This window comes from Megalobrama amblycephala, linkage group LG18 (genome assembly GCF_018812025.1).
Source record: "Megalobrama amblycephala isolate DHTTF-2021 linkage group LG18, ASM1881202v1, whole genome shotgun sequence".
Taxonomy (NCBI): Eukaryota; Metazoa; Chordata; class Actinopteri; order Cypriniformes; family Xenocyprididae; genus Megalobrama; species Megalobrama amblycephala.
The window spans coordinates 24,315,981-24,388,069 of record NC_063061.1 but is presented as its reverse complement, the minus strand read 5'-3'; the positions used below and the strand labels follow the sequence as shown (position 1 = coordinate 24,388,069).

The 72,089-nt window shown below is 38.0% G+C and overlaps 1 protein-coding gene across 1 annotated transcript; it reads right to left on the bottom strand.

Moving 5' to 3' along the window:
• Nucleotides 1-12,591: 12,591 nt before the first annotated feature.
• efna5a (ephrin-A5a) lies at nucleotides 12,592-66,572 on the bottom strand. The gene is made up of 5 exons (XM_048166023.1): nucleotides 65,754-66,572; nucleotides 24,244-24,536; nucleotides 15,744-15,809; nucleotides 15,518-15,592; nucleotides 12,592-15,408 (listed from the first exon to the last, which is right to left on the bottom strand). Exons 1-5 carry the CDS (start codon nucleotides 65,876-65,878, stop codon nucleotides 15,284-15,286), a joined length of 684 nt encoding a protein of 227 aa, XP_048021980.1. The 5' UTR covers nucleotides 65,879-66,572; the 3' UTR covers nucleotides 12,592-15,283.
• Nucleotides 66,573-72,089: the final 5,517 nt, after the last annotated feature.

Sequence of the window (72,089 nt, the reverse complement as noted above, 5' to 3'; positions counted from 1 at the left end):
CAACATATGCAAAGTCTAAAGAATCTCCAGACATACACAGACTTCTTGGATCCGACTATAAAATCAGATCCAGTTGGAGAGAGAAGCCTGATAAACAACTGAATTAATCTGAATTATACTGATTAATCTAAAGCAGTCTTTTTCATTGGTTAACATCTGTATTTATATCCTTTCATAATAATATTTCTAATGTTAGCATTACTCTTTCGCTTTAAATTAAATTTACCGTTGTACAAAGCAGAAATGAAAATGCATTGAATATGAATGAAAATTGCAATAACAGATGATTCATGTCTTTGATTTATATTTTGCAAAACTGCATGTCGTCCCTTGCAAGAAACATTACATTGAAGATCAGTATAAAAACTGTTATTAGTTGCTTAGCAACATGTCATCATGACAATGCACAGTTTCATATTTCTTAAGGCTATAATCTCAGCGGTGCTGCTGGACTTTTGTTCTTCCACCTCTCTGCAGACACATACTGGAGTGTGTGTGTGTGTGTGTGTGTCTATCTATCTCTATGGACATGTGGCCTAACAAAGCCTCATCGTGCAACACCTAACTACATTTCACAATATACACAGGGGGTGAAATGGAGAAATCTTTCACCGACCCCTTCACATGTCAACACAATAACAGTAGCCATGTGTCTTTCCAGTATATTGACCAAAGAAATCAAAACACCATGCCTCATTTGCTGCGCTAGGGGATGGACTTTGAATTCATTTTTGGTTGAAGAAGCATCAAACTACTCTTGATTAAGCTACTAATGATGCGTCAGTGACAACAAGCTGCCTCGTGGCTCTAATTGATCTTCCAATCTTCCTCTGTGGAAATCTCTCCTACCTGCAGCGTGGGACGGACTATTTTAAGAGATGATATATTATTCCTCTAAAAGTCAGTGGCTGAAATGGAGGAAAAAAGGGTGAAATGACGGCTCCCCTTACAAGATGGCATAATGAGCCTCGCCTGTGACCGAGCTGTGAGATCCGCCCATTAAAACGAAACCCCATGTTTGCCATCGTTAAAAAAGCAGCTGCATTTTCGCAGGTCATGACTGATAGGCCGCACCGAGCGCCCTGATACAGGCTAAGCTAATTGTTGAAATGCTCATTAAATCAGATAAAGTAGCACATAAATCAGACTGAAGGCTTGAACTATGGTCAGCCTGTGCCGTTTGCCTGGAGTAAATCTCCCAGGGACATTTGTTCAGTGCCTTAGATCTCATTACATCTTTTTCTTGACAAAGTTCCAGCACCTCTGATACTGTACAAAGCCTGGACTTAAACACAGCTGGTTTCGGTGGGCCTCGGATGAAAGTCGAGCTTGACATAACGTTGCAAATCTGAGCATGAAATGAGAAATTTTTTATGTGTTGGATTTGGGTTTAACAGCCTTGTTTGTAAACCTGAGACAGAAAAAATGGCAACAAAACATCGTATGGGTCATAATTCTTTGCATAACGTGGCACAGGCTCTATCGTAAATTTAACCGAACAAGCAATTAAACAATACTGACGTAATGCTGTACATAAATGGGAGAAAATCTCATAAATATTGATGGGTTGGATCGAATATTTGATTCCGAGAGTCCTGACATGTACTAGTTGACCAGATGTCGTAAATAAAGGTTAGCGATGATGAATGAAGCACATTGTGAGATATGAAGCATTGATTTTATTCGCCCTCCTCTGACTGTGATTCGTGACCCGTTGGCAGTCTGAAGGCAACACTCCATCAGATCCCGCTGCTCTCTTGGAATAGCAGGGAAACGCATTTAAAGCCTCATTTGGAGCACATGTTTTGGGTGGGGGAAGCCAAATGTTGACATGCAACACAATTTCAGTATGCCTCGCTAAATCTGATATGTGATTAATAACTCGCTGGCTTTTGCTAACCACATGCAAACGGATATGTCATCTCTCATTACCGTTTTATTATTGACTAATCGATATTTCACTGCTGTGATGCTTTTACCAGATGTCAACAAGGAAATTGAGATGCAGTGTTTCTTACATTGAAAATAATCCAACAGGCTTTGTTAGCGCACATGGGAGGCTTTGCAGATAGTCTTGTTGCCTCCCAAATTGGCCTAAACCAGACATGCAGTCGCAAAGCTGTATTAAAATTATATATAGATAAGAAATGTACAGGGATTAAAGCAAAAAAAAAAAAAAAAAAAAAATCTTCTGACTGAAAAGTCTACTTTTTCAGGCAAAGTCCTTCATGCTATTTAAATGCTCGAGACCAATAACATTTTTAAAATAACTTTTTAGAACAGCTTTTCTATTGGCAGTTCACAGTCCAAACGCTGCAAAAAAAAAAAAAATGAATAAAAAGAAACCTTTGATGCAACATGAGCAGATCTAAATGTAATCCACATTTGATTTACTTTAATTGTGCAGGGGCATTTTTGTGTCCCTGTATCTTGAATTTGGGTGGGGTTTTGGTTAATTTTCATACTATTTTTGACCCAAGCAAATCTGTTGTAGCAAGAACTTTAATCCCTAAATTTATGGAAGCTTGTTTCTGCCTTAGAGTACAAAATACAAAAGAAAATTGTGAGATAAAGTTAAAAATAAGAAATAAAGTCACATTGTGAGATTTAAAGTTGCAATATAAAGTAACATTGTGAAAGATAGATGCAATTGCGAGATATATAGCCGCAATGCAACAAATAACATTGCATTTGCGAGGTATGAAGTCACATTGTGACAAAGTTCCAAATGTAAGATATAAAGTCACACTTGCAAGGTATCAAATCACATTGTTAAATTTAGTCTAAAAGGTGAGAAATAAAGTCACACTGTGAGATTTCAAGTTGTAATTGCAATTGCAAAAAAAACTTGAACAACAGGTAAGAAAACCCCAACTCCAAATCAGAATTTGATCCCGGACGAGCCCCCAATTTATGTTACACCCTGGCTCAAAGTCACAACATAAAGAGGACACTTGACAAAATAAGCTTCAATAAAGAAAATATTAATTTATTTCAGGTTAATCAAATAATGTCTAGGGTCAAAATGTTAAAGAATAATAAAAGAAACAACAAATCAAATAACTGTTGGAAATGGGGTTTGTGGAGTTGTGGAAACAAATGGGAACACCAAAATATCAACCCACTCTTCAAACAAAGACACAAAAACAAAAATGAGAGTGAGTGAGATCAAATCCACGAGCCTCTTAAATAGGAGTGCCACAGGTGCAGCCCATGATCAGCACTGGAGTCCCGCCCATCAAGGAGGAGCCTCTATCCCTGCAATCTCACAACAAAAAAATTAAGGAAAAAGGGGCAGGGCTGTAACAGAGATATATAAACTAATGTCACAATTACAGAAAAAATTCAGAAAAAAATCACCTTCTTATTTTGAGGCAGATATGGGCTTTCATCAAAATTAGAAATAAAACACAGAAAAATAAAAATACCAAGTTAAATTAAATTGTATAGTCAATTCCCAGAGTCCTGCCGAGTACCACCTGGGGCAGTCGGCGTACCCCAGTTAGAGAAGCACTGCTCTAAATGAAAGACAGCAGGGTAACTCCCTCTTCTCACACCTCTCTCTCCTCTTGGCAGACAGAAGATTCCTGAGACAATGTACAACGTTGACACCAGCCGTTATTTTAGCGAACGCCTAATTTCATGCTGACAAGTCTAGAGCCAAAAGAAATATTCATTTCAGCCGTCTCCAGGAGTTTAGATAATCTGGCACTCTGAGACAGCATATGGAAAAACTGAAGTCTAGGAACTGTGTGCGACCAGTGTGTATAAATCAAGACCTCTGAGGAGGGGATAAAATATCTCTCACGAAATGTTTACATTCACAGTATAGCTTCATCTGTTTTTCAAAGGTTCGCTCTGTGCTAATAAGATTTAAGTAAATGACATGGTTTGAAATGACTATTTGTGTGAAGACCACTTTGTATTTCCAAGCAAACCAATCTCTCCCCATGCAGAGATACATAGATCTTTTAACAAATTTGTACAAACGCGGAAGGCAAGAGGTTATTTAAGTTTGCACTTTCCGTATTTTATCCAAGAAGGAGTACTTACCGAACTTATTCCTACGGGGTGTAATTGGTCTCGCTACATCTGTAAGAAGGAAAATTCAGATTGCTGTAAATCAGGATAGAAAAAGAAAAAACATCATACTCTTTCCCATAATGATATGAAGTTCATGTCCGAAAACCACATCCTTCGCATTGCATCTGGCTGCTTGGTCAATGTTAGACCATAAACCACACCAACGGCTCAGCACTCATCAGTCCACCCATCTGCACAAAATTACACATACATACAGTTTGGCAGAGAAAACTTGCTAACTACTTTAAATCATCCTCGAATTGGCAGCAGTTGTAAGCGTTGGGTTTGAGTAGATGCATGGTCAGGTCATTATATGTCAGGCTCAAAATACATGATCAGATTCCTTGCTGTCATCATGTCTTACTATTTGGCAGAGCAATAACAATATGTAGAGCTCTGACAGTGCTATTTTTTTTTAACAGTCTCTTGTGCCAGTACGATCACCAAGGTAACACTAATAAAGATTTAGGATGTTCATTATTCACAAGCTTGTACAGACAAAGTGAGCTCAGTTCAAAATGAAATGTGTTTTTACTCTGTAAAAAAATGACAATTTATCCTAAATTGATTTGTCCTTGGCTCCATTTGCAATACTGAACACGAGTATTTTTGTTGCTGTACTACCTGTGGTCAAATTGAAACTATATGCACCAGCTAATTGATGCAGTGCTAATGCAGCTCTTAGGAAACAGTTATAAGCTTTAATATATGAACAGCTAACTATGACATAGGCCTTGTCTCAAATGGCACCCTAAACACTCGCGGTCTTCCTACAAGTTTACACTTTTGTGACGAAATGCCGCTTTCATTGTCGGGAAGATGTGTGCTGCGAAGCTCGCACCAGAGTCTCTCTTTGAAAAAGAGTCACATAAAGTCACTTTTATTTATAGAGTGCTTTATACAATACAGATTGTTTCAAATTCAATGTGTAACCCCTCCTGTTTGAACCGCCCGCTCTAAGCGGGACTCGAACCCGGGTTCGCCGGCATGGGAGTCGGGCACTCTAACAAGGAGGCTAAAGACTGCAGTCTCTAGCATCAGTCACTAGAGTGCCTCTTGAGATCAGGGAAGTGGCGTTTACATGCACAGCTCTTACCGGCCTACGTCCATTACTAGAGTTGTCAAGAGTACCGACTTCGGTACATATTGGTACTGAAATTTTAAGAATGTGACGCTTTGAGAGCTGTTGAGCGGATTCGTAAACACCTCAGATTGGCCATTGTGTTGATGCGCTTGTCGGATATATCTTTGATTGGCTACAATGATCAACGCACGGGAGCCTTTGAAAGCACACGGAAGTGTTTGAATTTGAAAGCGTTTTGAAAGTGGGAGCATTTGAAAGCAGCAGACTGGTCCGCGATAGATACCTGCTTTCAAATGCTCCCGTGTATGTGTAAGCGCTTGGTGAAGAGCTTCATTGGTGACTATTTACAACATTTTTACAGCATTGATCATTGAAGCCAATCACAAACAAATCCGATGAGACGTGAACACAATGGCCAATCAGAGGTGTTTATGAATCCGTTCAACAGCGCTCAAAGCGTCAAAATTTTAAAATTTCAGTACTGACTAGGTACCGAAGTACAACTCTATCCATTACAAAAGCAGCTAAAAAAATGATAAACAGGAAAATAATGATAGATTGGGCACCCTACCCCATTTTCCAAAACTAAATTTAGGCCCTGGCTTAATTGATAATATTGTATACATAGACTTTCATTGAACATTAGGTCATATATTTTACCTCAAAAGTCACGGAAATGTATTGGTAAAATGTGTATGAATGAACCCTGTTCTTTATAAAGCAGTTTTACGGTTTGTAGAACTTTGTAGAAAATAAAAAAAAATCCACAAACCCTCTAGCACCCTCTTTCAGCCCACTGGGAGTCCCTGAACCCAATTTTGAAAACCTCTGAACTTTGCAAGCAAAGCTGTATTTACAAAACTGTATTATAAGTTATGTCTGTGAAGTCTACACGTTTCTGCTATTTGTTTGGGGTCTTTTGCCATTTGCAAAAAATTATTTTAATATTACCACGCTGGTATAATAATGTTGAATAATGGACCATATTGCAGCTTAAATTGACCAAAATGAGTGCTAAGTCTACTTTCAAGGTCAAGGACAATGCAAATTTAAAATGAACTGTCATTTTTCACTAAGCTCACTTTTGAGTTCACTTAAGCGGTCTTTAGTGTGTGTAAATCTTTTGTGTGTGTGTGTGTGTTTACCACTTAAAACTAACAAAAGTAATTTGATTCCATCATATATACTGCAAAAGAAAGGGCACACCTCTCAGCCCATGCAAAGCCACTATAAAAGAGATTGTAAGCAGAACCTCAACAGACCACAATACAGCCATAAGAGTCTGTACCAGACAGGATAATGTTCCTCTAACACACTCACCCCAATTGACTTAATTATACAGCCCTTAGTGTTTGACGCTTTCTAGAGATCAGTGTTGTTTAAAGACACTTCATTCAGTTTCAAGCTAACACACCAGCATGCATCTGCTCACAGGACCTCCCATGGCTGCACTCTCCTGAGAGCAGTTTGACATCTCCCTTATCCCTGAACACACACGCTCAGACGCTCTCCTTCCTGTCCCGCACATGACACTGTCCTGTTATCAACTTTAATTTCACTCTGTTGTCTCTGCTTACTGCTGTAATTGAGCTGTCCTGTCGCTGAACCGGCCCAGTGGGACCTGTATGTAATCAGCCAGGTGCTCCCACGGGCCTCTCTCTGTCTGTGACAACTGCTACATATGCCTGCGGCGCTCTCCCGCTCACCTGTTCCACGTGCAGCATTGAGTCCCGCATCTAAAGCATTCATGCATTCGCCGTTTGTTTTAATTGTTAATTAGGACATATAATTGTTTATTAGAACATTTTCCTTTGCAAGAATTAGTAAGGTGAAATGAAAGAAGAAGAACACTGCAGGCATATCACATTAAATACATGTAAATGTAAATAGCCTACTTCATTATGTAAATATCAGGTAAAAGGGAATATTATGTTTCAAAGTCTTTAAAATATTTTCCATGTCTGTCTTCAAAATCTAACTTGCCTTAAAGAGTTAGTTCACCCCAAAATGAAAATTCTGTCATTAATTACTCACCTTCATGTTGTTCCACACCTGTAAGACTTTTGTTCACCTCAGAACACAAATTAAGATATTTTTGATGAAATCTGAGAGATGTCTGTCCCTCCATAGACTGCCTTTGCAACTTTATCTATTACGCTTCAAAAAGTTCATAAAGAGATCGGTAAACAAATCCATATGAATCGAGCGGTTTAGTTCAAATTTTATGAAGAGACTCGATCACTTTTTATGGTGGTCAGATTGAATTTAGACTTATATTCACATATAAACCTTGATCAGCAAACATAAACAGATGCTAAGCTCAACTGAACTTGAATGACACACAAAACAAACCTATTCCGGAAGCTCAAATGTGCTGTGTAACACACAAGAATGAACCTCATTGGTTACGCAGCACGTTTGAGCTTATGGAGAGACAGACATTTCTCAGTTTTCATCAAAAAGATCTTCATCTGTGTTCTGAAGATGAACAAAAGTCCTACGGATTTGGAGCAACATAAGGGTATGGAAGCCCATTTCCGCCATTAAATAAAAAAATTAAAACAGTAATTGCGACATTTTATCTCACAATTTTGACTTTTTTTTCTCACAATTGCGAGTTATAAAGTCACGATTCTGAGATATAAACTCGCAATTGCGTGATATAAAGTCACAATCCTGAGATATAAACTCACAATAGCGTGATATAAAGTCACGATTCTGAGATATAAACTAGCAATAGTTTATATCTCAGAATTCTGACTTTTTCTCACAATTACGAGTTACAAAGTCAGAATTGCGAGAAAAAAGTCTGAATTCTGATTTTATATCACAAAATTATGAGAAAAAAAGTCAGAATTCTGAGATAAAATGTTGCAATTACTGGTTTAATTTTTTTATTTAGTGGCGGAAACTGGCTTCCATATGAGGGAGTATAATTAATGACAGAATTTTCATTTTGGGGTGAACTAACCCTTTAAGTTCCTACCCTAATGGACCATTTTCACAGACTGTGATGCCCCATTTCCAGTTATCAGCATCACAAATCTAGAGAAGTTATTCATGTTTTACTTTACCTTTTTGCTTTACAGTGCTGTACTTTGTGTTAGGCTATATCACCCTAGCAGTATATTACAAAAACTAAACTGCTGCCGGGGTGTTTAAAGGGTTAGTTCACCCAAAAATGAAATTTCTGTCATTAAAGGTGCCCTAGAATTCAATATTGAATTTATATTTGCATAGTTGAATAACAAGAGTTCAGTACATGGAAAAGACATACAGTGAGTCTCAAACTCCATTGTTATATAAATCTCATTTGTTTAAAAGACCTCCGAAGAACAGGCGAATCTCAACATAACACCGACTGTTACGTAACAGTCAGGGTGTACGCCCCCAATATTTGCATATGCCAGCCCATGATCGAGGCATTAGACAAGGGCAGCCAGTAACGTCTGGATCTGTGCACAGCTGAATCATCAGACTAGGTAAGCAAGCAAGAACAATAGCGAAAAATGGCAGATGGAGCAATAATAACTGACATGATCCATGATTACATGATATTTTTAGTGATATTTGTAAATTGTCTTTCTAAATGTTTCGTTAGCATGTTGCTAATGTACTGTTAAATGTGGTTAAAGTTACCATCATTTATTACTGTATTCACGGAGACAAGAGAGCCGTCACTATTTTCATTTTTAAACACTTGCAGTCTGTATAATTCATAAACACAACTCCATTCTTTATAAATCTCTACAACAGTGTAGCATTAACCGTTAGCCACGGAGCACAGCCTCAAACTCATTCAGAATCAAATGTAACATCTAAATAAATACTATACTCACATATACCGATGTATGCATGCAGCATGCATGACGAACATCTTGTAAAGATCCATTTTGAGGGTTATATTAGCTGTGTCAACTTTGTTTATGCTGTTCAAGGCAAGCGCGAGCTCCGGGGGAGGGGGGAGCGGGAGATTTAAAGGGGCCGCAACCTATATATCGGTGCATAGTTAATGATGCCCCAAAATAGGCAGTTAAAAAAGTGAATTAAAAAAAATCTATGGGGTATTTTGAGCTGAAACTTCACAGACACATTCAGGGGACACCTTAGACTTATATTACATCTTTTAAAAAGAAGTTCTAGGGCACATTTAAGTATTCACCGTCATGAAGATGAACAAAGGTCTTATGGGTTTGGGACGACATGAGGTAAACACTGAGGTAAGCCTGCACTACGTTCACTACGTCAACTGTGTATGACAACAGTTCAAATTGTTGAATAAAGTCGTTATTTTTGTTTTGTTTTTGCACACAAAATGTATTCTCATCACTTCATAACATTAAGGTTGAACCACTGCAGTCACATGGACTATTTCAACACTGTCTTTAATACCTTTCTGGACCTTGAAAGGTGCAATAATGTTGCTGTCTATGTGTGGTTCAGAAACACTAGGATTTCATTAAAATATTTTAATTTGTTTTCCGAAGATGAACGATCTTACAGGTTTGGAACGACATGAGGGTGAGTAATTAATAACAGAAATTTATTTTTTGGGTGAACTAACCCTTTAATACAACAGGTGGGGGAGTGACAGCAAATTTGACATAATTATTACTTTTGACTGCTGTAATCAATCTCTCTATATTGTCTTTCTTTTGGCAAATTGTGAAAACGCTATCATGGATTTGCTATCGGAGCAAATGGGAAAATAAAAATTTGCTTTCGTCTCCCATTCACCACTACAGAAGTTTAGCAAATGACAACTTCCACTTCTGAAAACCGCGGAAATATGAAAAGAGTCCATCCCCAGTCAGTTAATTACTAAACAGGCAACTTTTTGTGTGCGAGTACCTACTGGTTTGTATTTGACCCGTTGTCGCGCGAAACATGTCAACCTTCGCCAGATTTGTTTCAAGTGTTTTGCGTCTCCTAATGTTTGCAACCGGAAACAAGTTTGACGCTTGTCTGAAGTTTGAAGTTTGACGCTTCAACCCCTTTCCATTCGTAGGCGTGACGCTTTAATCGCATTGGCTGAATGTGAGGGAAGGGGCGAAGTTGACCTGTATTTTTGAGGTAACACAAAAATTCTACACGTAAAGCAGTCGCCGTGGCCGGGTCCCTCGATAACGCTTCGCTTCAGGAAACTGGTTTCAGACATGTTTTCAAGGCACCGTAAAACATCACATCTTTATTCTAAATTTAATGAGATTTACAGATAACTAGTGATGGAGAAATTAAGCTTTGTGAAGCACCGAGGCTTTCCCCTCAAGTGTATCGTAAAAAGGTTCATTACTCGAAGCTTTTCAACACAGTGCACTCAGTCTATGAGTGCACTGCACACTAACGACATCTTGTGGTCAAAAGGTGGAAAAAACTGCCTTTGCGTCCCAGATGACGCAGCTATTTTTGGAGTTTCATGTAATAAATCAGTTTGTGCTATGAAAAGCGTATAAACCAATGTAAATTATTATTATACATAAAAAAAGGCTTTCACGTGTCATTTCACTTACACAATTTGAATAAATTAGTCTGAATAAAATTTGGGGTTGTCATAGAATGAAGTATGAACTGGGAATAAATACAAATTGAACACATGTAAATATTTATTCGTATTATGGCATATTTTTTGCTAAAAAGCAAATGATACTTCACATCTGCGCAAGGGTTCACGTTATGTGAATCAGAATACGAAGCAGTCACGTGGTTGTGTGCGAAAACGAAGCTTCGGACGTCACCGATCACGTGGTTATGGCAAAACGAATCAAGCTCCGATACAGTGCTTCACTGTGAGATGTTTCGTTTTTTTGATACCAGCTTCGAAGCCTCGGTGTCAAACGTCACATCACTACAGATAACCAAAAAAAAATATTTATTGACTTAAATTCTTACTTCGTTGTAGAAATGCAATCAAGTGTAAAAATAAAAATAATTAAATAAATGTGCTACTTTCAACTGTTTTATTAGACGCCATTTTATTCTACATTCAAAACCCAAACCATTGGATTCGGATGTGTCTCGTTGCCTTCCTATCTCCGTGTGCAATGCACAAATGTATCATTTTCCAGGTTTGCAGCCCTTCTGTTTTCCTTGCAGGCAGTTTGTCTGTTGGTCAAGGATGCTTGACTTCACATTAATACACTTTGGAAGTATACGGTCACTCACAGGGCCTTATTTTCTGTGTGATCCCTGGCCTTGGAAATATCACATTGCCCCAGGCTTTCCCTGTATGAAAGGAGAAATTAATCCTCTCAGCTGTAGTGTGCGGTTATTTTTAGAATGCTGAATGGAGTTGCAGATACACCATATAAAGCCAGAAAGAGTTTCATTTTAGTATTAAGTATAGGAAGTTGGCCACTAAAATATTTTGTTGCCATAAATATCGGCAGACTGTACACTGAGCTTAGGATTTTTACATGTTGATCTCTTTCCTCAGAGGATAATGCTTCATATGGCCTAAAGAACATGGGTCAAGTGTGCAAATACATGTTTCAGGATCTTAACTAGCTTTAATACATTGTACAGCCTCATTTCTCTTAGAGAATTTCAGTTAGTTGAGCAGAGTTCAGAGATAAATCTCTTTTCTTTACAGTTCCTTAGCAACCGAGAACATATTTGCATATAATTGTAAAAGGATGAACAAACACTTATATTTTTTGTTTTATAGCATTCGTTCACTTTAAAGGCCAATAAGGTCAATGCATTTCCAGAACGCTTTTTCTTTTGCTTTATCACACACAATAACTACATGCATATAAATAATTACAATAATACATCTAATAATAATCTTGTTTTTTATGTCTTATGTAAGGTGAAAAGCTGGAAATTGCTGAAATACATCATGTGACACTGTGGAATAAATTTCAGTTGTCTTTTTTAACCACATTCTGTCTGGATTTTCCTAAAGGTCAGGGGGCAGAAATAGAACAAGGCACTAAGATATTTAGAGGCAAATCAGCAAGAACACTAGACACCATTCAACAGCATGTCACCAAGGAATCCCCCTGAAGCCTATTCTTGTTTAAAATGGCCAATGCCCAAGAGTGTGCACTCAGTCATTAATATTCATTGACTCCTGAGTGTAATGATAATGATGGGCAAATGTTACCATTTCTATCCCTCACTCATAGAACAATCAGTTATCAGAAATCCCTGTATGCCTTGATATAATTCTGTTTAATAAGGATTTGAAAGAAAACTGTGCGGGTTTCTTAAGGCTCAGCTAAATCGTACAACATTGGGATAAATCAAAGTGCTGGAATTTGCTGCCGAAGAATGTTTGCACACCGTCAGTTCATTGGAAATTGAAGATATTATTGTAATTGTATTCCCTGAAACTCCATAGAATAAATACAATCGGCTCCTGTATACTAACCCCGTTGGATAATAATATCCTAAAATAGAAAATATAAAAAAAGAGAGGAAGATGATTCTTACAACAATGACAAATTTATTTAATCATTTATTTGAGCTGCTCCAGCAAGTGTATTTACAAACAATGGCATTTGAAGATATAAAAAGGTGTCATATCATAATGCAAGTCAGCACTGTACCGCCAAGAGACGTCACAGCAAATATTCAGGCAACACAGCCAAGAAGCTAAGGGAAATGGTGGTTTAGATATCATGGTCTTCGCAGGTGTGGAAAGAATTAGAAAATGATGTCTAACACTGAAGAAATATTTTCTGGGATAAAAACGATGAGAGAATACAGGAACATAACTGCCTTGTGGAGCAAAAATGCAGGAAGTTTAATGAGATAGTCTTTCCTCTGACCTCAAATTCCCAATATAAAAAGAACAAATGGGAGTTTTGCATATGGACAAAAACAGACACTGCAGTCATTTTACAAAAATAATGTTTCCTGAATTAAATCTGCTAAAAATGTCCTTCTAGGTTTGTTCCCATGACAATAAATGGACGACAGCATTTCTTTGTGGTGCAACATCAGAGCATTGCAGACTTTAAGATGTTCCACAGGGGTTTTTAAGCATATGATTTAATGATAATACAGCGGTGCTTTTGAGGATGGACCAGCACACATTCCTAGTTGTCTTCATGAACACTGAACCATTTAACTGTTGCTCAAAATAAAAACAAACAAACATTTAACTGAAATAAAATGTGTTCTGATAGCAAATGCATTTGATATTATGCTTTTTTTTTACTGGACTATTTCTTAATGTGTCTTATTTCATTTATCACATCACTATATGATATGATGCTAGACAACGTACGGATACATAGCATCCATAGGACCCATGTGCTCCTGTGTTACCAGAGCAAAAGAACCATAGAAGCTAGCCACATACTGTATTAAAAGCAAACACTACGTTTATGTGGCTTACCCAACTGTCGATACATAGATGTGAATGAAAAACATGGAAACCATTCGAGCGAGGAGAACAGGGACTGGGGCAAATATTTACCCTGTTTTTGTGTCTGTAAAGGCCATTACTATTGATCCCAGCAGGAGATCTCATCTTTCTCCATCTCTAGCCAAGTTCATGAGAGTAACGCTAGCCTGCGGCTAAACTGGACACCGCGCTCCTCCGTGCTGCTGTCGATTTTTTAATTCCAGAAATAACCCACATGAGGCCTCGCAGTATGTGGTCTGCGTGCCAGGCACTTTGGACAACATCAAAGAGCCTATTAAATCACGTTAGGGTGTCAGCTGCCACCGAGGTGGAAGCGGGGCTCCGCTACTGTTTCAGCAGATCCCAGATGAGCTTTTAGTGCGCACAGCTCTGTATTGAAAAAGTAAATAAATACAAAACGGCATGGTTGAAATGCACTTTGATAAAAGAAACGTCCATGTGAGGATTCATTTGGAGGATATAAGAAAATAACTGAATTACTTTCGCTTCATGCTTAGAATAAAGAATCCTCATAAATGGTTTTTTTACATAATTAACAATTCAATTGGCAAAGGAATGAGCTCAAATTGTTGACTGAATTAAAACATTAATGCTGTTCAATTTGATTATTCTAGGGGAAAAAGACAGGAAGCATTTACATCAAAACCATTTCCCCCTCTCGCCCACTCATACTAATAATAATGGAGCAATTTCAGGAGTGACGTGATCCCTGACGGACATGATATGGAGATGTACTACTGTTTTTACCCCCTGATATCATTTCAAGGATTGATTTGCTTAGTAAAACATTAAACCATAATCAGAAGTTACTCTGCAATGCGGTTGTTATTCATATAAACCAATGTAAGTTGACTGAAGCTAGGCATTTTGTGTTCCTTTCTCCTGAATTCTGGCTGATGACTAGCACAACAAAGTGTCAAGAGCACTAAGACTGAACAATAAATAAGAAAAGGATGATTCACCAAACAAATTAGTATATTCACTCAAACAGTTGATCAGTGAGGCTCCGTACTCCTAACAAAACATCGATTTTGGCAGCTACACTTGAGCATTTTACTTCAAGAACACCACATCTTCATTTCAGTCCCATGTACACCTGTACACAATGTACAAAACGAGTGCTTATCTTTTTCTTTTATCTACGAAAACTCTTCAAAAATGCCACCGTTCACCTGAGCACCTGAGTCAACGTGGACTACTCTGGTTTAGATATTAAAAAGCTCCCTGCTTTCCCTTTTATAAGGGATACTATCAGGCAACAGTTTGCCTTGATATCTAGTAGAGTCAGCAGTTGAGTCCATAGTGACGACGTTTACCCACAATGCAAGTGGAGAGATCCCTCAGATAGTCCTCTTGATCTGTTATAAGACTTCTCTTTTCTGGACGGCAACACTGAAAGAGGTCTTTGTGAAAAAGTCATTTTCTTCCTCTGCCCCCAATTACAAGGCCCTCTCCAACGTTACATAGGGGCACCGAGAGGACACGGACCTATTTTTGTATGTGTGTCATAGTTTAGTGGGTTTTATTCGTGTGTACAAGAAAGGTTTTTTTTTTTTTTTTTCTGCGGGTTGGGGATTTTGTTCATCGAAAACCATCCAAAAGATGAGAAGCACAAATCGTCGCGTCTTCCTGCGCGAGAAATTACTTTTCAGTTGAGAGAAAGATCTCAAATGTTCCTTAAAAGTGCTCGATCACGAGTCCTCCTGTATACTTTAGATGTGTCACTGCGCACATATGGGATGCTATAAGGAGGACAGTGAAGCCAAAAGAACCAGCGCTGAGGCCAACAAGGGCCCTACAGTCTGAACGCGTCCGGCGCCGTTGACATCACTTCGGGATGGTTCGGCGGATTCATGACTCGTTCCGTCTGAATGGAGAAAAAGAAGCAGTATTAAAAGAGGTTTATAATACCAAAGTGTGCAAAAACATTACTGATAGATTTGATTAGGGAAATGCCTTTGACATACAGTACGAACCATTATTATTTTCTATAGAGTTGATGCTTCCATCATTGATCTTGACGACGCGGTCGTGACTTTTCTCACAGTTGTCTGAGGGAGAAACATAAAACAGGGTGTTGTCAGGGTCATGACATCATCTTTAACTCATTGAACTATTCCAGCAGTGATAAACGATGCAATTGCAAACACGTTTTGTCAGAAGCTACGCCAGGATCTCTCCTGAGGGGCTTGTAAAACTTACTCGAAGGTCTGACGAAAACTTTCAGCCTCAAGCAGCTCCGTCTCCCATTTTCACTGATGGTAGATGCTGTGGAAACATTTTAAATGGTCGATATTAGGCTCATTCGATCAATGCTGCACATTGTTTAATACATCAAGTCCTTTTTTTTTGCTTTAGATACATTACAGGGCTCAACAATACAGATTTCTTTTCTACTGGCCTGGTCAGATTTTTACACGCGCTGCCAACATTTCCATCTACATTTACATTTAGTCATTTAGCTAATGCTTTTTTGCAAAGGGACTTACAAATGAGGTACAACAAGTAATTTATCAGAAGAGACAATAATATTCACAGTGCACAATGCTTCATGTGTGAGCAGCCTGCAAAATACATCAGTATATATATATATATATATATATATATATATATATATATATATATATATATGTAAAAAATGTAAAATACATATAAATATTTAGCAACAAAATAATATATATTTAAATTTTTTATATTTTCACATTTAAAACCAAAAATACAATATATTTATATATAATATAATATATATAATATAATATAATATAATATAATATAATATAATATAATATAATATAATACCTTTATATTTTTTCATTTAAATAGCAAGTACAATTTTTCTTTGGGTTGGAAAATGACTGCATACTGTGCAAAACAATTTTGCTTTCATTAATTTGAATGATGAACGATGAACAATACTTCTACAGCCTTTATTAATCTTAATTGTTCATTTCAGCATTTAATACTACATTTTTAAAATCAAAAGTTGTATTTGTTAACATTAGTTAATGGACTGTGAACTAACATGAACAATGAACAACTCTATTTTTATTAACTAACATTAATAAACATTTATGAATGTTGTAAGAAATACATTGCTCAATGTTAGTTAATACATTAACTAGTTAACAAATGTGACCTTATTGTGAAGTGTTACCAAATTAATAAATCAAGACAAAACCTCAATGTTAGCCAGTAGCAGTTAGAAAATCATTTCTTTTTTGACAAGCTTTTCAAAAAGGTGTCAACAAAACAGTTCCACTGGCCTAAGGCCACTAGGATCATTTGTTTCAGGTTTAATCCTCAGATGTTACCTGTTTTAGCAGTTTGCGGCTTTCTACATGCAAAGGCCTCATTTGAATGCTTCCATTGAAGTCAGAAGGACGCACAATCAGCATTCATTTTGGTTCTTACAGATAGACGCAGACGGTTCTACATTTGCTATGCTGTTTCCCTTGTCATCTCAACCATGAACCATGTTTCTCAATTTGTCCTCTCCAGCTTATTAGAGCTTTAAGAACAGGTAGACAGCCTCTGTCTCTCCACTGTCCTCTCTTTGTGCAGTATGTAATGTAATCTGGCGTAGTCAGGGAGCGATGCAAATGAGGACCAGTGGGGTGAGGGGGAAAGAAGGCTTGGTATTTTTTTCCACAGATCACTCTGGACGTAAAGGTGACTAAGTAATGAGCAATGCAACACACTTCAGTAAATCCCCTCCTTCAAAGCCTCAATGTAATATGTGCGGACTGCACAAAATGCAATTTCCTTAAAGCCAACACAATATGTTCTTGATAATTCAATTGGTGAGGCTCGCTTTCACTGATGTGGACATGTGCTCGACTGTGACTGGGTGCGGATGTCTTGCTTTTCTGGTTGAATGCTACAATTTGGATTATTCGACTATATATATACTTCAGCATAAATAAGCTAAGACTAATGTTCAGCACATGCAGTCCATTAGTGGCAGGATGATGAATTAGTCTTTCCCTTTAAATTTGTTTCCTGACAGCAAATATTTATTGAACACCCTTATCTTGACCACAGACATTATATATATATATATATATATATATATATATATATATATATATATATATATATATACATACACATATATATATACATACACACATATATATATATACATACACACATATATATATATATACATACACATATATATATATATACATACACACATATATATATATATACATACACACATATATATATATATACATACACACATATATATATATATACATACACACATATATATATATATATATATATATATATATATATATACACACACATATATATATACTGGATAGAAAATTTGTGATAAACCTTTCCAAGCTCTTTTCCTAACCTCTGCTGGTTGTGACCTTTCCACAAGCCTCTTAGATGTTGAATGGTCACTACATACATCAACACCTGCTACTTAAAGCTGTACTGGCGGCTAGTAACATCAACAGCTGCAAATGACAGATCACAGGCCGAAAGAAACACCTGCCACTAAAAGCTCTGTAATCAGCTGTGATGATACAAATGACTTCTGTTCAGTCCATAGACCATATCGCCAGTGACTCTGAACTGCTGAACCTTATATCATCTCCTCCAGTCATACTTCATAAATGCACAGTACTGGTTTATTGAGGAAATATATGGGTCAATGAGTATATAAGAGTGTCTATGATAAAAAAATGTAGTCATATTAATGATGTATCAAATGTAAAATATTAATTAATTACTTTTTACTTGACATATTTAGAGTCATTAAACTGAAAATGGTATAGAAAAATGATATAAAAGTTAATAAACGTATTAATAAGAGACGTATTGACCTCGACAGTCATTCTTCAAGTCACTGTATAAGTGAACTGCATTTTATATTTTTAAATAAATTAAAACATTAAAAAAAGCTTCTTGTCATTGAACCATATCTGTTTAACACTTTAAACCACCATGAAAGTGTCAAGATGAAACTATAACAGGATCTGTTGCCTTTAGAGGGAAGAAAAAGAAACAAGAGAAAGACATGTCAGGAAAAAAAGAATTATAACTCTTTTCCCCATTAGCTGACTGGCTCATCTCTGAGCTTTCAGACATTCCCATAATGCACCATGGCTCTTCTAGCCTTGACCCCCATGATTCCCTGCTGTGTGGGGTCTCCAGCTGCACTTAATCTGCTGTCTCTCTTCTCATCCCCACACCATCATGACTGCGGGGAGAGGTTGGGTTAAATCAATGTGCTTATATGCTGTCTACACTGACATACTAGGGACTTATAAACCCTTAATCATGTCCCCACAAGCACATTTCCTTTGATATAGCTGAAACTGCTTTTGCCTCATTCCTCAAGTCTAGTCTGGAGCAGGATCCCAGCGTTGACTGGAAATACCACTTTTGAAATCCGCTGTACATCACAACTTTATTCTCAATGCTGGCTACTACCACAAAAAACAGCTGAGTGTGAGTGTGCAAATGGAGCATTGCATAATGTAGTGTTAGTATTGTCAGAGTCCAAAATTAACTTTTTGCCCGGAGACGTTACTAGGATGCCATCCCGGGGTGGGCATTTGGATATGTGGTGTGGGAGACTGCGGATGAAAGATGTGCAGGAGTGAACAAAAAAATTAAATACTTTATATTTCAGTGGCAACATCAAACTAAAGAAATTTGTATTTGTTAAAACCGTGGCGCAGGTAATTTCTCCCCATTTTTTTTAAACAAAGAAAGGATTTAATGCGAAAAATGACTTAAATTTCTAATCTCAAATATGTATGTCAGAAGAATGAAACAACAACAACAACAACAAAAACGCATGGTTAAAGTCTGGCTAGCACATGTTTACATTTAAAAAACAATGGAAAAGTAGTGTAGTGAAATGAAAAAAACTGACCCTTTGGGTTTGCGCAGGCGCTTGTCCCAAGGATTTCGTCTAACAAATCGTAGAAAGGCCACTTGACATTGGCCGATTGCCCACTACATAACAGTTTATCTCGTATGGCCATGTATTTCTGGTGTAACTTCTTAAATTTAACTCGGCACTGCAAGGCGGTTCGGTTATATCCTCTGTCTCTCATTTTTGCGGAAAACTAAAGAAAGACTTTTGTATTTCTGTATAGTTTATATAGTCTTCCTTCCGAATTTGGAGAAGCGCTGTACTTTCCTCCTCTGTCCACAACACACCTCTTCCAGCAGCAGCCATGTTGAATAGCGCGTACGGAGGCCAGTTACGACCAAATTAAGGAAACTATGCGAACGGAAAAATCAAGTGAGTGAGCCCAGAGCGGTTTGTGTTTAGATTGCGTGTTTTTAGCGAACCACACCACAAGATGAAAGCGAACCGTACCCAGACCACCTCGCGAAATGGTTCCTCTCGGTTCGGTTCGCTTTAAAGGGGTCTGAGATCGTTTGGAGTGTTCACATATGGGCCAAAAACCACACGAACCGCGCTCAGACCCCTGAAAAGGACCAAGACGCGACGCCACGACAAAAGATATCTTTTCCATGTTAATCTGAGTTTTTTTCCTAAGCAGCTGCGACGGCGACACGCGAATATTCAATTTTAGAAACGGTTTCTATTTTCTGCGACGTCGCGGCTGGAACAGCAACACAAAGTATGGCAATGATAATATCAGGTACTGTTTATGTGCTTTATTTAATGTTAAAAGCGTCTAACGTGAGCTTGAATATCATTCTGGTTCCCAGCTATTTAGCTGTAATGAAAACAACACTGGCTAATTCACCTCAGATCTTGAAAATAAATAAATGGGCACAAGAACATTCAAAGTGTCAACTCACTGCGAACAAACAAGTGTATTCTACGACAAAGATTGGTTCAGTCACTCCGTATGTACTTTAAACAATGATTAAATGGTTTCATATTTATGAATTTTACTATGTAAGTTAATTGCCCATTTCATTGTGTCTGCTGTGCTCTTGCCGAGAGAGCCCGCCCACACTCTCTTCTGATTGGCTGTGATTTTTGATTGATTTTATCGCTTCTCATTGTCACGTTGCGTCTAGTGTGGACAGTCAAATTGCTCGTCGCTGGAATCTTATCGCATCGCGTCTGGTAAGGTTGGGACACGGTGTTAGAGTTATAGTCTTACAGTTCCTTATGAAGTTATCAGTTACCGGCAAGTAACTCACTATTTACACAACAAAGCAAATGTTTACTGTCAAATTGCACTTGACAAGTGTTAATTTTGAATGCTCAATGCCAACAAGAAAAACAATTCTCTGATTTCAAGGCTCTCACCAAATTTCTTTTAACATAAACTGTGACAATAATCAACAGTCTTGGCCGTATTAGGATGATTTCATGGGTGGCTTATATGACAAACTCTCATCAGAATTCCCTCGTTGTCAGCATGCGGTGTGTAACCGACCTCTCATTGGCAGACATTAAGACTAGACTACTACACCAACTCTGCTTATTCAAAGACACTCTACACTGTCACGGCCTGAGCTGCACATCCACGTCTCCTTTCCCACACGGCCGACACCTGATCCCTGTGTAGTTATCTACCCGAGCTGCAGACGACCAGGGGCAATAAACCTCCCAGACACCACTATTCCAGCTATGGGTTGAGAGATCAGATGTGATGTAACCGAGAAGTCTGATAAATGAGGGAAGGATGGATTGATGCTCCGTCTCTGAGATAAGACACACACCTATCTCTTTTCTTGTGCATTCTTGAGTGCTTTGAGAGCGCTTTAATGCGGGGAATAATTTTGGCTCAGGTAGCGACTACATCACTTATAAGTAAAGCGCAAAGTACAGAATTCTTATCAAAGCTACAAATCAGATCTTACTTTAAGCACAAAGTGGGAATGTTTCTGCTTTACCTTAAAGCATTATGAAGATGGAGGGACTAGACTACAAATAGCAGTCGTGGTCTTTTGAAGCAGGCTCATATCAGACAGCCTGCACTGCCGTTGGCCCCGCTCACGCAGGAGGGAGAGGCCAACTAAAAACCTTTCCTTGAAATTGGATTTCTATCCTCTGAGATTAAGATCAGACTTCCACATCGGCCATATTGGAAAAACATGCTGCCTTGAGCCATTCAGGATTGTGAGTTCAACTGCAGTCATCAGAGCATGTTCACATTTGACCTGCAGGGCCGGGCCCTCTGATCCCCCCTGATCGCTTCCTGAGCGGGCCAGGCACGCTGACTGACAGCACAGAGACCGTGCTTGTCACCCTCTGCTCTCCTGCAGCGACCCCTCACTCAGAATGATTAGCCATCACACCAGCTAACAAAGACATTCTGTCTAACCAAATCATGACAGGCAGACATCAAACTAATGAAGGGAATGATTTAGGAAAACTTGTTTAAAATATCAAATAGACAAATTATTAATTTTTTTTTTGCCTCTTGCTATATTCCGTATTTAACAAAAAAATACATTTCGAAATTTATTTTATATACAGTATATATATCAAATATTAAAAACTGCAAAAATAATACTATGTATATATAATATAATCAGGGATGCAAACAGGTAAGGGGGAAAAAAGGTGAGAACATCGCATATGGCGGGGACATGCTTCGTGTAATATATATATATATATATTTTTTTTTTATATTTGCTTTACATGCTCATTTGTAGTTACTTTAAGAGATTTTTTATTTATTTTTAATACCGTGTATATCTAAAACTGTAATGCAGGATATTTAAGACAATATTGGCTGATTAGACAGCAATACTGAGCTAAACTGTTTGCCCTCTCTCTCTTCACCATTCCCACATCTCAGACCTCAAATACATAAAATATTCCCATTTAAAGACATTAGTTTTTAAAGTAAGAGTAAAGGAAACAATGTACAGTACTTATTGAAACAACAAAGTACCCTTGTAAGACCCCCCCCCCACCCCATAAAAACACTTTCTCATTGGATCTATGAAAATCCCATAAGTGACCTATTTTGATCTCAAAAAGGTGAGTTGTCACTGAAAGGTGAGGAATTTGCATCTATGTATAATATATTCTTTTTTTTTTCTTCTTTTTTTTTTATATATATATAAACAAAAATGCTGTTTTTATAGCAACATAGACAAATTTTATTTATAAAATTATTTTATATTTCTTACAGTATATCAAAGTTAATTGTTAATAATGTAAAAATGTAAAAGTAAATTTGATTTACCTTTTAAAAAGAAAAATCAAAATTTTAATTACAATGACCATTTTTCCCCCATTAAATTATTTTATATTATAAATATTTAAATTACTAATACTATACTGTATATATAGACAAATACTAATTTGTGTCTATATATGCAGTATATATATATATATATATATATATATATATATATATATATATATATATATAAAATTTACTTTAAAATTTAAAATTTACTTTAATTAATTTTAAAAAAATGTTTTTTATTAGCAAACCCCTCAAATAGCTTTTTATAGAACAACTTGGTTACTTTGTTCTAATATTTAAAAAAAAAAAACTCAAATATTTTCTGTTTTTTATTTCTATATCTATTTCTACATTTCTGATATAATCAAGGTCCACTGTCTACTTGAGATTACATTGTGCAATTACTCTAAACTGCTACACTTCAGTTTAAGCAGAGAAGACTACTTTGTTTCCTTTACTCGTAATTTCATACAAAAGGAGAAACTTCCTCTTCTCCTCAGAGAGCCCGTAACAGTTGAATCATGACACTGAGTCACACAGGAGTGAGAATACTTGCTATGAATACTTGTTTTCCAAGTTGCATTAACAGTAAAATCCCTCATAGTACCTGACAGCTCTATCACTTCAGTCGAAATGTTTCCCATCCTATTATTCTTATTCACAGGGCTTCGGGGAAAAAAGTCCATTTTACTATGTTGCAATGTCTTTGATAGACACCCACATTCATGCAAAACATCCATATCTCCTGCTGGGATCTAACCCCTAAATGCTATGTACCGTGCATTCCTATCTGCTTTTTTTTCGCAGTCTCCATGTACTTATCTCCTGTTTCTACCACTTCCCCCTCCTCGTTCTCCTATTCCTTCCTTTCACATCTCATAAAAACATGTCCATCGTTTTATGCGCCCATGAGATCTGTCAGATCATCAGGTCGGATTCCGCCAAATCAAATGCTCCACATCTCCTGCGTGCGCCTGCATAAATGAACCCATTGCGGCCCTGAGCAGTCCGAGCAGTCGGACCACTCCTGTGCCTTATTTTGTCTTCCCACTCCCGCCCTGTAGGGATCTGACTCCAGTTGTAAAAACATGGGTTTAGATGCTTGTTTTTAAGAGCCCTCTCACGAGCAAACGAAAGCTGAGACTAGGAGTTTGTAACAAAGACTCTTTAGAGGAAGACCAAGAAGTTTTTTCCCCGAGGTTCATGTTTTCCTTGTAGTCTGTTTGCCAAGACTCCTGAAAAACAAAGTCATACTTGGCAATGACTTCCTTTCCTTAATGCTAGTAATCAGATATGTGTCTTAAACGTATACTATTAAATGCAAGACTTGAGTTGCTTTATCCTCCGTGAGGACGCTAATACAACATCCTTTTCAAAGCATTGCAACATTTTTTCCACTGAAAACCAACCTTACAAATCTATTTAACATGCAGTGTTGGGTTTTGATACAAAGACCATAAAACATCACTGGGATACAAATCATTGCTACACCCAGAAAAAAAAAAAAAAAAAAAATAAATCAGCATGATACTCACAGATATAGTAATATTCTCTGCCTGGCCGAAATTCAAAACCCAATGAGAACGGTGTGAAGAGCTGAAACTTCTCGGAGAACTTCAGGGGCCCGTTAGGCGAGAGAGGCCGGTTGCATTCCCAGCGTTTGAAACCTTTTGCTGTGTGGTCGCAAGAACTGTAGCCGTCGTAGTTGACCATGTAGAGGACGTAGCGCTCCGTCCTCTCCTCAGGGACCGTGTCCATGTAGTGGGGACAGTATACGTCCAAATAATCGTTGATGCATACGTCGATGTGGTAGTCTCCTCGGTAGAACCTGTGAAAAGGAGAGAGGCCACAGTGAGTATATATGATATGAAATATTAGCGATGCAGTTACTTTCACTCGTATGTTTTATGAGCCATCGAGCCCCTACTTCACAGAAAGGCCACTTCTGGAGGAAGCCACTTATTTGAGGGCAATTACCGCAAATGTGAAAGCACGTAAATCATCCAATCTGAGTCCGCTAGGGCTCACTAAGGATTATAAGGAAAATTCATAATCCTGTCGTTGACGTGGATGCTTTAAATACGCCTGAAAGAATGAGTTTTCCATGGGCGAGAGATGACAGCTTGAAATATGGCACTCTGAGGAATGTTTTGGAAGAAAAAATGCACATCTCTCGTGCCAAAACGGCCAACTATTCCAGATTTACATCTTGTTTGTTATAAATCGAGATGACCTCGGGAGAATCTAACCAAATATGAATGTCAATGGAATGTGCACAAATTCATTTTGACAAGGAAGCAATTTAAAAACAGATTCCCATAGGCTACATATATGAGTTTAGCGGAGATGGATACGCTCAGGTCATATTCATTTAGATTCACTGCAAAAAATAAAGTTTTTCCACCAAGACTGAGTAAGGTGACGCAAGCGAACGTGACTGCGATCCAGTGGCTCGGCTTAAACATGAAGAATGTTCAGGATTTGGTGGGAATTTTCAGGGTGTAAGCCAGTGGACACCCAGTAGGAGCCCTGGGGAGAGCTAGATGAGCTTCCAGGCTAATGTGAGGGTAGTGTTGCGATCCTGATGTGGACAGAAGCACAGCTGGGCACGCTGACACAAAGATTTCCACTCATTACGGACAATAAAAGACTATTGAGAGCAGATGGAGCTCGAAACCTATCAGATTATCATTATGTGGATTTCAAACGCACTGCTGGAATACTGAGTTTCCCTGTAGGTTTGGCCAGCATGGTGGTGGTTTGTGTGTGTGGATGTGTATCGATGCTGCTCGAAGTCTGCAAACACTTTAGGGCTATTTTGAACAACTATTGTTTACTACTCTTGGGAACTACATCATTTAAATGGAAAGCAAAGTTTCAGCTGTGAAAAACATACTTCCTGAGTGATCACACAGTCCAATGTTTCCAGCTCAAAATCTGGCATTTCAAAGTGTGTATTATGCAAACAGGTCTTTTTATTTCATTATTGGGCACTGGCAAAAACAAAGCTATTTCCTGATTAAATTTATTGGCTTATTGTGTTTCCTGTTATCTTCTAAAGTGGAATGATTCCATCTAGAATTTACAAAAATCAGCGTACACCAAAACTGGTGTCCAGAACATAGGATCAATACAAAACAAAGTACACACTTTTCAATTCTTTAACATTAGTTATTAGTTATCATGAACTAGCATTAAAATGTAATTTATTCCTGTGATGCAAAGCTGAACTGGCAGCAGCCATTACTCCAGTCTTCAGTGTCACATGATCCTTCAGAAATCACTCTAATATGCTGATTTGGTGCTCAACAACATTTCTTATTATTATCAATATTGAAAACAGTGCTGTTTAATATTTTTGTGGTTTTTGCAGGATTCTTTGATGAATACAGCATTCAAAAGATCAGCATTTATTTGAATATAACAGAAATCTTTTGTAACATTACATTCAATTGTAGCAATTCAATGCATCCTTGCTGAATAAAAGTATTAATTTCTTTAAAAAAAAAATCTTAGTGAGCCTAAATGTTTGAACAGCTGTGTAATTTTACATCAAAGTATTATGAACAAACATGAAGGGACAATAAACGATAGTATATTTATAAGTTAACATTAACCCCCATATTATTAAATGCTGTAGCTGTAACAGTGTTTGCTTATTGTAAAATTATTTGCTTATTGTTTGCATATTGTGAAGTATCACCTTTTTTTCATTCAGCGTCTCAAACTAAGATTTAAATTAGTGCTAAAACAGTAGAGGCACAGTGCTAGCAATGCAAAGGTCATGGGTTCAATTCCAGGGGATGAATGAACTGATAATGCAATGAAAGTCACTTTGGATAAAAGCATCTGCCATATAAATAAATATACTGTGAAATGTAGTTCTAGTCAAAGCAAATGACATTTCACCTGTCTGTCATGGGAAATATCTTTGCAAGAAGATACTAAAAGACTATTTTCCTTGGGTCACAAAGTTTGAAGACCAGACAACAACATATTAGTTCTTTGGACAACAACACCTAAAGGCAAGAGAGTGCTTTTCTATGTCTTGTGTCAGAAAAATCAATGAGTGAGAGGATTGAGTCACATTGTGTCACTTTATAATATTCTTACGCGGTCTCTAAATCAAATGCCACCTCAGCAATTCATTTTCAATGTGTATCAGATGAGCTCCAGTGGGTTATAAAGAGATTTGACCCCATTAAACCCAATAACAGACAAACAGCTCATCAATGTTGGGATTTCTTTCATGCGTCTGAAGAGCGATGGGCCAGCTGGTCAATAAACCACACAATGCTGTGCCAATTCATCATTAGGATTAAAAAAGAAGCTCATTAGCTGTATCTATCAAGGCTACTAACACAAACATGGCACATCGCTGCATCAGAACAAGTCCTACAACAAAAACCTCCCATAACGATAATCCCCCTATTCAGTCAATTCACTCCATCGCTCTTTCTCTACGTGTTCAAACAGAGGGCGATGGGTGATGACCGGGGCAGACCCGAGTCTAAAGAAAGACAGGGCACTGGGAGGCAGTGGGCTCCAGGAGTTCATGATTAAAATTGGTTCATCCCAAGGTCAGACTCCTCAGACTTAACAATGGAATGAAAAATGAAGGAGGCTCTTCACTGAAGAATTTCCAACGGAAGGCAGTTAAATCAAAAGAATCTCAAAAGAGACGGTGCCATTGATTTTCCAATGAACGGAAGAAACAGGCAAAAATATCAAGGCTAAGACATAGACAAGCCTCAGCATTATTTATTTATTTTTTTTAATGGGAAATCTTAGAGGCGTAGTTCACCAAAATTACTCTTCAAATGTTTTGAAATTCCAAACCTATAAGGCTTCTTTCTTCTATGAAACAATGCAAAAGAAGATATTTAGAATTTTTTTGGGCCTTACAATGAAAGTCAGTGGGGTCCAATGTCATTTAGGACCCCATTGTCTTTCATTGTACAGACAAAAACACAATAACTTCAAAATATCTTGCTTTTGTGTTCTACAGACGACGTCAAGCAGGTTTGGAACAACATGAGGGTGAGTATGTTTTGGGTGAACTATACCTTTAAGCGCACCTACTTACACCTTCCTATAGAGGGTGCTCTTGAGGCAACGACTGACATGACTCCCAGGGGTGTAGGTCAGCTAAGCCTCGAGCCCTCCAGGCCTTTCACAATGGCACAGATGGAGGATCTCCTCCTCAGGTTACAGCTCTCGGGCCAGCCGTGAAGCAGTTGTCCCATCATTCAGTGGGGAGGCAACGGTACATCTCCCAACGCCTCAGATATCACTCATTCACCCCTTCCAAAAGAATGTCTGCCCAGAAGCATTAACATCACAGACAAACAATGGCCTGCCAGGACTTCAAGCTGTGCTGGCTTGGCAAACGCCTCAAAAGACGGATGAAGGTGAAGGAGGGGAGAAAAAAGGCATATAAAAGCCGCCTCTCTGTGAGTTTCCCATGGAAAACACTCTGTGTGAGATTTTCTTGAAGAGACAAGATATACGGCTCGCTACATTGAAAACATATTGGTGTTTGTGGGAGGCATATCTATATTTCAAAAACATTGGCAAAGGACATACAGCAGTGGATTAGAGAAAAAAGGCTTAGGTTTAGGTAGATATTTGAGGACGGATGTGTGGATAGAAGAAAGCAAGCAAACATGAGTGAGTGAGAACGGGACTATCGGTCTTGGGTGAGATTGTTGCTTGTCTAACACACAGTATGATATGTGGAAAGTATTCACAGTGCCACAGGTTAATCTTCCTGCTCGTGTCGTCGTGATTAGTGGAGTGCAGTATGGTTTATGTCACTCATCAAGCAACAGGACTATCCTGTGGTTGACCCTATTGCCTGATAAATACACACACGAATGTATACAAATGGCTGACCTTCATACCTGACATTCACAAGCTCTCGATTCAGTTTGATTCTGATTTTGATTCATTTATATTTCAGTATATTTCATAAATAATGTTCATTTGATCATACATATCAAAATATGTCAAGTATTTCAGACTGATTTAAACAGGTAACTTATCTTTTTAAACTATTCAATGAAAGAATTGGCTCACACAAGTCATTTGCTTTGGGAATCAGGCTACACTGGTTGAAAAAAGTAAATCCAGTAATCATTTACTTACACTCATGTTGTTCCAAACCTATATGATATTTTTTTTTCTTTTGTAGAACAGAAAAGAACGCTTTGGTGAAGAATGTTTGAACTGTTTATCCATATAATGAAAGTCGATAGGGTCCAAAACAACATTGAACCATGCTGACTGGAAAAAAAACATGGAGATATTCTTTAAAACACTGTCTTTTCTGTTCTGCAAAAGTAAAAAGGCAAACAGATTTGGAATGACATGAGGGGGAGTAAATGATCACAGAATTTCCATGTTTGGGTGGACTATCCCTTTATGAATCAGTATCACGATCGAGAAAATCTGTATTTTTACCCAACCCTAGAAGAATCTGCATTTGGTTTGGCAAAAGGTCGCAAATGGGACACCAAACTTACCTCTTATAAATAACATACTTGTTTAGATTGAAAACCTCATTATCTTGAGTGGATCCTCTTTACTGCTGCAACTGAATATTGAGTAGATGCTTTACAGATCTCAAATAACTAGATTGACATGAGTGCTTGGCACCAAATATACTCTAGTGGCCCTAATGCAACATTGAGACCACATGAGGTCAGAACTAGGGTCAGAGGTCATGGATCGGCCATTATTAATGAAGGCCTCCATATTCAAGAGAACGAATATAATGGTAGTGCTGACCCTGGGGTCATTCATCTAGTGGGTGTGTATAACGTGAAATTTAAGCAAACAGACAAATTTGATGAAGAACAAATTATTTGTTGAGAAAAACAAACAAGCAACAGCTCAGCAGCACAAGTGCGAGAGAGAAAAGGGTAAGAGTCAGACTACGGACATCTAAGCAAACATGAACCTGCCTCCCACAGCAGGCTGGAGATCTGACCTCTCCCAGAGGGGCCATTGCGCGCCTCGAACTGCCCGGGTCGTTTTACAGTGCCTTGGGCGAAGCCGCTCTGCACCCAATCAAGACAACGTTGTATCAATTAAAAGTATAGGAGCAGCAGTTAGCAAGCCACACAGTCTGGCTTCAATCAGCAAACCTTGCTAATTGTCCACAATGCTCTCCCACTGATTTATAGGTGACTTAAAATAGTCTAGAGCACAACACGTTTTGTTTATGTCCTATTAAAGTAATGTGTGGGAGTATTACCAGGGTGTTTTTCAAGCAAGTTACACTTTAATGTATCATCAGGGTGGCATAGCGCTGTGAGACTATAAGGCATGAGAGAAAAGAGTGGGCGAGGAAGGTATGGAGACTGTCTAGCCTAAAAAGACAACTAATCGCTCGTAAAGGAGCCCTGTATAATTAGGCTGGTTTGTGATTCACCTAGATTTTTGTAAACGAACTCTGAAACAAGCTGCAAACTGCTACAGTGAATGTAACCAGCCATTTAAATATGTGAGCAACAAGCTCATTGGCTGCAGAAGTAACATGAACCAATCAGCTGGTGCCAAGTAGTTAACGCTGTAATTATCATCAGCTTGCGTTAAGGAACCATCAGCCTGCGCCATCTAGAGTTTCATGACTGAACTATATCTATCTATCTATAAAAAAATATATATATATATATATATATATATATATATATATATATATACAGTACAGTCCAAAAGTTTGGAACCACTAAGATTTTTAATGTTTTTAAAAGAAGTTTCGTCTGCTCACCAAGGCTACATTTATTTAATTAAAAATACAGTAAAAAACAGTAATATTGTGAAATATTATTACAATTTAAAATAACTCTTTTCTATTTGAATATATTTCACAAACTAATTTATTCCTGTGATGCAAAGCTGAATTTTCGGCATCATTACTCCAGTCTTCAGTGTCACATGATCCTTCAGAAATCATTCTATATGCTGATCTGCTGCTCAAGAAACATTTAATGTGTACAATTGTACAAAATATTTGTGTACAATATTTTTTTTCAGGATTCTTTGATGAATAGAAAGTTCAAAAGAACAGTGTTTATTTGAAATATAATCTTTTGTAACATTATAAATGTCTTTACTGCCACTTTTGATTGATTTAATGCATCCTTGCTGAATAAAAGTATTCATTTCTTTAATTTCTTTTCAAAAAAATAAAAATAAAAATTCTTACTGACCCCAAACTTTTGAACGGTAGTGTATAATGCTACAGAAGCTTTGTATTTCAGATAAATGCTGTTCTGTTGAACTTTCTATTCATCAAGGAATGCTGAAAAAAAAATACACAACTGTTTTCAACATTGAAAATAATCATAAATGTTTATTGAGCAGCAAATCAGCATATTAGAATGATTTCTGAAGGATCATGTGACACTGAAGCCTGGAGTAATGATGCTGAAAATTCAGCTTTGCATCACAGGAATAAATTACTTTGTCAAATATATTTAAATAGTACACAGTTATTTTAAATTGTAATAATATTTCACAATATTACTGTTTTTTACTGTATTTTTAATTAAATAAATGTAGCCTTGGTGAGCAGACGAAACTTCTTTTAAAAACATTAAAAATCTTAGTGGTTCCAAACTTTTGGACTGTACTGTATATATATATATATATATATATATATATATATATATATATATATATATATATACACAGTACTGTGCAAAAGTATTAGGCACGTCAGTATTTTCACCCCCAAAAAAGGTTTTAAGCCAGTTATTTATATCTTTTGCTGTAGTGTGTCAATAGGAAATATCCGTTCACATTTCCAAACATTCATTTTGCCATTAATTGTAATAATCCAGTGAGATTTTTGAATACACAAGGAGTCTGACAACAGCTGGTGCTCCACACAGTGATCTGATCTCACCATCATCGAATCTGTCTGTGATTACATGAAGAAACAGATGAAACTGAGACAAACCAAATCCAGAAGAACTATGGCCGTGTCTCCAAGAGATTTTAAGAAACCTGCCTCCAAAGCTACCTGAAAAATGATGCCCAAGTGTACCTGGACAAGAGCTGTTTTAAATGCAAAGGGTGGTCACACAAAATATTATTTAGTTAATATAAGTTAATTGATAAATAAAATCTATTTATAACAGTATTTTTTAAAAACATCCTCACTTTACAGCATTTTTACACAAGTGCCTAAAACTCTTCACAGTACTGTATCTTTGCAGGCAGGTTTCTTCAAGCATCTTAGAGACACGGCCACAGTTCTCCTGGATTTAGTTTGTCTCAGTTTCATCTGTTTCTTCATGTAATCACAGACGGATTCAATGACGGTGAGATCAGATCACTGTGTGGAGCACCAGCTGTTGTCAGACTCCTTGTGTATTCAAAAATCTCACTGGATTATTACAATTAATGGCAAAATGAATGTTTGGAAATGTGAACGGATATTTCCTATTGACACACTACAGCAAAAGATATAAATAACTGGCTTAAAACCTTTTTTGGGGTTGAAAATACTGATGTACCTAAGACTTTTGCACAGTACTATATATATATATATTATAAAGCCTGGTGAAGCACATCAACATCCTTTGTGGGGACCACCAGCATCTAAAACACAACATACATTGACCAACTATGCTGTTTTAATATTAGGATTGGAGGGAGAGAGACAGAGAGTGAGGGTGGCCTAGAGGCTGGCATAGAAGCGTTTTTACCTTCAACAAACGCAGTAGCGCCAGAAAAAACAGCACATGTAACGTAATGTAACATCTAAACATAGAGTCCCTTCAGAGTGCCAGGCATGCCGTGCTCAGGCCCCCCACACCTGGTGCTCTCAATCTCCCCCATCCAGCCCAGTTCATCAGAACCCTCAGCGGCCCTGTCAGAGCCTCGTCCATCAGCCAGCCAGCCAGCACACCCTGCAGGGCCAAGAGCCAACAAACAGCTACACACACACACACACACACACACACTGAAAACTGTTAGTATAGCTGGAAAGCACGCAGACAAAATTTAGGAGAATGTTTTAAAAATCTTACACGACTTCAATAGAGAATGTAAATTTGACTGCTTTTAAAATCTATTTGTACACTCCAGGTCATCTCTAATGAAAAAATACAATGGTATTACTATCTGATATCATCACTGTGTCTTAATGCTGCCACAGAAATTGAAGCCTGCAATAAAAAAAAAAAAGTTAGCTGAATATGTATTCCATGGGTGAAAAATAACCTGTATGCCTGTACCGTATGTCGCACCAATGGTTTTGTCTAGATATGGTCTCATAGCTTTGGACGAGAAACACCTCCAGACCTCATTTGAATTCGCCTCATACTGGCCTGGAAGGATTAGCTCACTGATGCACCACATATTGTGTTGTACAGACAGCATAGCCAAATAGCATTCTGGGAAGCAACCCTTCTGGAAAGTTCATTTTCCCTCTACTGAGGCAGTCTGGGTATGGGCAGCCCCAGCCCATATAATCACCAAGATTTATAATCTCCATTTGATGACAGGTGATTAAAGTAGACTAGAACACCTCTTCATAAATCAGATTGGGGTATTCCTGCTTCAGTCCTGGACAAAGATGAAGGGACTGAACTGTGATACAGATGTTTCTTATCTCCACGATCGAGCTAATAAACAGTGAGTTGAGTATGCTCTGTGGCAAGACGTTCCGTGTATGACTGGACTATGTTTTTAGTGGAAGGAGAGCTTTTCTCTGATTCCGGGTGCTTCCTCTGCTATCTGCATTAAAGAGTCGAGGGCTCCAAGTTCAACAAGCCCTCGTGAGGAAAATATTTATTATGGGCTGTGGTTGTGTGATTGACATCATAACATAACATCCTGGAATATGATGGAATATGGAATGTTGCGGTACTCTTTGAAGTTATGAATTAGAGGCTGCCATGCAACTGTCACTGATCCATTGCGGAGATATTTTTGTTGAACGAAGACAAGCGATTTGGCGAAGGTGATATTGTCATGCTGAATTCACTGAACGTCTATTGAGTTTGACTGGCCTTCTGAATTTGGAGGACAAGTTAAACCAAAGTCTGGGTAGATGCCAAATTTAATTTGACACGAATGGAAATGGAACTGTGAATATATAATATAATATAAAATAAATAAACAATACAATAATGTCTAATGTTTAACATATAACAATGTCTCTTTACATTTCAGGTAATTTTGAATAGGATGATCATTGATGGGTCCTCGGCTTTAAAAAGTTAGAAAACCTTTTAGGGGAAAAAATTGATGTAAATTAAGACAACTGACTATAGCTCACAGCCTCATCCCCATCAAATTACATATGGCGTCAATCCTCCTGACTAATGTCCTCTGTCAATATCATAATCCATATTTGTATCTTCCGTGTCCTGTCTGGGCCTGCTAAAGTGATTAGCATCCCAGCACACTGCCAGATTCAATCTGTGGTCTTATGTACGTGTTCATGGTATGTGGTAGTTACCTTGCTATTGTTAGACAGCTAAGGCCTCACTGTTGTCGCTTTAACAGATTGATAGAGCGGCCTTGGCCCTCAGACAACACAAGAGGGCCGCAGAAGGGGGCCAGGAGGGCAGGTGGCAAGGCTAACACTTAGTGCAGTGTATTAATACACAGCCTCTATGAATGACAGGCATGTTCATCCCCACATGGAAATGGAGAGATTGCGATTACGGCTCTTTCCTGTAAGCAAGGCCCCTTTAACACCCTGTAATAAAGACATATTCTGCTACAATGACTAAAACAGGTTTCGCAATTGCTCTGTTATTAACAATAGATGGTTTCCAGCAAGCACGATTGTATGCGGTAGGGGAGCTGTTTAAAACCTGCTTCTCAGAAAAGCATGGGCATCAGCTTGGCTTCACTGTGCAAACCGCAGCATCCAGAGTGCTGTTGGGAGCATAAAAACGGTGCGAACAGGCGTCAGTCAACAGACATTACTGAGTTTTTTTAGTGCGCACTTAACACGCATACAGAGGTTCTCAACAGGCTGTTCGCCAAGCGTCTATCAACAAAGGAACTCAACACACAGATCCTTGTTTAGTTGTAGAACGACTTGGAGAGTAATTTCACTGGTGTGATATGTTGGTTTTTAGGTTTTAAGCTAGCGCACTGAGGCCTTTTGAACAACACTTGATGAATACGCATGGTCCTCAAGGTGTTTTAATGGAAACATCCCTGTTTGTTCCGCAGGCTTCAGGTTTCTACTAAATCAAGTGTGAGTTTTTCTTTCAACAGGTATAGAAAGCAGTCTGTTGAGCAATTTCTGCAGACCTTGAGTTAAGTAGACAAAGCCTCTCCCAGTTTATTTACTCTTCATAGGAATTACTTTCAGCCCCAGAAGGAGAAGCGATCACTCATAGTCAGCATATTGAAGGGAGGGTGAAGTTTACAGATGAGTGGTAAGTGGGATTTACCTGGGTGTGTGTGTTTGACTCGGAGCATGGTACACACAAAAGAAAAGTATGGGCTGCATTCTGAGTGAGTGTGAATGGGTACAGGGGCTTATTTGAGAAACAGGTCTTGGCAAGCCGCCCTGTGCAGTATTGATGGACTCAGTGAAAGATCTTAAACAGCGCTGTAACAGGCAGACCAATGATGTGGGTTTTTTTTTTCCTGCAGCAGGTATAACAGAGCTAATCCTCTTTTCTCTCCTAACTAATTGAAAGCAGGTCACCAGATTTGACACTATATTACACCTTCAGATGGAGGACAGGCATTAGGATTTATAAAAAGAAAAAAGAGAGGTCAGAGAGAGACATGAAGCATGGGAAAATGAGGGGGATTCTACAGAATGGGTGGCATCTGTGTCCCTCATCTATATTTAACACTAACAATGAATAACTGATGCAAGCCTTTTGAAATATGTTAATATAGATGAGTTTCTAAACCTATGAAGAAAAGGCAGGTTTTGTAGAATGACCCATAATGTGCGAAACTGAAAAGAACCTAAGATTTAGCAAGTGAAGAGCAATATTTGTCGAGCTCAAACACCCACACGGAGGAAAGCGCACAAAGACACAAGCATTCGCACACTCGTGAAGTTTCTCCTGCATTAAGCGCAAAGTCCCAGCATTCCTCTGTGCCTGCTGGCTCTTGTCCCTCTACACTTGTCACACTGAAATTCACCCACTCGAATGTTTTAAAGTCTTCTGAAGAGTCTCTTGCAGGCCTGTTAGCACGGGGGAAGTGTCAGGTGACAAAGCCGGGCTTAAGGACTCACAGGGGGCCTCCTGGCCCTCTCCACTTCACTCTGTCGTCCACACAATGGCTAATTGGAGAGATCTACAGGGTTCAAAGATCCAGGGTTTAATCAGTATTTAGCACCATCTGGCTGCACAAACTCCTCCTCCTCCTCCACATCCCTGAATTTAAGACTTCCTGCTCAGGTTTTGGACCTTCAGGCCTTTCAAAATAAGCTTGGCAACAAGACGAAAGATGCAGTTGTAAAACATGAATGTTTTATTTATTCCTGAAGTGCATTCGGGGGAAAACTTAGTCTTAAGTCTCAAGTTTTAAATGCCAAACAGATGTAAGGCATGTTAAGGGATATGGACATTTCTACTCTTATTTTTATTTTCAAGCTACAGTAAATTCCCATGCTGAAGGATCCAGTTACATATGACCAGACCTCATACAGAGTCCATACTGTGAGTCTGTCCCTCACTTTCTCTTCATGTCTTTCTGAAGAAGCTTTTGCTTTAGAAGTGAGCAGCAGTGCCTAATGAGCATCGGTGTGCTGTGTGGTGGCATATATGTGGGTTGCCAGGTCTTTTTTTTTTTTTTATCAGTCACTCCTGCTGAGCCATTTAACACCATTTCGACCAAACATGTCAACCGGTAGACAAACACACCTCTCACTGAGGACAAACGCTGCATATTTAGCCATTTTCCATAACAAATCCAAATGTAAACAGATGGAATGAAAAGAGATTTAGTGAATTCCAGTTCTGTGAAGGGTTTGAAAATGTCAACATATGTTCAAAATGACAGCAGCCTGAAAGAAACACCCTAGCATGCACAGAAAGTGCTTACACTCTTTTTAGTACACTCTTTCTTCTGAGTCTATACTTGTCACTCAACAGGCTCTTTTTCTAAGGAGATTTAAAGGCTTAAAGGATTGTTTACATTGTAAAGTCAACCAAAAACAACGAACCACCGGTAAAATGGGCAAGATCACCACATGTGATGCTCCAAACCGCTTTAAAATAGGGTAGAATGGCATAGACTCCTATCTTTAAAGGAAATCCCTGTGCATGTTGTTAGGCATTGTTTAGAGTAAACATAATCATCTCCATTTCACAGCACTATCATCTTGCTCATCTAAGAGGATTTGAAATACGAGACCGGGAAGTCTGCTCAGGCACCTCTAGGCTGCCAATGTTTTTCACTGCCTCACAAATGAGTGTCAGGCAGCTTTCCAAACACAAACACATTCCCCAGCACGTCCCTGACTTCATTCACGCCTAATAAGCCGTATTCCTCACACACGCTTGTAAGTTAACAGGAATCGATGCCATGAAAAAGTCTTAACCAAGCCTGAGTTGTCAGACCAGGCCAGAAGGATGAGCTCAACTAGTGTGAGCCGAGAGTTTATAGAGATAAAAAGCAGGCATTTTATCAATGGCCTACACTGCGGCCTCATGGGACCGGACTCCAGACGGAGAGGAGGAAGCCTCTTTTTGCTTGCGGGTGTGGCAGAACAATACAGCACTGTTCCAGGTGTGAATGCTTCCTAAACCAACTGATCTGATGCCACGTCGCTGCAGGCAAAAAACAGAAAACGAGGAAGCAAAGTGTGCCAAAGATGCTGGTGCTAAAAGTTTGAGGGTGATATATCAGTGTGATTCAGTGTTCAGGCCTGAGACATGGACGACTCAGAATTTCCTATAATTTCAACTCTAAGAGTGACCTCGAACAAATGATCGAAGATGAATGTAGGTATGCAAGGGTGCGAGAGGTCAAAAGAATGAATAAGCACAATAGCGTTCATTTATCTGCATGAATCATGCAAAGGCAGTTTCGCTGTGGCACACTGTGAAAATCAGATGCTTCAGAGGCCTGAAAGCTTTAAAGGAACAGTTCACAAAAAACGAAAATCATTTACTCAACCTCACGTAGTTCCAAACCTGTATTTTTTGGAATATCACAGGAGATATTTAGTATAATGCCCTATGGCTGATTGTGATGTGCCATGTTTGAACCAAACCGCAAACACAAATGAGTTTTAAAAGCTATGGCGAAGGGGAATATTTACAGTGAATAGTGATGTAAAGTTGGCATGAAATGGAAACTGATTTGAGTTATTGATCTTTGTTCATTTTTATTCAAAATGTCATCACTCAAACTTCGGTTGAAACCACAGACTTCTCTCTGGTAACTAGAGATGCACCGATGCATCGGCCAACAATCGGTATTGGCCGATTGTTTAAAAACTGCTGATGGTCAGGGCCGATTATTTCCTGTCAATCAAAAGGGTGCGGAAAAACTTGTTCAGACTGTAACTCATACATACTGTGAAGAAAATCACTCTTGTGTTGAATTTTAATGCATTAACGGATTAAAAATAGTGACGTAAAAGCAGGCTGGCTTTTGGACCCTATGAATCACGCACATTCAAGCCAGGATTGCCAGGTCTGCGTTTTTTTTGCTACATCAAATATTATTTGTAGAGCCTCCCATCCAATAATCGCAAAAAGCTTTGCACTTTGTTACTTCAGATAAGAATAAAAGTTTCAGTTTTCAAATTCTGTCCATTTTATCATGAAATTCAAACAAAAAATGGCATTTTGACGCTCTTAAATGGGACGTGTCAGATCGCTGTAATGCCTCAGTTCAGGCGGCAGCGAGGAGCGCGAGTCTTTTCTTCCAGTTCAATGCAAGTTATATCTCGAAAAACTGCATGAACATTAAAGGCATGTTGAAAGATATTGTACAACTTACCGGAATGTATCATGTCTCATGTAATCAATTTATTTGTGTTTCAACTATGGAAAGACGTCAATAAAAAAGCTTGTGAACAATGTCACAACGTGTCACTTTTACCTCAGGAATGTTTTCCAATGTTCACAGTTCCTTAGCTATCTATATATAAAAAAACACTAGAGAGGAGCTTATTTACTGTTACTTATATGTTCATATGTTACTTAATGTTTTATAGAAACATTTCATATCTGAAAATAAACAGCAGCTGAATATAATACCTCTGTTGTTAATTGTAACCTCTAATATTGTAGTGTACCAAATGAGGGGGTTCCCTGTATAGTTTGCAACATTATTTAGGAGAGATTTTTTTTTCCTTATGAAAAACCAAACTGTCGGTATCGGCAATGGCCGATATCATTCTGAATAATCGGCTATCGGTATCGGCAGACAAATTTAGTATCGGTGCATCTCTACTGGTAATGTTTTCTGAACTCCTCTGATCATTGAGTCAGCCTAAACCCCACAATGCTGTAACCTGTACAAAAGTGTATAAAAGAACATATTGTTGATCGGCACTTCCTGTAAACTGGGGTGTAAACATCTTTTTTACAGAAACTTCCACACTGGCAAGTTAACTTTTTTTGGTTTTGGGTAGAGCATCTTGCTTTCTTCTCTGACATAATTTTCTGCAGCAATGGTAGCTACACACTGCATTGTCATTTTCTTTTTTCCATTATATGACAGGTGGCAACCAGCCAAGATGAAAACAATAATGTTTTTAAAGTGTTAGTTCACCCAAAAATGAAATTTCTGTCATTAATTACTCACCCTCATATCGTTCCAAACCCGTAAGAACCCCTTCGGAACACAAATTAACATATTTTTGTTATTTTTAACCCCATAGAAAGTATTCTCGTCAGTTCATAACATCAAAGTTGAACCACTGTAGTCAATTTGACTATTTTAACAAAGACTTTAATACTTTCTGGACCTTGACGGAAATTACGTTGCTTTCTATGGGATAAAAAACCTTTTGGGTTTCATCAAAAATATCTTAATTTGTGTTCTAAAGATGAATGAAGGTCTTACGGATGTGGAATGACACGAGGGCGAGTAATTAATGACAGAAATTTCATTTTTGGACGAACTAACCCTTTACCTTTCAATATCAACAGTGTAATTTTGGAAACTGCAAAAATTGCAGCTAGGGCCCCAAACACCCACTCCTCCACGAGAGGACTTCAAGTTGTCCAAGACAGGTGGACACAAACAGATATTGTCAATGACACATGAAAAGGAGATACGCTTATCTGCGTTTTAGCTAGCTTTAACTAGCACGCCCTCGTTAGCAGACCTGCAAATGCTGTGCAGCCTCCGCAACGTTGAGGACTGACCCCCACATTTATCTTTGGAATGTGGGAATTTAATCTGCGGCCCAGGAGAGGACCCTCCGCGTTGACAGTTTGTCTCTTCAGATGGACACCTCGGGCTGGTGGGAATGCAGAAGGCACCGATGAACCCTGATTATGGTTCGGCTCAAAGTCTCGTCTCTCCACACCTCCTACCCTGACCTAAGCAGACAAGAACTCCTCATGGCTCCTGCATGGGCCCGAGGGATGGCAGCTGGCCCAACAGTTGCTCTAATGCTGCTCCTTATAAGATCTATCTTCCAATTCGAAGTTCAATTTAAGTAAAAGTTACATGATATAAAAAAAATATGAAAAAAAAAAGACCTATAAAAGTGCACAAAGGGTAAAATAGCAGAGCAGATGAATCCACAAGCCACAAAATAGCAAATAAGCTCCAATTTCTACAAGACACAAACCCAAATAAAACAACGATGTGCTTTCAAAGGGAGAGGACTGATTTTTTATGAGGAATTCCACAGAGCTATAAAAATGTATTGAATGAATCAATTCTGCATGAAACAAACAAGCACAAACAGAAAACAACTTTAGAGAGCAGCGTTAAAACGAGCACCTTTTATAAAACCATGCCAGACCTTTGGTTTCTGACAGATGGAGCATCAATCCCGCAGGACAGTGCATGCGCTTCATTCTCCAAACTCTATAATCCTGGATCAAAACCATTGACTACTGACATAAGGCACAGACCCTCTTTAAGGAATATCTGTTTGGGACTTATCCCTTGAGAGGTGAAGACTGATGGACGGAGACTGTATGCCATGTACCCATGATTCTTATTCACACACCCTCTCTCAGTCTGTCTAACAATGTCCAGAGGGGAGTTCAGTGGACCTATTTGATGAATGAGTCCTGAAAGATTATGTTTTTTTTTCTCCCACACACTCCCACATTTAACCTCCCACTGTTTCTATCTCTCTTCCTTTCTCACCAGTACCTCGATAATGACCACAGCGCTTGCTGGCGCACGGTGGCTACCCATCAATAACTCCCACATCACGCAGGTTCAGAGAGGGGAGCCAGATGAGCCTCCGGCAGGCGCACATCTGCTTCCCGCATCTCTGCGGCCGGTTGGTGTCCCGACGCACGGCATTCTTTCAGAGAGAACATGGCATAGCTAATGCATGTTGTTGGGCTTGGGCTTGTTAGCGTGAGGGCATGGGCTGCTTATTTATTACAGGGCTTCCACATGTTTTTACTGAACGTAGCTAACACGGTGCAGATGTTGTGTAACGGCAAACATGTTTTAGTGCTGCTTTGCTAAATGGGAAACTTCAACCTGTGAGCTAATCCATTATGAGTGACAGAGCGTAAATGCTGGTGCACAAAAAAATCTTATTCTTAATTCAAATATTTTTGTCGTTGTCCAGTGAAAATGTCTAAACATTCTTCAAACAAGACAAACTTACTTCAGTATAGCTGTGTAAGGTAATAAGACTTGTTTTCAAATAATATATATAAAATTAAGCTTATTTGTCTAACCCATTTGGTAAATTGCTGTTTCTTGTTTTAACCATACACCTCACTAAATTGTATTAAATTTATACTTAAAAAACAGTCTGCCAATGGGGTACAAAAATAATCGATGCTATTTTTTCTTGAGTAAATATGCTTCTAAAATAAATTTATCTTATTTAAAAAATATTTGAAATTTTTTACTGGAAAGCAAGGCAAAATTTTTGATTGAAAAAAGTTATTTTGTATCAAATATGTATATATATATATATATATATATATATATATATATGTGTGTGTGTGTGTGTGTGTGTGTGTGTGTGTGCGTGTATGTAAAAATTCTGAACATATAAATATATAAATAAATATATACAGTCAAACCAAAATTTATTCAGACACCTTGAACATTTTACTCATTAATACAGTTTATTCACAATAGTTTAAAAAATGGATATGGATAATAAAATATGACAAGATTTGAGAGTTAAACTGTGTCAAAATAATCTTAATTATGTCAGATAACGCTTAAGCAAAACATGGTCAGGTCAAATTATTCAGGTCTGAATAATTTTTGGTTCCAAATTTTTATCAGTTTTACTGGTAGTCCACTGTATAAATAATTTTTGGCTATAATATGTCACAGTTGACTTTATTCTGCTATCCTCACTTACATAAATGAACTAGTAAAAATATATCAAAAATGTCTGAATAATTTTTTGTTTGACTGTGTATATATATATATATATATATATATATATATATATTGCAGTGTGACATGATGCACAAACATTTATCCTTGTGCTTCTAGGGTGAATATTATTTACAATTATATAACAGCAGAGTATATTAGGCGTGAAGGAATGTGTTTTGTCTTACCTGAGCAGGAAATTCCACAATTCACCCGAAACAAGGAAACATAGAGAGACAAAGAGAGAAAGAAAAGGCAAATAGTTAGTTTATCAGGTTATGCTTTTGCATTATACATCCAATTTTACTTCTACCACAGGGAAATGCAGCTGTTAAATTGCTCTGTTGTTTTACCGAAATAATACAGCAAGCTCATTTATGAATTCCACTGATATAAAAATGCGGCGTCTGTAAATCAGTCAGTTGCTTTAAAAAAAAAAACATAACACCAAATACCTAATAAAACACTGACCAACATATTAACAACACTGCTGTGTACACTCTTGTTACTTCAACGGCCCATTACAGTCAGAGCACCATTAAGAATGGCGTTAAATTGTAGGGAGCCGGGAATTCACGCAGGAACCAACTTCTCGCTATACCTCAATGCGTGGGTGAAAATCCCTTTCCTGTCTTGAACAAAGAATCACCCTGTGACCCTATGGCACTTCATCCAGAGTGGATAGTTATGACTCTATGTCCATTACCTAAATGGAGAGCACTTGAGCAGTATTGATCAGGGCCTCTTTTCACTCATCACACTATCCTGACATTGCACAGTTCTATGTAATAATCCGAAGGGTCAAAGACTAATAAATCTGAATCATAAATGTTCTGTCCCTATGACAGGAATAACAAGCCAGTCTGCAGACAATGGATGATGAACTTTTAGAACCTCCCCTGAATTGTCTCTGCACACTTGACAATTAAATGCTAGCATGATGTCACAGCTGAGGGACGCCTCTGATGACCGGAGCACCGGAGCGGAGTGCTCAAAGGCAACTCGATTCCACTCTGGGTTTTCCATTTTAAGACAAAAACGCATTAAAAAAAAATATATATATAATATAATAAAATGATACAATGGTAATATTTATTAATATGTAGTTTAATTACAGATATTATAATTATAATATATATGATTAATTTTATAGTTTTAAATATATATACACAAATATGTTGTATATGTAATGTAATATAAAAATATTGGATTTTTGGAGAATTTAATATTTATATTGAATATAATACATTATATTTGTCATAATTACATACAGTTCACGTAATTATAACAAATATTATTATGTATTACAATTAATTTAAATATATTATAAACATTAAATTCTATCAAATGTTTATATTATATTACATATTTGTCATATGTAACACTCACACACACATATACAGTGGGTACAGAAAGTCTTCAGACCCCCTTAAATTTTTCACTCTTTGTTATATTGCAGCCATTTGCTAAAATTATTTAAGTTCATTTTTTCCCTCATTAATGTACACACAGCACCCCATATTGACAGAAAAACACAGAATTGTTGACATTTTTGCAGATTTATTAAAAAAGAAAAACTGAAATATCACATGGTCCTAAGTATTCAGACCCTTTGCTCAGTATTTAGTAGAAGCCAAGGCTCTTCTCCCCCGATAGCTCAGTTTGGCCGGACGGACAGCTCTAGGAAGGGTTCTGGTCGTCCCAAACGTCTTCCATTTAAGGATTATGGAGGCCACTGTGCTCTTAGGAACCTTAAGTGCAGCAGAATTTTTTTTGTAACCTTGGCCAGATCTGTGCCTTGCCACTATTCTGTCTCTGAGCTCTTCAGGCAGTTCCTTTGACCTCATGATTCTCATTTGCTCTGACATGCACTGTGAGCTGTAAGGTCTTATATAGACAGGTGTGTGGCTTTCCTAATCAAGTCCAATCAGTATAATCAAACACAGCTGGACTCAAATGAAGGTGTAGAACCATCTCAAGGATGATCAGAAGAAATGGACAGCATCTGAGTTAAGTATATGAGTGTCACAGCAAAGGGTCTGAATACTTAGGACCATGTGATATTTCAGTTTTTCTTTTTTAATAAATCAACAATTCTGTGTTTTTCTGTCAATATGGGGTGCTGTGTGTACATTAATGAGGGAAAAAATGAACTTAAATGCTTTTAGCAAATGGCTGCAATATAACAATTTTTTTTTTTTTTAGAATACATATTATATTATTATTTATTATCATTATCACATTTTTCAGACAAAGTATTTAACCCCTATTCCTTGCCTTGTTTCTACTCTGTACCACTCACATATTTTGCTGATGACCAATTGTTTTCAGTGATTCATATCGTCCCAGTGCAGTTTTCCATGATAAACCCTTCAAATATGCAGACAAAGGTGGTGGAGGTGAGAATAACATGGTCATGTGTGTATGATAAGGAGGTGTTACAAGTTACAGTGCTGTTGGACAAGTAGCTCAAAGGCAATTTCCCACTGTAAGAGAGATCTACAGCACTAATAAATCACATACCAACGAATCTGCAACGACGTGCCTGAGTGAGGAAATAAAACTTTTGTAAAACCCAATGGTTTCATTGGTGAAAAACATTCCCTTTCTTTTTTCTCCTCACTGAGAACATCCTCCGTCCTTATTTGCCCTCATTCTGCCCAGTTTTCTAAATGAAAGTCTCAAGTCGAAATTCTCTGGCAATGTTCAAGGTTTTTAAAGCACATCTCTGTGATGTACAAGTTTATTTGAGAGTACTGCACAGATCTAAGATAACAAGGAGCCATCTGATCCAGGTGCTTTGCAGTAATGGTAGGGGGAAGCAAAGGGGTCGTATTCTCCACAGTCATGAGCAGATAACCGTAGACACAGCGCTTTCATCAAAAACATATGGGGCATCACAGAGGATATGGGGCTTTCTTCTCATCCAGACAACAATAGTTAAGCTACACAATGCATTTAAATCGTCTTTATGGGATTATTATGGATGTCTGAATTGCAAAATGAGCGTGGGAGCACAGACACACACTCCGACACAAACAAAACACAAAGCCACAGTGCTGATCCTATCGAGGCACGGCTCCCACAGGCTTTTGCTGGAACATAAATGACACCACATGACTCAAGAGAGCCAGCGAGCGTCCTGGTTCATCCAGTTTCTGTGCATCAGCGCTAGGCTCTGCCCCTCACCTAAGGCAATGCTGGCAAAGGCCTCAGCCATCTGATCCCGATGCCATCAAGCTGTAAATTAGAACTCAGAGGGCTTTCAGAAGCAGATATAGCACGTAAATAAGATGGAGAGACATAAATGGACAGGAATGCTGATAATGACTGCGATGCCATGGCGTAACCAAAGTTCTCACACTGCGGACAATAGCGCAAAATAAAACTAAAAAGAGTCCTGGAATTTCTTGAAGGAACAGGTGATGTGTTGTACATACTAATGATCTACCCACAAGGCTGGCATGAGAACAACTGTCTGTTCAAAAGGATCAAGGGAAGAATAAGTAGTCTGAACCACAACCATGTACCTGATCCTTTCTTTTTTTGATCGAGAGCAAAGGCTCAGTCTTTCTTCCCTCGACAGAATCGCGAGTGGTAAGACGGCGTGTCTGACATTCATACCGCAAGTGCTGGAGGACGATACTCTCAATTGTCATGTTATGATGAGTGACATTTGAGACCCGGTAGATTTCAATAGAGGAAAGGTCAAAGTGTCAGACAGCCCGGTTTCCTGTGACATCACTTCTCAAGTGATAATGAGAGCCGGAAAGCTCGGCATGACACTGCATCAGGTTCAATTCGAAACTACTCAACTACTGATCCATATGGGATCCTTCTGATGCATAAACAACAGTGCCCGCTTTGCCAGCAGGGCACATGATTGTGATAACCCACATGTTTTACTTCAACACAAATCCTTCCAGGTGTTTTGGATTATATAGTATGGCTGTTATCCGCAGGGTTTCAGTACACACAGGTGTGCAAGGTGATTTAAAAACAGCTGAATTCACTTTTGGAGTGTTAAAGGGTTAGTTCACCCAAAAAATGTAATTCTGTCATCATTTATTCACCCTCATGCCATTTCAAACCTGTATGTATGTCTGTCTACTTTTCTGGGAAACATGAAGGTATTAGGACACCATTAGATGTTGTTTTAGCAATAGTATAATGACCATATATAATTATTTCTCACTCTCTTTGTAAGAATATAACCAGAAAATACAGAAAATGTGTATGCAGTATTAAAAAACAGAAAAAAACGACTTCTATATTGCTAAAGTGGCAAGTATTTAGTGACCTCCCCTTACACTGGAGCAATAGCAGGAACCTGGCTCTCTTAAACCTAAGTGGGATGGAAAAGGACTGGAAGGCCAAGAAAACTTTCAAAATATGATTTTTTTCAGTTTCTCAGATTTTCTTCTTTGAGAAAATGGAAGACGTCCAGGAGGTCACACTAAATACTGATTTTTGCTTAAAGAAGCCATTTTGTTAAGTTTTTTTTTTTTTACATTTTGCCTACATATTTCCTGTATTTTCTGTTTGTATCGTAATAAAGTCAATATAAAATAAGTTTTTTGTGTGTGCATGTGTTGTTTTGGACTCTGCTGACTTTTTTCTACAAGGAACCTTTAAGGCCTGAGATACATCAAGCTAGCCAACATCAGGCCATTGGTGAGCAACTGTCGGGGTAGTTTTTGAGGTGTGCTCTAGTCAGCATGCTGAATCGGCATTGGATCCATCAATGAGAGAGATCACTCTGATTGGCTGTTCAGTTTAGCCAATGAGAATAAAAGAAAGAGTAATGATAGCAAGCAAAGAAGTCAAGACTGCACAAACAAAAGGCTGCTCTAATTTTTACAGCATCTTATCTAAATATTCTAATACGCAAATATTTTCATAACAACATGAGCCACCTGGAATTAAGAAAGTGATCAGCATGATTGATATTCAAAATGGTAAGTAAGCGCTAAAGCTTGCTTCGGTTTTTATCTGCAGTCGTAGTTATGGTTTCCCTTTTATTGATATGTGCTGATATAGCTGTTATTTCCTTACACACAGGCGCAGAATGCACATGATAGTTGCCAGTCAGCTGTAGTCTTTGTGGTTTGTTCAAATGCAGCTTTATGGTCCAGACGCAGCCAGCGCAAGGCAACAACACAGTAGGCTTTCATTGTCGCTAGTTCTTTGACGTTGGCTTGGTGTGTCACAGCCTTAACAACCAATGAACCTTTCAATTGCACAAAAGGTTCTTTGGATTATTAAAATGTTCTTCACACTAGGAAAAAAATCTTTCTTTTAAAAACTGTTCACTAAAAAAATGTTCTTTAAATATTTCTACTTTGGCATCACTGCCAAACCCCCTTTTGGAACCTTTATTTTTAAGATTGTATGGGAAAAAAAAAACAGTAAAACATTCTTCAAAAGAGTGTTACACAGAAGAAAGTCAGTCATACAGGTTTAGAACAACATGAGGGTGAGTAAATGACAGATTTATGCCATACTTTTTGGATTAACTATCCCTTTAATTCTTTAAATATCAAGAAAACACATTACGGTGACATCACTCAGTGAGCCACAAGCCATTTCATTGGCTCTAAAGAAGAGATAGATGGCCCTTATTTTTGTGTGGGAGTGAAATGGGGGTCCAATAGGGCTGAGGTTTGCACTGAACTCCACCTGTGCTGATGATGAGGTGAGGGTTGAATTACCGTGACCAGCTTATGCAGACTTCCTCTAAACGCTTTCAGTTCTGACAGATTTAAAGCTGAGGACGGACACACCTCATTCATCTGACCATACACGCACACAGAAAAGCCATATCTGTACATTAAAAAGAGAAAGAAATGTTTATTTTATTTACAGCATGTGGAAAAATAGGACCGTCTGAGTGCGAGGCGCAGGAGGTTATCTTCAGGCCAGCGTTAAGGGAAAGCACATGTTTGGCCTCGCTTTAGAGGCTAATGTCAGTTGGATTGAATGGCTGGGAAAAATCCAGGCTGATTCCAGCACCATCCAGCCAATGGCAGAGCAGCAAAACATTAATAACCGGCACGCAATACTTTTAATGCCCCATCAAATTTTATTAAGCACAGTAGTCATCAAACGCGAAATAGATGCTTTTTTTCAGCGGGTTACATGCTGTATAAAATATTATAAAATGTTTTTAAGTTTATTTTTTCTGGTGGAGCCCCAATCCTGAGGTCATTTCGGAGCTTTATTTCCAGAAACAGCCAGGAGAGCACATCACCACGGAGACGTCTGCCCTGATGATCCACACAGCTTCAAAGAGCTCAGTCCCACACATACAAAACCACAGAGGCGCAGACATATGAAAGGCGTCTGTGTGGATGTGAGCGCGTGTGCGCGTCTGCTTAGGTCAGTATTGCTGTGTTTCTGTGTGTGTGAAATCCTATCAATGTCACAAAGGTCACGCTCGCTCAAGATAACCCGGGGAGATTGGTGTGAGGTGCCAGGGTTTTTTCTTCTCTTTATTTTCTGATTAGGTGTCACAAGGATTTCTTTGGTGTCACAATGAGGCCTTTCATGTTGTGGGCACCTCAAGGTTTAATAGGCGATTCACTACATTCAGCATGAAATGTAAAGAAAGAAACCGGCCGGCTCACAATACTCACCGAGACCACAATGGCATGCACACCAACCCATTTTTTCGAGCGAGAGGAATTTTATCCTTTTTGTTGTAAAATGTTTGTGTAATTCCCACAGGAAATCTGGGATCGAATGCTCACGCACAATGAACACAGAGACGTCCATTTAGCGTGTCACTCAGCTTGTGGTAAAGCTTATTCGGGTGAGTTATGTTTAAGGGGAACTTTTAAAGGTTAAAGTCAGCGGCCAGGATCAGTAAAACGAATGGAAAGGCCTAACGAAAAAGAGTCTGTCAAAACAGTGCCTCGCCACAGTTCAACAAATATGTTACCATGTTTACAGTGACCATGACAACAGCTCTGTGAATAGACATGTGTTCGGTGATCATGCTTATTTTGTGATTCAAGCTCGCCCTGAAGTCCCTTTTTCCACTCTGAGTCTAAGAATATTTCCTGTGCGTTTGAAACAAGCCGTGCATTTAAGAGGATCCACAGGCTAACTGACAGTATTTCTATATATGAGGTCATGCACTACTCTATTCAACACTCCCTGATTTAAGCTCAACTCAAAATGTTTCAATATAGCATCGTTTCAAGGCCTAGAGTGAGGAGGGATCTAATTGGCTGTTGACCCAGGTGTAGTAGCGTAAGCATTTAATAAATATCAACTAGGGCTGTCGATTGATTTAAAGCCCACTTGTGGTGAAAATCAAGTTTTTAATGTTGTTTATATGTCTATGTGGTGTTTTTAATATGCTTTAAGACAAACCATGTTCAAATTCATAAGTCAACACAATTGCTGAGTATTTGCTCTTTAAAACTGCAGTGATCTAAATCGCTGGTCTTTCTTACATCACAAACTACCTTGTAACCAATCACATCAAAGTGCTGGCGGGCTTTAGCATATCATTAACTGACCGCTCTGAAGCGGAGAAGCCAAGTTATCCTAGCATATTTCTCTGTTGATATGAAAAATTGTGTAGATATATGCAATATGGTGGGTGTATGATATATTATGATGTTATAATGAACTATATGCCTTTTTCCACTGAGTTGTTAAAAGCATTTGTAAGGATGCTGATTGTTAGAAGGCAGCTGTCTGACTCAAAGATGGTGAACGGGAACATGGTTTGTGTAACATTAGCAATACATTATTAGCTGTTTGACAAAGTAGTCAAGCAAAACGATAATCAAATTAATTACCGTTATGTGTCTAACATTGTAAAAAGCGATACCATTGTGCAGCGTTTACCTCAGTAAGCTGACCAAGTGGATCTCTGAGCTCGCGAGAGTGAGTGTGCGGGGCTAATTAGCATATTCATAGATCCGCATATACTAAAAGAAGCAAGGCTGTGGAGGATTCAATGAAAGAATTTTTCACAGAAAAAAAAAAAAGTTTAAATATGTCATTTTGGTGATCAAAGATGAGTTTTAAGGGATAAAATGATTGACTACAGGGGGACTTTAAATAAATTATGGTTTTTATGTATGTAACTTATGTAGCACTTAGTTAAATCAGCCTATTTGCAAACTTGAAACTCAATGCAAACCTGCCATAATTCAATAATAAATTTTCTCCATTTAAAAAAAGCTTATTACTTTACCTTTGTTAAATGTTCTAGGTTTTAACTATAAATAATGATAAATAAATTAAATAAAACCTAATTTATTTCATCATATAATGATAAATGCAGATCCACTCCACTGCAATCAGATCTAAAAAATAAAAAAAATTATTACATGAAACAAAATTAATCTTTTATAATGTCAACTTATAACTGCATTTATAAAATTTTAAAATGTACACCAATAAACCTAACTAAAATGACAGCCTTGATAACAATAAATATGTCCGTGTGATTAGTCGCCCTCTATCTATCCTTCAATCATGCTCATTTCAGTAGCAGAGCGTTTGACTTAAGTAAAATAGACACCATTTAAACGCATGCGGCCAAGAGGGCAACATACATAAAAGAGAGTCTGCAAAGAGATCTGAGAGCAGGGCTCTTTAGCAGAGACAGTTTTATAACCTGATTCACTCAGCAAAATACAGCACCATAAAAGAAGCTCTCCGTCCATGCAACGTCATGGCACCATGACAGGCCGTGTTAATCACCGTCGTTATATGCACATCCAGCAGACAATCTGCAGCCACAACTGAAGCCTGGGCTGCATAGCTCAATCAGCCTGCGCCCAGCAGACCAGAGCCTGTAAACCGCTCTCATTCCCAGAAAATTCTGCTGAGGGAAGGAGGCAATATCTTCTCTAGTCATAGCTGAAATGGTCTGGTTCTGATCAGAGATAAATGTCTTGGTGAGTGGACTGTGCTGTGCTAGACAGCTCTTTGTGGTTTTAGGGCCTGTATGGGGTCAGTATGGATCATTTTGTTGATGGAGGCCGGATGTGGGTAAATTACAGTGTCAAAAGTACAAAGCTAAATGGTCACACCGGTTACCCTCTAAGTACTTGCATGCCACCCACTGTTTTTCTGGACAGGTCGTCACCAACAATGGTCTTTTTAGGCACATACAATTAGTTGGGTATACATGACTGTGCAAATACTCCTGAGGCTCTATTGTGAATTGCAGCAGCAAACAGGATGCAAAGTTGCAATTTGAATTTAATTGTAGGAAGGAAGTAGAATTACAGATAGATGCGTGGTACGGCTCGGCACAGCTCGGCTTGCTTTACTTTTGGTTTACTTTTCCACATCAGTTTAGCACCGCTTCAAAGTGGGTGGGATTATAGACTGATCGTTTTAGTTGCTCCGCCTCTACTGCCGTGGATCCGCTACCAATGAGGGGAACATCTGCACCGCGTCTACTGACCACGATACAGCCATTTCTTTTTCAAGTTGCGTGCGACGGTCGTTTAAAGCAAGTCGTTTAAAAAAGCAAACAAATGATACTGCGGTGACTGTTACTGACTATTTAAATCTAGCGGGTTTGGTGTCGTGTTTCAAATCCAATGATGCTGGTAGTGATGATTCTCTCTGACCAATCAGTGATCTGCAGTGTTTACACATCACATTTTAGTATCTGTACAGCTTGCTTGGAACCTCAACTGCGGTGGAACTATTTAAGCGAACTGTACCGAGCTGATGACAGACAGACAGACAGACAAATAGACAGATAGATAGATAGATAGATAGATAGATAGATAGATAGATAGATAGATAGATAGATAGACAGATAGATTGATTGATTGATAGAACTTCCTGTGAAATGTGGCCAATTCAATACAAATTCACACTCATAAACTGAAAGAGGACCAATTCTGAACTTTGCCCAAACTTGCCAAGAAGTACACAGATTGAAACTTTTAAGTCTTTTAGTCCTTTATGTCTGTTAGTCAAAACTGTAGATCCGTAGATAAACTGAACAAATAGATAGGGCAGAATGATTAATGCTGACTGTGAATTTCAAAGAGGCAGCTTTAAAAGACAGGTTGCCAACTATCATGTGTCTACACCACCAGATAACCTTCGACTCAGCTTTCATGGGGCGTTTGATTTGCTGTGGCCCCCTCAGTGGCTAGGGTGAGAAGGAGCACGCCATGAAGAGAGGAAAAGTCCCTGTGATGGTGCTGATAGTCACACTCTCGGTGTGTAGTTTCCTCCATCTGTGAGAAACAGCCTGCGCTGCTTGCTCAGTCGGAAAAGACACACACACAAACACACACTAGGAGGAGCCGCCATTCTGGCTTGAGATTCCAATCACTTTGAGTCACATTTGCCTTCATCAAACAATGCAAATGGTGCACTGCAATAGTTATTTACGCAACTAATGGAAGTCCTAAATTACCAGCTGTTGACATCAATCCAAAACCTAGTACGTACAGTATAGCATCATCAAGAATATAACCCGAACAATAAACTTCTCTCCAAGTCATGTGAGAGTTCGGCTCCCGCTTAGATCCCGCTGATGTGTTGAAACCTCCTACTTGTGCCAATGAGAGAGGTGTCAGACACAATTAGACACCTTGCTCCGCACACCGCGTGGACCAACGCGCTACTTGTCTCATCTCATTTACAAAGATTTTGTTCAACAGTTCTTTCATCTGCTTCCACAGACCATCTATTTCAATTGGAAACAAACTCGCTCAGACATAACCAAACAGAATTTAGTGAGAAATAGTCCTCAGTTAAGAGCTAAACAAGGCAGGCACGATTATGGTCTCAGTCACTGTGACCAGTCACCAAAACTCTCTAGAGAGACTGCAGCTTTATGCTAGCTACAAAATTCTGTTACGTTAAACAGCCAGTAAGTGGTATTGTATAACTATGCAAATTAATCCAAATTGTCAAGTAAACTGTGAAATTTTCTGTGATTTTTAAAAAAAAAACTTTTTACGGCACTTGGTCTGTCATGACTATTGATTAATCATATTGATCATGATTATTTCATTTAATCGCAATGATTTGAGATAACAGCAATAATTGTGCAGTTTAAATTTCAGTTACATTTTGCCATTCAAACAAGAGAATTTAAGCACTTAAAGAAATGCTATCAACAATGATAGGGAGAAGCAAGGGAATTATAATCATTAAAATAATGTTATAAAGTAAAGGTTTTTATACTAAATTAAGGCTTGTTATATATTATGTTATGCATAATTTTATAAATATTGTTCATTTTCATAGCATTAAAGTGAATCATATGAGACTATATTATTATAATTTTTATTATCATATTATATACAATTCTAAGTAAAAAAGGAAACATTAGACTTACACTGTAAGTGACGAACAAAACCAAATTAAATCATTAATTATTTGTATGACAATTAATCGTCTGCACAACAAGCTCTTACAGAAATTACTTAAGAATTCAAACTAGTATTTGACAAAAATTCAAAAACTTTTCCAGTGAGACTTAAAAAAAAAAAAAAAAAATCCATTAACAAAATTCTCAATAAAACCTTTCATTTTGTAATTAATTATAAAAAGTAGAATAAAAAAGTTAACTAAATTAATTATGCCCCTTGACTCTGAGTAAAAATGAATTTTTCAACCTTCAAGCTTTAAGTACCACCTTTATGAGTGATTTTGTAACATCTATTCAAACTTTTCATCTAATTGGTTTGGTTGATCTTTTTTTTATTTTATATTACAGAATTATTTTTGATATATTTTTTATTATATATTTCCTAGAAAATATTGATATATGTAATTTTGTATACATATATATAATACATATTGAGGTTTAACCATTCACTACAATTTACTGATGTATTCTTTCTCATTTAAGTGTACAGTTAGTGGAGAAAATCAATAGCACCCTTTAAATCAAATCTCGTTTTCTTAAGTGCTATTTATACCTAATGTTTGCGGCAGGTCACAGGTTGCTTATCTGACAGGCCCTGGGAGAGCACAACATATGATTCAAATACCAGCACAGATACCAGAGCTTTCGCATATTTTCTCTGAAAACACCGTCCTCACGCCCTGTAAAAACGCCCCTGGGCTTAACGCAAGAATGTGCCCGAGCAGTTTCTCTTTCTCTCCGCTAGAATGGGAGTATTTTTTGGCAAACACACCAATTCAATTAACACCTAAAAGAAAGTGGGCTCCTCAGTGTAATTATATCATCGGCCTAATTGGAGAATTCTGGGAAGCCTTCTGTTGAACGCATGCCTTCTTCAGCTCCAGCCTGCTCTGTGTGCTGTTCATTTCCACTAGTTTATTTTGAACACAGAAAACCACCGAGGTTGTTGCTGTGATTACACATTTGATTCGGAATTAAAATGATTCATGGTGTTGGCTTGAACTTGATATGCGTCAGGCCCATCAATCTTGGTGTGGACAACATTTCCATGTACTATTCAGATGGTTTTCCCCACCCTAATGGGCACTTATTTAATTAAAAGCCACCATTGATTTCTATACATTCATTTTATATATTCTATTCAAATATGATTTTCTTCTAAAAGAATAGAAATTCTAATTTAACTTAGATTTTTATTTACATTTTAATAATTATTTGCTCTGCCAAAATACCATATTTACTACAGTTATTACAGTACACAGTTACATTAAGAAAATAAATAAAAAAAAAAAAAACCACAAAGATTTTCATTCTCTTACAAACACACTTTAAAATTTTGTAAATAAAACAAAGATTATTGGATTATGTTTTACAAGAAAATACTATTTCAGTTTTTTATTTCAAAATGGCACATTTAATTCAATGTGTTACTTGCCGTTTCTTTGTAATTGTTTGTGAAAGAAAGTGATAATTGCGTCTGCATTTTCAGTCTACGTAATAAAAAATATAAAGACAGCTAGATGAACAATTAGATAAAATATATTTATTTTATGTTAGTAAATCTGGTACTTTGGCTGAAAGAGATTATTGTCTTGAGGTATATGTACATTTTGTTTTGCCCTCAGTGAGTCCTGAACAGTAAACTAAACTTATTTATCCTTGACACAGCAAATCTCTGTGCCATCAAGGGTTATTTGAGTGCAGCCACAACCCAACAGAGCTGAATAATGACCTAAATGACTGAACACAAACACACAGACACTCGCAAAACGAACAAAAACACTATTTTACAATCTGACCAAATGTGCAATTGCCAGATTTGGAGAGGACATTTAGAGGACCAAATCTGAGCAAATCCAAATTTCTCTCTTTTTTTTTTTCTGTGAATCATAATTTAGCAGATGTTTAAGAACGAAAAAACTTGGAGGTGACTTTGATCTTTACAGCAGGACTTACTTCTAAAGCGTGAGAGTCTGTGAAATGGCCTGAGTGATTACCCTTGGCTGTCTTTTCAAACACTTATCAAACACTTTTATTTAAGAGATAAAACATCCTAAATGCATCATAAACATCTCAGAGTGGTGATTAGCTCGGGCCGGAACCCCATTGGCTGGAGGCGCTAATGGACCGAAGTCAAGAGAGCGATGGAAGCTGCAGCCATGTGGTTATGACCTTTCTGGCTTTGACATCAAACTACGTGCCATGAGGTCAGTATAAACCTTTTTATTTGGCCTCACAATCGCAATTTTCATTGTCTCAGTGAGAAAACCAGAAACAATTAAACCCACTAAACTCCCACACCGGCTTCAACAATTCTGCCTTAATTGAACGTAATTCTGGACCACAACAAAAGGGCTGTGAAAAATGAGCCAGTAAATGTAACACTCCCATTTTGCCTTTCAATGTGACGCGATAACATTATGAACTGCCGTTTTGTACAAATTATCACATTTCAGCATCATTAAATAATGTTCACACCACAAGTAAAAAACCCAACATCCAGGATGTCAGATTTAAAAGGGTGCAAATGTGACAGGACGTGGTGTTACAGATAAGCACGACCGCAATCGGGGTCTGTTTTCAACAGCACGTCTTCATCCTGTGCGCGCTCCAAATGAAATTAGTCTGTCTGTCTGGGAGATTCACATTAAAATCGCACGGTGCTACACAATCATCTGAAAAGCATCTGGACTGAGTGATTTGTTCAATAGGCTGCGCCGTACCGGCTCCATATGGCGAATTCAATGGCCACCGTGCGATATCGCACCCGGGCAGGGAGTGAGGAGATAAATAAAATAATCAAACGGAGAAAAGAGAAAACACAAAGTCATTATAAGACATAAGGCGTGAGACAGAGGCAAACAGGGATTCATTCCCCTTTTGGGAAAGCTACAATTGAGAGCGTCTGTGTGCTCGTATCCTAACACCCATATAACACATATTCCTTGCTTTCAAAGGCTGGTATGCATATCGGGATTATTGCTACAAGGGACTTGCCGGCAAAAGATATTATCAGTTCGACGGGGTCGCCAGAGGGGATGGAAATGACATCAAGTTAAGGCGGACAATAAAAAAGGGTGAGAACTCGGTTGAGCCCAGGCTACAGCCCAGCGTAAGCCATTTCATCCCCACCGTATCTGATATCAGCCCTTAAGACAGAGTCTATGGACGTGGCAGACAACTGGCGACGGAGAAAGAGAAGGGAGAGGGGAGCAGCTAAGGGGGCCCATGCATCCCATAACCTTCTCACTTTCACACCGGATCTCTTCAAGCAAACTTCAGGTGTCCCGAAGTGCATTTAAATTATACGAACGCTAATATGAGAACATAACTTATGAATCACTCTCTGCTGGCAGGGACCAGCGCCAGGCCAACGATTAAATGTTGTAAATTCGACACAGTGGCAGTTCTCCCCACTTATGAAATACAGTGGCATGCTTTTAAGCGTGATCGATCGTTAAGTGAACTTGCCATGCAAAATCACCTGAACCTAAAGTGAACTCGAGGCTGATAAGAATGAACATTTTCAACTGCGTTCATTCAGGCCACCCCAAGTTACTCTACTACGCTAATCTGCCCGAGATACTCAACCCATCAAAACCTTATTGGCTTCCCCAGATCTGCAGAGCCTCACTGATGTTTCAATTGGTGGGTTCTAGAAACCACTCCCCTCGATTGCTTTGTTCCATGCCCCAGTTTTTCAGTAGTAAACAGGCACATTATAACATGTAGTAGCGTGCTGGAAATTATGGTTGCAAATTATAAAGAATCAAATTGACAAAAAAATTAAATGATTAAAAATTATAAAGTCAAAATACAAATTGGTGTGTATTTTATTGTATAATAGAACGCATGAAAAATAACTGAATTATATTTATGTGAATTTAAAGGGTTAAAAAAATTTCAGATGCAAGCTATATGGAAAATCTGTACAATAGCAATAGCACTTGAACATCCCATGAGCATTGCGTGTCTAGACCTGACCAGCTGAACTCCCACATCCATCCACATCACATCCACACCAATAGTCACAAGATACTGAGACTTTCTTTTTAAATCAAATTCTCATCTGGTCAACAAAACAACACAATCTTTCTGATGTTAATATTTTAAGTAAAAAAAAAAAAATCATTTCCAAAAAGAAGAAAAATTGCCTTTTTTAATCATACAATATTAATCTGTTCATGAAAGGCTGGATTGAAGGTATCATACATTTTATCACACTTTCATTAAATTTTAAAATCAAATGAACAATACTTGGCACATAAAACCCTCATCAAAAACCTACAGTATGCATGAAAAATAAAACATTAAATATCAATAACACTGCATTTATTTTAAGTAATTAATGTAATCCTGTAATCATTAAAATAGTAAATTGCTGCAAATTACTGTGTTCAGGTTTGAGAACATTAGAAGGTGATGATTTGAAGGATTTTCTTTGTGTCTTTTCAGGGAAGCAGAAATGCCCAGAGGGCCGTATAGGTACAGCCATAAAAATGGTTTATTTGTTTCCTGAGCACATTTAGTGCTTATGTTTCCATCGGAAGCCTTTATGGCATCGCAATAATATTTATGTCCAAGACAGATGGTTTGCTTTGAGTTACAATGGGATCGTATTTCTGTACATGTCTTGTGGTTGCGCAAAATTCCTCTTGAAAAATGTATCGTTTTTTTATTTTTAGATATGATTTCTAATGAAGCCTGTGAATGCAGAGTTATTAATTTAATGGATGAATGGCTGTGAGACATATAGTTTTTAGTTCATTGTATATCAGGAAATATTATTTTGAACAACTGCTTTTGGGAAACGATATATAGATATAAAATGTATATTTATTATGCATCTTTCAAAGCAAAAACTTTTTTATAAAAACACTATATGTAATAAACAAGAAAAAAAAACCTAGATATATAACTAGAAATATAGAAACATATTCATAAATATGCCTCATGTAAAAAAAATTCATAATGTATCATGTAAAATTACAGTGAATTATTACGTTTTTTTTTATTTATTACGATTTGTTCAAAATCATAATAAAAAGCAAAACAGCTCTAAACCCAACAAAAAGCTCCCATCCTAATCCTAAAAAAGAAAAGATTTATCTGTTCATTTACTCATGTTTTTAATCACATTTAGGATTATTCCCCTCACTTCATGCTTCAAAATGTTGGCAAACCAAAAAAGGCAGCAAAGCTGACAGGGGAAAAAAAACAGCTTCTTTTTGATCACTGACCACATCCTTATTCCTGTTTTTTTTTTTTAATCCTTATTCTTGGTATATATTTCAGTACATACTGAAACAGGAAGGTAATGATTCTTACTCAGCCTATTAAAATGTCACACTTCCAGTTTTCACCTGTTCCAGTTTCAATGTTTTCCTTTATGTCAGATCCTACAGTCAGGGTGATCAAATTGGGAGGACCAATGATGATTAGTTTCAGTAACAAGTGCTGTACAGTGATTCAAAGAGAGCCTGAGGGGAAGATACCTTCATTTCCTGCAGACTCCCTGACCCTGAATGGTCGCGAGGCTGCTTTGAAACAGGATGATACTGGTTAGCGGCTCATTGTCTATTAGACAAAGTAGGGCTGTTCACCCATTAGCACCTCTTTGTAGTGACTGCTCAAGGTGTGACACACAACTTGTCACTGGAGCTGAATGAGCATGCCTGCAGTTTCACTGAATCACATGGGAGTTCAAAGGATTCAAAACAATGGCATACGCCCATATGCATAATCAAAATGGCATATTGGTTTCATTACAAATCAAATGAACAAGCAGCGCATCAGGTATAATAACAATAATTAAAAAAAAAAATAAAAAAAAATCACGTTTTTGGTCACATCAACTGGGAAAACTGCTCCCAGTTTGACCGGCATATATCTTTCGTGTGTTTGCTAGCCAGAAGGTCACTCTCGGAATAGGAAGTGCTTGATTGACTAGCGGCTGACACTTTGTCCTGCTTCTTTGATTTGACCTGTTACTCCAGCTGCCCTCTCATCCCCTGCAATGTTTGCTGCCCCACGCACGCGATCCCACTCCCGGCTGCCAGCAATGCGCTTGTCCGCCTTGCCGCTTCGCTGCACCCTCTCATCGCATTACTTCTGCTATTCTAACTTTTCCATCAATTATGCACAAGAATAACTGAGGCCTGGCCGCAGCAGATACATAAAAGAGGAGTGGATGCCTCTATGACTCCACCGTCTGCCAGCATGTTCCCCCTACCAGTGATACTAGTGCCAGAGCACCAGCGTACAGAGGACATGGTTGTGCTGCTGTCGCAGGAGTCTGGTTTATTATGTCTGTGCTTCTGTGGTGTAAATCAAATGAGTAAATTTAGGGTTGTGTTGTATAACTCGAATGTTTTAGGATTACTTTACTTGCTTGGAATGGGATTGACACTGAAACTGCTAGAAATCAATAAACTGTTATTCTTCTGCATTGACTGACTGCAAGATGTAAACCAAACAGAGTTTGAAAGGAAATCAGTTACAACACATTAAAAAAAGGTATAAAAGTGGTAAAAAAAGAAAAGGCAACAAAAAAGGGGAACCTACTCCAAAATCTGCTGCTGTTCCGTTCAAAACACAAAATGGAAGCAAGTTTGAAAATGGCCGCGTATACACTCCTACGTCTGCAAGACAAATACTAGACTACTCATACTGACAAAAAAACGACGGGCAACTAACTCATATAGATGATGAAAAACATGATAAAAGTGTCATTTAATGACAGAAAATGATATTTGATGACATTTAACAATCTGTGGCAAAGTGAAAAAGAAGATATTAGTCTGATATAGCAAAACACTGACCTTAAGATTCCAATGATGGTCACATTGACCTCATTTTCTCAACATTGCGTGTGAAGGTTTGTTGGCCAGACTTGACTCTGAGATCGCAAACAGCGCTTAATATTTTATGGGTCCCAATGCTCGGAGCGTACTCAAATTTGTGACATGGAAATGCTTTACCCCTTACCACATTCAGATAATCTACTATAAACGGTTCCACAATCTCAAACCAAGAATGTGTCTGGAACATCTACATCCCCAAAAGTTTTTTTTTTTTTTTTACCTTTTTTTGTTTGTCTGTTGTTCATTGAAAGTCAGACACATTTCAAAATATGAATTAATAAATGTGCAACATTCAAAAACATTAGCTAGATGATATTTTAAAACAATTAACAGCCTGATTAAAGCTTCTCCTGAACAAGTTGTCGTTGGGTTTATACAGAAATTAACTGCATAATCACTGCATAATCCTTCGACGTTTTGCTTTGCCATTTATTTTCTTTCATAAAAAGTTTGGTAAATTGAAAATGTCACATTGTGGGGTTTTTTCTCTACAATACTTAATTAACAATCTGACGATTTTGCTGGAGCACTACCATAGCCATGACTGCAATATGGTCACAATAATGTAGCCAAAGCAGATTAATGGCAAACAGTGATTTTGAAAAGATTTATGTCCTTCAACACAACACAAAAATATTCATCACCCAGTTTTTTCATGCTTTGAATGGGTGAAATATTTTATAGAAAGCAGCTTCAAAGAATCCTTGTACTGTAGGTTCTTTCTGGATGAGAAAAATAGATGAATGTATTTAAAAGTCCCTCATTTGTGCAGGTGAAAGCAGTTTTAAGGTTACAGACCAAGTTCAAATCTGTGAGACAAGTTTTTCAAGCTACAAGCATTCTCTCTCTTCCTCTCTCTCTGTTTCTTGTTCTTTCTTGTTTTCCTTTCATGCTAACTCCTGCCAACTCAGTCCATTTTTATTAGCTTAGCCTGTCGAACAAATGCTTCCTTCATTATTTCTCATTGCGATTAAATGTGCCGTAATGAAGGGCACAAAGAGCAAAGCGCTCTGCGCTTTCGCTGCGAAAGAATGCGCAAAGTAGTCATTACCGCATGCTACATTTTCCTCCAATTCTTATCAAGGGGGCTTAGTAAACTTTAGGGTCCTTTCAGGAGCTTTATCAGGTCATTAAGGTCTGAAGCTGATTAATATGAATGGTTGTTGAGGTCGTGGCTCTCCGAGGGAGACATAGAAGGGTGAAGGGGTTCAGAGGAAGTGTTTTGTATCTTTACACAATGGGCCGATGACCTCCTAAGCCCTTTAGTGCCTCTCTGTTAATACCTTTAGCCAGGCCTTCAAAGACCCCAGCAAAGACATTTCACCACTCACAGTTTAAAAGCTCACCGAGTATGAGGAGCTTACCTCAAGCAAACAGAGAGACCCGAAATGCATCAGTTCTCATCAAAAAGTACAGAGAGGATGAGCGGTCGCTGTGATGACTGAAGCGTGAATTCGTAAAATGAATAAAAGAACGGTTAACTTTAATTTAAAAAAGAGACACTCCCAGAATTCTCTCAGAGATGCAATCAGGACAGTTTATTAGCGTAACGCAAGAGCTGAGTGCAGAAGGAAGGGGGCCAGGGACCTCTCGATGTGTTAGGGGTCATCAAACAGCAGGATGTTCTAGTTACCCTGCAGGAGAACTTTCTCTCTGCTGGAATGAGTCTTCTGATACCCCAAATCTTTTGAGAGCGCCAGCACACTGCCACACAGCCCTGGAGGGTTAATCGGGATGGGGCGCGATTGTGGGACTCAAACCAAGAGGCCTGCGGTTCCCATCTGTAACTCTTTCCACCCTTTAGTCGGTCTATATTTCCTTCTACAAGCCCTGCTGTATGCACTTCCTGCGTGTAAGAGCCTAAATACTTTAAACTCTGGCAAAGATCCACTAAGACAGGAACAATGGCACCCTTTCACGTGAGCTGAGAGAAGACCGAGGTCTTCAGACCAGTCAATATTTGGACATGACCCCCCCAACCCCCCATTTAAAAATCCAAGCGGAACCACGCAGAAGGAGGCCAGAAGTGCCAGCAAGGGAAAAAGAGGGTAAACACGCAGAACAATACAAACTGAACCCTACACAATACCACAGAACAGCTATCACAATATCAACTGGCCACAAACCACAAACCATGGGCTTTGTTTTTTAAAGTGGGGATTAAAACTGAGCCGGCACAAAAAGGAAACCATTTGAGGTCATATTGCGCAAGCTAGAGTTAAGAGGTGAAAAAGAGATGGCTTTACAGGAGATCCATGACATTTCCCATTTCTGTATTGAAGAAATGAGCAGAGAAAGACAACCTAGAAAGCGTTTAAGTGTGAAATGTTACAAAAAACCTGAAGAGGCAGAGCATACTACTCACTACACCACCTGACTGAGAAGGCTTCAAAAACTGTAGGAAATGTGCCACATCTGTTATTGAGAGATTTGAGAGGCATTATCAGTGATTAAAACAGGACTCCGTCAGAATGCTGAAATCCCTCTCCCCAGCTGTTAGGTCCATTCGATGGACCTCTTTGATGGACAGCGGTATCGGCTTCCATGGCACCACATACACAAACAGCCAGAAGATTAAGGTAGGAATTCAATACTGATTCCTAACTGATCCTGCCTATCAACAACAAATAAACAGGTTTCGTTTTCAACATAAGACCTATTTTTGTTTAAAATTCCAGGAACTAGCACAAAAAAAAAAAAAAAAAATATATATATATATATATATATATATATATATATATATATATAGACAAATGAATATTTTTGTAATGTAGATTGCTTATCTGGATTACATGAACAACTCTACTTTCTCAGAAATGCAGGATAGGGAAGGAAACAATAAGCTCTCTATCTCAAGCCAATCCAGTAATGCCTGCAAACGAACACGTCTCGAACTTAGAAATGACTAATCTGAGAACGAGCTGGGAAACTTCAGAGGAAATCTGCCAACTTGAATTGAATTTGTAATTGCAAACGGCGTGGACCGCATTGGAGGGGGAAAAAAGAGCCCCCGAAACCCAGTGAAGCTTGTAAGACCACCATATGTAGAGCAAGGCAGAGGCTTACATATGAATGGGTGCGCTGCAAATCTCAGGCCAAAAACTAAAGGAGCCATTCCCCCCTAAATCCTCTAAAGAATCTCTATAGACTCCGCCGTACTCACTCGTGTGAAAATACTAGCAATCTCTCAGTATGTTCGCTGCGCTTTAAAGTGCAACTCCTACGCTTGCGAAATAACGATTAAGAGATAAGGCTCTCTGCACGCTTTAAGGAAAGAAATTTATAAACAGTTGTGTTTCTTGTTATTATAGAATGTCATTGAGCTATTAAGAACTTCAATTAAAGCTTTAATGTAGGCAGTCTTTCAAATGAATTAATATTTCATGGCATGGCTATCTAAGTCTTTGAGTTGGACTCACAGCTGTCTTTAATGTTCGTAATTTAGACATGCTAATGAGCAACATTAAGAGAGGAAGATGAGGCTATTTAAAACAACACAAAGAACCGATCCAGCATCTTAAATGCTGCTAAAGTATTGGTCTTTCGAGGGTCCGATAGACTAAATCAATGTTTAAATGAAGAAGACCAACATCAGGTCGATGTGCAGACACATTCTGATCAGGAGGTAACTTGTTTTGGGTGACATTCAGGGCCCCAAGGTCTTGCCAGAGAGTGCTGCTACATTTTACAGCCCAGACAGATTTGAATTAGGCCACTGGGTGAGAATATGAATGTGAATGAGAGACACTCATTTGAACTAACTCATTTATTTGCTAGAGGGGCCTCATTCGCCCGGACAAAACATAGGCAGGGAGCCTCCAACACACACACGCAGATATTCACGATCGCACAAACACACACTGCTGCCAAGCTATAGAAACAGGGCTCGCCCTCAAATTCACCCTGACCAGAGCTCAATACTGTCCGATGATGGTTAACCACAGCCTTGTGGTGTTATCACTGAACGTGTGACCCCTGCATGCGCTTCTCTCTCATGAGCATGCACCCAACTGGGCATCAGCCACTCCTGAAATGCCTCTCTGGGTTTGACCCATTGTGTAAAGCCAGCATGGGGCTGGGGTGCAGGGCAGAGAAAAAGCCCCATGGCAACTGAAGAGAGACAGCCGAGAATGGGGATGAGCTGGAATCACAGCACTTTCAGGCAACTCAAGACTTGCGGCAAAGAGAAGGGGACAGTGAGCCTGATGTCATTTCAATATAAGTACATTTATTATATGTTAAGCTGTTAAGCAAATTATTCCTCACATGAATAATAATAATAATAATAATATATTAAGTTATGATTACTGGCTCAAATTGCTGATCAACATTTAACTCACCCAAGCTATTAACATTCATCAAACCAACTTATTCAAATATCTCACATTCAGTCAGACTCGGCTCCTGATGTTATTTTTCATTAACACCCTTCACTGCACAGGAAGGTTATATTACTTTATTAGAAAACCTTTGTTGAAAACCATTACTAGCTCATTTTCAGCCACACATTTTATAAACGCCTCAAAAGAAATACGAATTGTGCCCTTTTCAAATTATGATAACAAGCAAAAATCACATTCAAAAAAGTAAATTGGATTTTAAAAGAACAACTGACCAATGAGCCATGATATTTATTTCTAATGATGTTTCTAGAGGGCAATGTCTAGGACAAGCCAGTGGCAAAGCATAATGACTTTTTACTTTGAAAGAGCAAAGAGCTTGCCTGTCAATCTCTCAAAAGCAGAAAGAAACCCCTCTCATTTAAATCATGACCAAAGATTTTGCAGAATGAAGTCAAATTCCACTCAAAAAATAGAAATGTGTATATTATATATATATATATATATATATATATATATATATATATATATAGCTACACACACACCATTTACACTAGAGAGCACTTTTTGATAACTAGCAAACTAAAAAGCACTAAAATCGGACAACGTACTCAATTTTATTCTCGCCTCATTTATTTTGGCAATTCCTAGCACCGTTTTTTGTCGCGATAGCAACTGAATAGATTTTTGCCAATTTACTGTATATGGAAAAAAAAGTTTCTGTCGCGCGCGAGATGTGCTCGCGCGTATTTTTTTTAAGCTTTGCGCTTACAATATGGGTTTGTTGTGACTGTTGTATCATTAATGAAACTTTTATTCAAACGATCCCGGCGGCTTGACGAGCCTGTTCAGCTCGCAGCCGCAGTATACTTCGCTCTGTAGGCTCTGCGGATAATGCGCTTCTAATGACAGATGTGAAACTGCGTTTTAGTATATTTACTGCACAGATATCTACAACTCACCTTGGGTTTGTTCGGTTCCAGTAGACTGCGTAGCGATCCGCCACAATCTTAGACGCCGGGTCCAGGCCCAACACAGACGTCCACAAGCTGATAAACACAAAATAAAACATCTCCACCTGCGGCATTTCTGAAAGTTTCAATCGCAGCGTTTCAACCCTATGCGTTCCGGTGGAGACGAACTGCGCGAGCCGTCTGCTTTTCCTTATCCCACGTGCGAAATGTGTTCTCTTTAAATTATGTTTCTTTTACAGTATAAAAGATTATGACAAATCAATACGACCGCAGTGAAAGCAACGCCAGAGTCCTTCAAAGAGTCACAGTTACATGTAAATTATTAGAAGAAACACTACGAAGCCGGTTAAATCGCTCGCTGTCTGTCAACACTCCAGATAATGCGTTCATCTCAAGCACATCCTTTCTTGCGATTTATCGAGTTAGTTTCCACGAGGAAAGAAAACAATTAGACAAATTTCAGGTCCTTTGAATGTTCACTTCCCATTCCAAAGCGCGGTTGGTCACTGTAGTTAGTTTGAGTGAATGAAAACAACAGCGTATGTCCACTGGCACCTTATTCTCCAACATGTGAATTAAGACTTGCGCTCTGTAGTCAAACCTTGACGTTTGCCAATTGAATTTATAGAGACGCTGTCCTGAAGCGCCGAAAGAAAACTGCCTTTCTGGATGAAACGCGCAAAGGTTTAGCGTATTCAAGTGGTAAGATATAGTCCACAACAGTAACCTTTCAGGCAGCTGAGTTGGTCAGGGTACATGAGCCATGCTGTCTCAGAAAGATAGAGAGAGAGACGGTACAGTTCCAGCGCTCACTCTCTTTCTCATTGGCTTGCATTTTGAATGATGGGCGTCTCGGTTACAAAAGCGACATCCCGCCTCCAAAGCTGGTAGAGCTGCTTTTTTTTTTATTTTTTATTTTTTTTATACAGCGGTGTAATTCACAAGAATATATTCCCAGGGTAATTTCACTTGAAAATGAGCGTTTTCTCCTTTTCTGTCTTTTTATTTTCTTTGATTAATTAATTTATTAATCATTTATTTATTATTGCAGTGGGTTGCCTCCTCTGACAACAATATTTTGTAAATACTTAAAAAAAAAATTTAATTACTTTGTTATGAACAAGTCGGTATGATAGGACTAGCCTACTGATTTAAGTTTCATTATGACTCGTCAAAGGCAGCAGTGGACGTCAGCAGGAAATAGTTTCATGTTTTTAAGTAGCATACCTTCCAAAAACAATAACAAATGAAACATCTACGATACTTTAAGCGGCCGTCATCGAGTGACCAGTAGGGATAGGCCTATAATGTCTTGCTGTTCTGCTTCGTGTTATCATGTTAATTCAAACCGGTTTGACAGATTCACTGAAGTCATTTAGGTGATTCATTGTAGGATTCGTCATTCAAACCTAAAATTTGTGAGTCACTTTTGAAAATAACCTGCTCAAGAGTCATTTATTCGTGAATCGGACCACACCGTATGGTTGTTTTTGAATGTAATCAGCTAGTTGTTTTGTATGGAAGCCCGTTTCCGCCACAGTTGAGTAAAAAAAATATAATTCTGTAAGTCATAATAATGAGAATCTTTCTCATAATTATTACTTAGTATCTCATTATATTGAGAAAGTTTCTCATAATAATGACTTAGTATGTCAGAATACTGAGAGAATTTCTCATAATTATGACTTATTTTCTCGTAATAATGACTTAGTTTCTTGTAATAATAAACTTTCTCGTAATAATGACTTACCAACTCATAATAACGAGAAACTTTATCGTAATAATGACTTAGTATCTCATAATAATGAGAAATTTATCGTAATACTGACTTAGTATCTCATAATAATGAGAAACTTTATCGTAATAATGACTTAGTTTCTCATAATAACGAGAAACTTTACCTTAATAACGAGAAACATCTACGCATGCGCAGAGCAGCGGAGCAGTGACACGCTAGCGACATCCGCTGGTCAAATACGATAACTTCGCAACCATGACACGTTCTGCAAAAGTGTAATCTATAATATCATTAAATAAATAACATTATTGATAAATTATCAGTAGCCTATATGAGACGGGATATAGTCGTTTATTCATTTGTAACATTAATTTGTATTTTTGTGTATGAACAAGCAGAAACAGAGAGTGGTGATCCATGGATTTCAAACAGATAGAGGAATGATAAGACCGCACACACCTACATATCCAACTCTGTTAAAGAACGCTTCACCTGGAAAGCTGTCTTTTGCATACATTCTAATGAGTCATAAACATCTTAAAAGGTGTTTTCTGTAGGAATATCGCTGGAATGAAGGTTTATGACTGGGCAATTGCTTTAGGACCCGGTTTATATTAGAAAAGCTTTCCAGTGCCTATGTCTAGGCAAACCTGCACATCAAATAGCCTAGACTCATCCGCGAAATACGTGTTAACGTTAACACATAAACCCACACATTTTATGAAGACGTTGCACTTAAACTTAACGAATAAATGTCATATTCCTTCATTAATCCGATAGTTTTGTAAGCCGTCGCGTTCATGCAGCAGTTTCCACCGTTACCACGGAAAGTACCACGGAAAGTATTGAAGATATACTGATCATTTATAACTGATGTTATTTAATGATACTATATACTGCACTTTGTATATTACACTGAATTTAACGAAAACATAAGTGCACGAATGCAGAATGTGCCATGTTTGCTGTTCTCGCATTTACGAGACTTTGACCAGCGGATGTCGCTAGCGTGCCACGCCCTTCTGCTCCGCTGCTCTGCGCATGCGTAGAATTTTCTAATTATTATGAGAGTTTCTCATTATTATGAGTAACTAAGTCATTATTACGAGAAAGTTTCTCATTATTATGAGAAACTAAGTCATTATTACGAGAAACTTTCTTGTTATTATGAGATGTTAAGTCATTATTACGAGAAAGTTTCTTCTTATTATAAGTAGCTAACTAAGTCATTATTACGAGAAAATAAGTCATTACGAGAAATTTTCTCATTATTCTGACATACTAAGTCATTATTATGAGAAACTTTCTCAATATAATGAGATACTAAGTCATAATTATGAGAAAGTTTCTCATTATTATGACTTACAGAATTATATTTTTTTACTCAACTGTGGCGGAAACGGGGTTCCATAGTTTTGGTATTAGGCCTACACGTTAATTTTTAATCACATCACGTTTAATTAGGACAGCATACTACATTTCTTTCTCTAAATTTCTTTTCCCGTGGGGCTGTAGATAAGCGAGGAATTTTGCTTGAAAATAATTGTGAGTAAATGAAAATGTATCTTACATTTCTAGAATAATCACTTATTTTTACACTTAGTCTATATTTAGCAGGCGTAAATCTAGCTTTTAAACGTTTTTTGTTTGTTTGTTTACTATCGGTTTCATTTGTAATTTATAAAAAAATAAAGTGAAATGTATATTTGGCCTATTACCTCACGAGAAAGGTTCGAATGAACGCAAGTTTTGCTCATAAATACAACGCAAAGTAATGTTCAAAAAGAGTGTTTGTTTATGTGGGTGGTTTGTGTGTTTTGCTTTTTGATATTGAGGCACATTTTCTCAAAGCCACAACAGTTCCCACTCGCGCTCATCTCTAGTGAATACATGGTTCAGCTGAACAGTTGACATTGCCCGCTCCCTCTGAAGACCTTAAAGCCCTAATACGCCCCATAGTGGAGCGACTGAAAACCGCCCAAGAGAACACGTGGGCATGCGTTCAGCATGTCAAGGCTGCAGGATGGTCTATTGTGTTACTTCATACCAGCCCCCAGCTTTCTTTCTCCATTTCATGTCTTTGGTTACCTATAATAAACTATTGCAAAGAATATCACTGAACTATCATTTAGAATGTTTTATTTTAGTTCATTTCTCATGTAAGAGATGTCTTCACTGGCTCAGGCGTTGAGACTATATATAATCCTGCTCATTTTCCTGTTTTTACATCAGACCTTATAAGCATTGTAACTGATTTTAAACTACTGCAATAGTTGGCTATTACATGGCCTTTTGGTTTTATTTTTTGTGCAATAAAAGATCTTTTCATAAAACTGGAAATGTTTACTCTCTTCCCCAAAGCCTCATTCCAGTAGTGTGGAATAAACTGAAACTACATAATATAATATTGTTAAATCCAAAGTCCCTTAATAGATTTCACATACACTGATCATTTTACTTGAGGTGATTTATGATCCTCAAAGCAAATTTTTTTGATCAATTTTACTCTTTTACAACATGATGGATGAACACAATAACATTTTACACCCATGTTTATTTTTACGTTTCTTTAATGGAGTCTATGTAAAACTCTGTAACAATGCAATGTAATGAAATCTACCAAAACAAATGACAATTTCCCAGTTTTTTTCTTTGCTAAAAGAATCTTTTCCTTCTCTCATCCCTTCCCTTATTCCCATCATATGCTCCAGTGTCTCTCTCCTCATCCTACAATCTGCTGAACAAAATCATGGAAGAATAAATGTTTATATCTTCCACAGTCACACTGTTTATTTCTCTGTATTTTAGAGCCTGGTCTTGAGCAGTTGAAACTGATGTAACTGACTCCAGCTGGACTGTCTAATCAATAGTCTTTCATGCAGAACAGCAACATACATACAGCAGGCCAAAAAAGTTTCTGAATACTTAAATCACACTTAAAACTATGAATTTCATTGCATTAAATAAATGATAATAATAATACAAATCTATCCAGGTAGCATAAGCAAACAAATGAACCAAACCAATTCAAAGGGTTAGTTCACCCAAAAATGAAAATTCTGTCATTAATTACTCACCCTCATGTCGTTCCACACCCGTAAGACCTTTCGTTCATCTTCTGAACGCAAATTAAGATATTTTGTCTATTGTCAGCAAGATAATTAAGTGGTTCAACCTTGATATTATAAAGCGACGAAAATACTTTTTGTGCACAAAAAAACAAACAAAAAAAAACGAGGTTTCAACAATATCTAGTGATGGCCGTTTTCAAAACACTGCTTTGAAGCTTTACGAATCTTTTGTTTTGAATCAGTGGTTCGGAGCGCAAAAGTCACGTGATTTCAGTAAGCAAGGCTTCGTTACATCATAAGTGTTTCGGAATTTCTATGGCTCACGTGACTTTGGCAGTTTGATACGCGATCCGAACTACTGATTCGAAACAAAATATTTGTGAAGCTTCAAAGCTTCATGAAGCAGTTTTTTGAAATCGACCATCACTTTATATTGTTGAAAAGTCGTTATTTTGGGGGTTTTTTTTGGTGCAAAAAAAGTATTCTCATTGCTTTATAATATTAGGGTTGAACCACTGTAGTCACATTAACTTTTTTAAAAGTGTTTTTAATACCTTTCTGGGCATTTGAAAGTGTTAATTATCTTGCTGGCAATGGAGGCCTCACTGAGCCATCGGATTTCCTCAATAATATCTTAATTTGTGTTCTGAAGATGAACGAAGGTCTTACGGGTGTGGAACAACATGAGGGTGAATAATAAATTGCAATTTTCATTTTTGGGTGAACTAACCCTTTAAAATAAATCTAAAAATAAATGGCTTTTAGCTTGATATTTGACATTATAGATTTATTATGTATAATGCAAAGACATTCATGAGTGTGGCTTGTATACATTGGACTCAAATTGTTAGTTATGAAATTCAAGAGAATAATGTAAATGTTTTTTCATATAATAATCAAATACTCTGTCTAAATAATCACTAATAATGAAATTTAGAATTTTAGCAGTTGTTGTACGAGAAATAAAATGGTCTTTCTAATTAAATAGAGTGAAAGTGGAAATATTGATTTAATTAACCATGATAAATGTTTAATAGATTAACCATTAAAAGTTTAGTAGCACTTGTGTGGCATATTGTAAATGGCCATCTAAAATAAAACATGAACTGAATCATCCAATTTTTCCAAAACGAGAATAAAAAAGAGGTTATTTTCAGATTCATGGACATAATTCTGCCCTCTCTGGGATGAGACTATGTCTCGAGGTACGTCTGAGTGTTGAGCTTGTTTAAAGTCATGATTTATTTGAGTAACGTGCAAATGTGGTGAACCATCTGACCTTTCTTATCTCTACATGACCTGAGGTTCACACACATCATGCTTCTAATACCCTCCAACAGGACACTTTCCACTGACAGGCATGTCCTTGCTGCAAGGTACCAAATCCTATTGACCTACAGAACCTTCCCTGTTCAAGCTCAACGTATGAAACGAGCGCTGCTGACATCGGAATGCCAACTATTCCAAAATGGGAAGTTCTCACCGTAGTTTTACATTACCGTGGAGACTGACCGC

Coding starts and splice junctions, on each gene's coding strand:
- efna5a (XM_048166023.1), bottom strand. CDS start 65,878: ATGCCGCAGGTGGAGATGTTTTATTTTGTGTTTATCAGCTTGTGGACG. Junction 15,593..15,743: donor AGTTTTCGTCAGACCTTCGA/GTAAGTTTTACA, acceptor TTTCTCCCTCAG/ACAACTGTGAGAAAAGTCAC. Junction 15,409..15,517: donor CTCTATAGAAAATAATAATG/GTTCGTACTGTA, acceptor TTCTCCATTCAG/ACGGAACGAGTCATGAATCC.